The sequence below is a fragment of the Sorex araneus genome, chromosome 2, assembly GCF_027595985.1.
Source record: "Sorex araneus isolate mSorAra2 chromosome 2, mSorAra2.pri, whole genome shotgun sequence".
Lineage (NCBI taxonomy): Eukaryota > Metazoa > Chordata > Mammalia > Eulipotyphla > Soricidae > Sorex > Sorex araneus.
Window position 1 is genome coordinate 244,729,096 of NC_073303.1, and position 59,112 is coordinate 244,788,207.

At 45.5% G+C, this 59,112-nt stretch overlaps 4 protein-coding genes across 4 annotated transcripts; all 4 read left to right on the top strand.

Moving 5' to 3' along the window:
* The first annotated feature begins 11,120 nt into the window (after positions 1 to 11,120).
* Positions 11,121 to 12,113, top strand: LOC101544897 (olfactory receptor 7A10-like). The gene has a single exon (XM_004614957.2). It carries the CDS (start codon positions 11,121 to 11,123, stop codon positions 12,111 to 12,113), a length of 993 nt encoding a protein of 330 aa, XP_004615014.2.
* A 10,056-nt stretch (positions 12,114 to 22,169) lies between these two features.
* Positions 22,170 to 23,123, top strand: LOC101545168 (olfactory receptor 7A10-like). Its single transcript, XM_055124706.1, has one exon. The coding sequence runs from the start codon at positions 22,170 to 22,172 to the stop codon at positions 23,121 to 23,123; it is 954 nt and encodes a 317-aa protein (XP_054980681.1).
* A 13,845-nt stretch (positions 23,124 to 36,968) lies between these two features.
* Positions 36,969 to 37,922, top strand: LOC101545431 (olfactory receptor 7A10-like). Its single transcript, XM_004614958.3, has one exon. It carries the CDS (start codon positions 36,969 to 36,971, stop codon positions 37,920 to 37,922), a length of 954 nt encoding a protein of 317 aa, XP_004615015.3.
* Positions 37,923 to 48,734: 10,812 nt separating this feature from the next.
* LOC101545695 (olfactory receptor 7A10-like) lies at positions 48,735 to 49,688 on the top strand. The gene has a single exon (XM_004614959.2). The coding sequence runs from the start codon at positions 48,735 to 48,737 to the stop codon at positions 49,686 to 49,688; it is 954 nt and encodes a 317-aa protein (XP_004615016.2).
* The last annotated feature ends 9,424 nt before the right edge of the window (positions 49,689 to 59,112 follow it).

Consider the following 59,112-nt stretch of genomic DNA (forward strand, 5'->3'; position numbering starts at 1 on the left):
TGTAGTTTGCAGTATTAATACTGAAAGGTTATCCAGAATATCCCTTTTGTACTTTTAACCCTCAGCTCTTGTCCAGCGTGATCATTCCCAGCTATTATTGTCACAGAGGTCTCTTCTCTATCTTACCTACCCTCAGCCCCACACAAGCTTGTGGTTAGTTCCAACCATTGACCAGTCCTCCTAACCCCTGTTTTCTATGGCCATGGATATTAGTCTTCTACTATATATAATTTTTATTACCACAAATGAATGCAGTCATTCTATATCTCTGTCCATTTCCTTCTGACTCATTTTGCTCAGTATGGTATTCTCCATGTCCATTCATTTATAGGCATTTTTCATGACTTCATTTTTTTTTTGGCTTTTGGGTCACATCCGGCGATGCACAGGGATTACTTCTGGCTCTGCACTCAGGAATTACTCCTGGCGGTGCTCAGGGGACCATATGAGATGCTGGGAATCGAACCTGGGTTGGCCACGTGCAAGGCAAATGCCCTACCTGCTGTGCTATTGCTCCAGCCCCCTCATGACTTCATTTTTTCCTGACAACTGCATAGTATTCCATTGTCCACACACATTTTTATCGGACTTGTCTTTCTTTTTTTCATTTTTGGGTCATACCTGGTGATGCACAGAGGTTACTCCTGCCTCATGCACTCAGGAATTATTCCTGGTGGTGCTCAGGGGACCCTATGGGATGCTGGGAATCGTACCTGGGTTGGCTGCGTGCAAGGCAAACACGCTACCCGCTAAGTTATTGCTCCAGCCCCTAATAGGACTTCTCTTGCCTTACTTTACTTCCCACTGTTTTTCATTGAATATTAAGTCAGGGGACAGGAGTAATAGCACAGCGGATAGGAGACTTGCCTTGCATGCAGCCTACCTGGGATTGATCCCAGACACCCCATATGGTCTTTTAGTCCAGTAAAAGTGATTCCTGAGCACAGAGCCAGGAGTAAGTCAAGCGCACTGCTGGGTGTGACTTCAAAAAATATTGAATTGGTCTACTCCACTGATATCATTCATTTACTCCTTAATTTATGCCTTAACAAAATGCGGGCAGTGATGGAGCATGACTGAGAGCTGCAGAGAGAGGACTAGAAACCACCATCGCTGTCTTTTCTCTCTCCTTGCAGTCGGTCTCCACATGGATGCTTGGAACCTTACATGACACCCTGAGGTTTTCCTCTTGGGACTGTCAGAGGATCCCGAATTGCAGATCTACATTTTCAGGCTCTTCCTGTCCATGTACCTGATCACCGTGCTGGGGAAACCTGCTCATCATCCTGGCCGTCAGCTCAGACCCCCACCTCCACACGCCCATGTACTTCTTCCTGTCCAACCTGTCCTTCGTGGCCATCTGCTTCACCTCCACCACCGTCCCCAAGATGCTGGTGAACATCCAGACGCACAGCAGAGCCATCAGCTATGCGGGCTGCCTCACCCAGATGTACTTTTTCATCCTCTACACCGGCCTGGATAATTTCATCCTGGCCCTGATGGCCTATGACCACTTTGTGGCCATCTGCCACCCCTTGTACTACCGGTCATCATGAACCCCCGGCTGTGTGCGCTGCTGGACCCGGTGATCTGGGTCATCAGTCACCTGCATTTTTTGTTATAGAGTCTAATGTTCTTGTTTCTGTCCTTCTGCAAGGACATTGAAATCCACCACTTTTTCTGTGACCCTAAAAAAAAATGATGCAACTGGCTTGTTCAAACACGCTTCTGTTGATATATATTTCTGCTACGCTCTTGTGGAGCGGTTCCCTGGCTGGCACCCTTTATTCCAACTCTAAGATCATCCTCTCCATCCGCAGAATCTCCTCGGCTCAGGGGAAGTTTAAAGCCTTTTCCACCTGCACGTTTGACCTCTCCGTGGTCTCCTTGTTCTATGGCACAGCCCTGGGTGTGTGTGTAAAGTCTGCTGGTGCCCACAGCTCACACTCTAATGCCATCTCCTCGGTGATGTATCCAGTGGTCACCCCCAAGCTGAACCCCTTCATCTACAGTCTCCGGAACCAAGACCTAAAGGGGGCTGTGAAGAGTCTTTGGCAGAGTCACTGACAAGGATTAATCTCCTGGAACTGAAGAAGTGATGTGATCGTGGGGGGTTCAAAGTGGTGAAACCGGAAATGTTCAGATTGGATGAGATTGAGGAATGGGAGTTTCTTCATTTTCCTGTGATTTTTTTCTTTTTCTTTTTGGGTCACACCTGGCAATGCACAAGGGCGATTCCTGACTCATGCACTCAGGAATTACCCCTGACGGTGCTGGGGGGACCATATGGGAAGCTGGGAATCGAACCTGGGTCAGTTGCGTGCAAGGCAGATGCCCTACCCGCTGTGCTCCAGCCCCATTTTCCTATGAACTCTATTTCTCCTACTAAGCTTTTTGTTTGGGGGCCACTCCTGACAGTGCTCAGGGCATACTCCTGGCTTTGCACTCAGGAGTCATTCCTGCCAGTGTTTGGGGAACCCTCTGGGCTGTCAGGAATTGAACCCAGGCTGCTTGGGCAAGGAAATTTCCCTCCCTACTGTCCTATCTCTCCAGGCCTTCCTATTCAAATTTTATTTTTATTGTTTTGTTTACTTTTTATTTTTTGCCTACACAAATTTTATATAGAGTTGAAACTGACCATGTTTGGGGTTCTACCTGCTATCAAAATTTCCTCTGTCACTTATTTTTCTTTTTCTTTCATAAATGTCTTCTCCATCTGTGTTAAAAAATTCTCAATTCTGCATTCCAAATATTTAATTTGGTGTTCACAATGACTAAAAAAAAATTCTTTTTGGCTTTTTGGGTCACACTCAGGGTTGCTTAGGGGTTACTCCTGGCTCTTCACTTAGGAATCACTCCTGGTGGTGCTCGGGGGACCATATGGGATGCTGAGGATCAGACTCGGGTCAGTTGCAAGCAAGGCAAATGCCCTACCCACTGCACTGTAGCTTTTGCCCAACTGAAATTTTATTTTCCTTTTTGTTACATGCAGAAGTGGTCAGGGCTTTCTCCTGACTCTGAATTCAGGTGTCACTCTTAGTGGGCCTCAGGAGACTGCTTGGGGTGCCAGGGATTGAACTCAAGTCAGTTGCATGCAAGACAAGTGCATTACCCGCTGTATGATCTCACTGGCCATTAGTTGCATGCATTTCTTTTTTTTTTTTCTTTTTGGGTCACACCCGGCGATGCACAGGGGTTACTCCTGGCTCTGCACTCAGGAATTACCCTGGTGGTGCTCAGGGGACCATATGGGATGCTGGGAATTGAACCCGGGTCGGCCGCGTGCAAGGCAAACGCCCTACCCGCTGTACTATCGCTCCAGCCCCTTAATGCATTTCTTAAGAATGAATTCTCTGAATGATAGTTAGACCAGGTTCTTATTTTTTTCTTTTTTTTTCTGGCAGGGGTGTGGGGTGGTCAAAAGTGGATTAGTTTGGGCCTACTCTGAGTCTGCTCTCAAGTTGATAACTCCTGGCATAGGAGACCCTATAAGGTGCCAGGGACAGAACCTGGTCAGTGATACAACACAAGGTAAGTGTCCTAACCACTATACTATCTCTCTGGCCCCATTTATTAAAAGCAGCATGAATTTACTATTAATAGAGAAATATTTTGCCTTTGGGTACAGGGAATATTTTTATGTTGAATATGATGACAAGGGAGATCATTTTCATTTTTGTGTCCTTCCTTTCTTTGTATATCACAGGACTGTTTAGCCCAATGTTATTTGTTATTACATGGAAATAAAGAGGCCCCAGGTCCATCTCGAAGGCTGTCTGTGTGTGTGGCTATTAAGGTCTAATGCTGTGTTTAGCTGTTTTTATTTCCAGCGTTTCTGTGGGATGACTTTCAGTGATTTCTGTGCTTGGTCCAATACAGCCCATCCCATTTTATTCTTCACGTTCATTTTTTGGGTGACACCTGGAGATGCTTTGGGCTTCCTCCTGGCTCTAATCTCAAGGAATTACTCCTGGCAGGGATGGGGGGGAACCACCTGGATCTGAGCAGCAGGGGATGGAAACTGGATTGGCTTCCTGCAAGTCAAGCATCCTGCCTGCTGTACTCTCTCTCTTGTCCCCACTTTGCTCCTTTAATGCCGGCCTCATGGCACTGTCTTGTACCCAAAGGTTGCTCCACAGACCAGGATGTAGAGTGGAAACACCAGGAGAAGCTTCTTGGAAAAGCAGTTCCCATCAGGATCCAGGGAACCAGAATGGGCACTGACTTCTAAATTCTTGGCAAATCGTGTTCCTGTTGAAGTTGCCGAAGGGTGGTTGGGAAACATCATTTCTCCCCACTGTGCACATGAGGATCTGTGTTCCCTTTGCGTGGGGTGCTCTCCTGTGGGTATCTCTAAGCACCTCTCTTTCATCCTGGTTGAATATACTACACGGGCAACCCCACCTGGTGAGAACTGCCGTTGCAGGGGTGAGCAATGGAATGGAGCTCCCCACTGTCCCCTAATAACTTAGCCAATAACTTGGGCAGGATCCCTAAAGGATGGCAGAGAGATCTTCAATAGAAAACAGAGTTCACAATTCTTGTAGCTCAGAGAATGGAGTAGTGTGAACGCTCAATCAGATAACTGTCAGGTGTGTTCTTTTTTTATTTTCTTTTTGGGGGGGCTTTTTGGGTCACACCTGGCAATGCTCAGAGGTTACTCCTGGCTCTGCACTCAGTAATTACTCCTGGCGGTGCTCAGGGGACCATACAGGATGCTGGGAATCGAATCCGGTCGGCCGCATGCAAGGCAAATGCCCTACCCACTGTGCTATTGCTCCAGCCCTCTGCCCAAGGCTTTTGTGGCCACATGACACATCATAAAGCACTCCCTACCCATTCCCCATAATTACTACACCACATTTGATGGGTTTCAGATAATAGGCAACAAATCATCACTATATCACTGTCATCCTATTACTCATCGATTCGCTCGAGTGGGCACCAGTAATGTCTCCATTGTGAGACTTGTTACTGTGTTTGGCATATCGAATACACAACAGGTAACCTGCCAGGCTCTGCCGTGTGGGCAGGATACTCTCGGTAGTTTGCTGGGTTCTCTGAGAGGGGCAGAGGAATCAAACCCAGGTCGGCTGCATGCAAGGCAGATGCCCTACCTGCTATGCTATTGCACCAGCCCATATGTATATATGTATATATACATATTTTCAGATATATATACTAAAGCTCACATCTCCCAAACTTTAACAACATGTTAGTGATATCCTATAGAATGTCTTAATGGCTCTTGCCAAAATAGAACAATTTTCACACTGTTTCCTATACGAAAACTTTTTTGTAAACATGTTCAGCAGTTCTTCATAACAGACAATACAAAATATATTATTTTGGTTGTGTTTTGGGACAGGGAATGGGATTTGGTATGGAAACATCCCGAATTTGGTGGCGGGAAGGTGCCATGGTGGTGGGATTGGTGTTTGAATGTTGAATGTAATCAAACATTGTGAACTAACTTGCAACATTTAAAAAATTAAAAAAAGTAATGTGGAGTTTATGCCCAATTCAATCAGCTTAATCAATGACTGAATAAATAGCAGTGCTCTACATTGCAATAAAAAAAATAAAAAAAGGAAATAAAAAAAAAGAAATAAAGACAAAGAGCAAATTGGCCTGGGCTATATTTGACCAATCACAGAAATCACTGAAAGTCATCACACAGAAGCAGGGAGTGCATGAAATTAAAATCCATAAACACAGCACGATCCCTTAGAGCCACACATCTATAGAAATAATGAAGTCATTTTCCTTTCATGTAATGACATTGGAAGAGTAGTTTGGTGACATAGAAAGAAAGGAAGGACACAAAACAACAGTGACCTTCAATTTTCCTCTCTTCTCAACATACCAATATTCTTTGTACCCGAACATACTACCACTATTAGTAGTAAATTCATGAGAACTTTTAGAGAATGGGTGACCAAGACAGCATAGCAGTAGGGCACTTACCTTCTGCGCGGCTGTTCAAGTACATTTTTTTTTCTTTTTTTGGGTCACACCCAGTGATGCTCTGGGGTTATTCCTGGCTCTACACTCAGGAATGACTCCTGGTTATGGGGGCCTCATGTTATGCTCCCTTTCAGGAGAAGCAGATGTGTGATTTGGATGGTGGCTGATGGCTAGATTATCTGGTGCCAGCAGGAGGTGGCTTATGGGTGTGACAAAGTTCCACACTACCTGGGTTCCATAGGACTTCACTCATGGGTGAGGCTTGGCCCGAGCATGAGGGGAACGGCCTCAAGCGTGGCGGTGGCTGGGTTGTGGAGGTTTTTGGCTGCTGGAGATGGGTCCCTTGGGGTGGGGAGGGCTCTCACCCACCCCCCTCTGGGGTGCCCCATTGAAGACAGCCTGGTGCGGGGTCAGGACATTCTGCAGTGCTCTCTTTCGGGAGCTTCAGTCCACAGTCCCTGGGTCTTGGCTGTTGATGAGATTATATGGCACTGGGGGCGATTTGTGGGTGTGACTGCCAAGCCACTGAAAAACTGGGGACTTGTGGGGAGGAGGCCCAGTCCAGATCCAAGCGGGCCTGGAGCTCTCAGTCACGGGTTCCCACCTACCTCTGTGATACAGGCTCTAACTGTGTTTTTTGAGATTTATGAGTCTCTGAAATAGGCCAATAAATGAGCTTATATAGCTGAGCTGGAGGTGGTTTGTGGGTGTGTCTCCCACACACCTAACTTTTGGCTGTTTAATTTCTTGGTAAACTTGGCCCCAAGTTGTTGAGGTCTGGCCAAAGGCGCAGCTGCAATTTTGGGGTATCTGGAAGTCTGAAGGCACCATCAGGCTGCTGATACACTCGCCCAGGTATGGGTTGACCTCCTGGCAGCAACATACCCCCTTAAAAAAGTTTTCTTAGAGGAAATTGTGTGAAGATTGTTGTATTTCACCCGGAGGCCATTAAGGCCTTCAATAAGAGATTACTAACATGTTGTTAAAGGTTGAGCATTCTGTGATTTTATATATATACATATTATACATATAATATATACATATATAATACATATATACATATATATAAAATATATTTCTCTCTAAGATTGGTTGTCTTCTACTTTAAACCCCATCAAATGTGGTGTGCTACTCTAAGAAAATCCTTGAGTGCAACCTAAAGTCTTAGGTAATCTACTAATTTTTTTTTATTGAATCACTGGTAATCTACCAATTAATCCTGGAAGTGCTCAGGAGACACTATGGAATACCAGAAATTGAACTTGGGTCAGCTGTGAGCAAGAAAAGTAACCTCCCCACTCTACTATCTCTCCAGCACTGAGTTCATTATTTTCAGGACTCATGGGACCTAATCTAGCCAGGACCCTCAGAGCTAGAGTTTGGAGAAATTTTATGTTCAAGGATGTGAAAAAGTGGTGAGTTTAGACCTCTGAGTGGCGAAGACTTGATTGGAACAAAGTGGAAATCGCCCAATTCGCAGCGCTTCCAAGCCATTCTCCTGGGAAGGAGCATCTGTTGGGTAATGTCCAATTATTTCTGTCCAGCTCAGTGTCCCCGCAGGGAATTTATGTACAGGGAGGGGAGAGCCCGGTGGTAATGAGCAATGAGCAGCCATGGGAAGCTTGAATAGCTGCCCTGCTCTAGGTCACAGGTCAGTGCAACCTCACGTGTGCCAGAACACACTTGTTGCTTCTGGAACCCTGACTCTGGCCCCAGGACCGATGCCGCATCATCCAGCCTGCAATCTTGTGTGGGGACTAAGACGCAGCCTCCCATCAGGGTACAGGGGATGGGCTGACTCTGACACGGATCCTGCCTTACAGGGACCCCAAGGTGAGTCTTCCCTCCCAGTGGACACTCTCTGATGGTCAAGCCAGGCCTGCTACAAGCATTGTATTATTACCGGACAGCCAAATTTTGTGCCCAGAAGCCTGTGTAGTTGTCATAGAAAAATTAAAACTTCCCGGGGCTGGAGTGATAGCACAGTGGGTAGGGCGTTTTCCTTGCACACAGCTAACCCGAGTTCGAGTCCCAGCATCCCATATAGTCCCCTGAGCACCGCCAGGAGTAATTCCTGAGTGCAGAGCCAGGAATGACCCCTGTGCATTGCCGGGTGTGACCCAAAAAGCAAAAAAAAAAAAAAAAAAAAAAAAAAAAATTAAAACTTCCCAAGAGAATGTGGGGAGTACAGAAGAACAATCAGTGTGGAGGGATGGACGCTGACATAAGAGTGAAAAATTGTTTCAGACAATAAGACATACTTAGCTCACTTTCTATATTGACGGCAAAGCTCCCAACCAGGGCTGTTGATAGCCAATATCATTAAAAAATTATTTTCATTAAAACACCATGATTTACAAAGCTGTTCATTATACGTTTTTTTCCCCCCCATGCATTTGGTGTTCCCACACCGTCAGTGTGTCCTTCCCTCACCAATGTCCCCATTTTTCCTCCATCCCCAACCTGCCTCTTTAGGCACAAGACAAATTGACTTAATGTTACTTGCTCCAACAAAACTTTTAGAAATGGCCAATAGAATGACCGGAAGCCAATATCCTTTTGTCACTTCCACTCATAAGATCTCAGTGTCTATTCTTTCCCTCTGCATTTCTCTTTTCTCTTTTTAGGGGGCGGGCACATGTCCTCAGGGATCACTCCCGGCTCTGCACTCTGGAATCCCATTTGGTGGCTCTACGACCACACGGAGTTCCAGGGACTGAACTCAGCCCAGCCCAATGCATGGCACATGCGCTGCACATCGAACCATCTTTCTGGGCTCCCCTTTCTTTCTTTCTTTCTTTCTTTCTTTCTTTCTTTCTTTCTTTCTTTCTTTCTTTCTTTCTTTCTTTCTTTCTTTCTTTCTTTCTTTCTTTCTTTCTTTCTTTCTTTCTTTCTTTCTTTCTTTCTTTCTTTCTTTCTTTCTTTCTTTCTTTCTTTCTTTCTTTCTTTCTTTCTTTCTTTCTTTCTCTCTCTCTCTCTCTCTCTTTCTTTCTCCCTCCCTCCCTCCCTCCCTCCCTTCCTTCCTTCCTTCCTTCCTTCCTTCCTTCCTTCCTTCCTTCCTTCCTTCCTTCCTTCCTTCCTTCCTTCCTTCCTTCCTTCCTTCCTTCCTTCCTCCCTCCCTCCCTTCTTCCTTCCTTCTTTCCTTCCTTCCTTCCTTCCTTCCTTCCTTCCTTCCTTCCTTCCTTCTTTCTTTCTTTCTTTCTTTCTTTCTTTCTTTCTTTCTTTCTTTCTTTCTTTCTTTCTTTCTTTCTTTCTTTCTTTCTTTCTTTCTTTCTTTCTTTCTTTCTTTCTTTCTTTCTTTTACTTTTTGGGTCACACCTGGTGATGCACAGGGGTTACTCCTGGCTCTGCACTCAGAAATCACTCCAGGTGGTGCTCAGGGGACCATATGTGATGCTGAGAATCGAACCCGGGTTGGCCGCATGCAAGGCAAACCCCCTACCCGATGTGCTATCACTCCAGCCCCTGAGCTCCCATTTCGATGTGTATTTCTGTGAAAAAAAAATGAATAAGACTGGAGAGAAAAAGACAGAGCACATGTAAATCCTTCCATATTTCCCCTCCACGTTTCCATGTCTTAGAGTCATTGGTGGTTTCTTTGCAGTATTTGTGATTAGTTTATTGCTAAAAATTGCAGTAGCCACACATTCTGTTCAGGTTTTCTTCATTATCCTTGGACTAAACATCACTTTGGGGTTCGAGAAGCATCTAAAGCCATACACTATAGAAGGGCAATCAGAGGCTGTTGATTACTTTACCCACACATCTTTTTTCCTTTGTTCTAAGGCCTTCCTGGCTCTGTACGCAGGAATGCTCTGGGTTGTGTGCTCAGGGCATCATATGAGTAGCCATGGATCAAGCCAAGTTTAGGAGCATGCAATGCAAATGCCTTACCTGCTGTACTCTCTCTCTCCAGTTCCCTTCCACGAACATTTTATTTTCTTTTTAATTTTTTATTAGTGAATCACTGTGAGGTACAGTTACAGACTTACAAACTTTTGTGCTTGTGTTTCAGTCATACAATGCTCAAATACCCATCCCTCCACCAGTGCCCATTCTCCACCATGGATGATTTCAGTATTCCTTCCACCTCCCACCCTACCCCATCCCGCCTCTGTGGCAGGGCATTCCCTTTTGTTCTCTCTCTCCTTTTGGGTGTTGTGGTTTGCAACAGAGGTATTGAGTGGCCATCGTGTTCCATCTGTAGTCTACTTTCAGCACGCATCTCCCATCCCAAGCGGGTCCTCCAAACACCCTTTACTTGGTGTTTCCTTTGCTATCTGAACTGCCTATTCCCTCAGCATGTGAGGCCGGCTTCCAAGCCGTGGAGAAAACCTCCGGGTACTTATCTCTACTACTCTTGGGTGTTAGTCTCCCATTCTGTTAATTTATATTCTACAGATGAGTGCTGTCTCTCTATGTCTGTCCCTGTCTTTCTGACTCATTTCACTTAGCGTCCACATACATTTTATTTTTTATTTTATTTATTTTTAAAGTTTATTGAGTCACTGTGAGATAGTTACAAGCTTTCACGTTTGGGTTACAATCACACAACGATCAGAAACCCATCCCTCCATCAGTGCACATTCCCTACCACCAATATCTCCGGTATACCCCCTCTTTCCCACCCTCCCCCTGCCTCCATGGCAGATAATATTACCCATAATATCTCTCTACTTTTGGGCATTATGGCTTGCAACACAGACACTGAGAGGTCATCATGTTTGGTAAATTCTCTACTTTCAGCACATATCTCCCATCCCGACTGATTCCTCCAGCCATCATTTTCTTAGGTCCACACACATTTTAATGGGACTCATCTAGCCTTATTTTACTTCCCACAATTTTCCATTTAATGTTGAATTGGGGGAAATCAGAGCCCAGTGGGTAGGGTGCTTTTCTTGTATGCTGCTGACCCGGGTTTGATCTGAGGTTCCCCTTGGTCCTGAGCCATGTAGGAATCATCCGTGAGCACAGAGCCAGGAATATGTCCTGAGCAGTGCCTGGTGTGGCCCCAATTAAAAATCAGGCAAACTATATTGAATTGGTGTACCCTAGGATATCATTCATTTACTCCTTCATTTCTGTCTTAATGAAAGGCTGGCAGTGACGGAGCATGACTGAGAGCTGCAGAGAGAGGATTGGAAACCACCATGACTGTCTTTTCTCTCTCCTCGCAGCCGGTCTCACACATGGATCCACAGAACCTTACCAGACGCCCTGAGTTTTTCCTTCTAGGACTGTCAGAGGATCCCGAATTGCAGATCTACATATTCGTGCTTTTCCTGTCCATGTTCCTGATCACCGTGCTGGGGAACCTGCTCATCATCCTGGCCGTCATCTCAGACCCCCACCTCCACACGCCCATGTACTTCTTCCTGTCCAACCTGTCCTTCGTGGACATCTGCTTCACCTCCACCGCCGTCCCCAAGATGCTGTACAATATCCAGACACACAGCAAGGCCATCACCTACGCGGGCTGCCTCACCCAGATGTACTTTTTCATCCTCTTCACAGGCCTGGATGATTTCATCCTGGCCCTGATGGCCTATGACCGCTTTGTGGCCATCTGCCACCCCCTGCACTACCCGGTCATCATGAACCCCCGGCTGTGTGGGCTGCTGGTGCTGGTGTCCTGGGTCATCAGTCACCTGCATTCTTTGTTAGAAATCTTAATGGTCTTGCGTTTGTTCTTCTCCATGCACTTGGAAATCCCCCACTTTTTCTGTGAACTCAAACAGATAGTGCAGCTGGCCCATTCAGACACGTTTCTGAATAACGTGGTGATGCACTCCGTGGCTGTGATGCTGGTGGGTGGACCCCTGGCTGGCATCCTTTACTCCTACTCTAAGATCGTCTCCTCCATCCGCAGAATCTCCTCGGCTCAGGGCAAGTTTAAAGCCTTTTCCACCTGCGCGTCTCACCTCTCCGTGGTCTCCTTGTTCTATTTTACGCTCCTTGGCGTGTACCTGAGCTCTGCCGTGACCCAGGGCTCTCAGTCCAGTGCCATTCCCTCGGTGATGTACACGGTGGTCACCCCCATGCTGAACCCCTTCATCTACAGTCTCCGGAACAAAAACCTCATGGGGGCTCTGAAACGACTTTTGCACAGAACTGCTCCAAAGGGTCCAGTAGTTCGGGATTGAGGAATTTGTCTTTGATTGTAACTTCAGAGTTTCTGGTTCTGAGATGATGACCAGATTGAGGGTTCCGGATGCTTCTTCTGTGTAGTTGTTTTGTTGTGGTGGTTTTGGTGCACCCCAGGATGTGCTCTGGGCTGACTCCCGGCTCTGTGCTCAGGGAGCAGTCCTTGAGGGCTCCAGGGACCATCTGGAATGCTGGGAACACAACCTGCATTAAGTAGAGTTGAAGTAGACCGCGTTTTGTGGTCTCTCTGATATCAACGATCCTTCTGTAGGTATTTTCCTTCTTTCATCTATTTGTTCTCTACCTGACATTCTCAATTCTTCTGTGACTTTATTTATTTATTTATTTTTGGTTTTCGGGTCACACGCGGCAATGCACAGGGGTTATTCCTGGCTCATGCACTCAGGAATTACTCCTGGAGGTACTCGGGGGACCATATGGGATGCTGGGATTTGAACCCGGGTCGGCCACGTGCAAGGCAAACGCCCTACCCGCTATCCTATTGCTCCAGCCCCGTGACTTAATTTTTTGGTTTTGTATTTGGACCACAGCCCCCAATAGTGCTTAGGGCTTAGTTCTGGCTCTGCTCGGAGAAATCACTTCTGGTGGTTCCTGGGTGACATGGGATGCTGGTGACCAAACCTAGCTTAGCTGTATGCAAGGCAAGCTCCTTATCTGCTGTTCTAATCACACTGACCCACAACCACATAAATTTCTTTTCTTTTTTTTTGCTTTTTTTGGGGGGGTTCACACCCGGCGATTCACAGGGGTTACTCCTGGCTCTGCACTCAGGAATTACTCCTGGTTGTGCTCAGGGGACCCTATGGGATGCTAGAAATCAAACTTGGGTCAGCTGTGTGCAAGGCAAACACCCTACCCGCTGTGTTATTGCTCCAGCCCCCGCGTGCATTTCTTAAGAACAATTTCTCTTAAAAGACTGGAGTGATAGTACAGAGGATAGGACGCTTGCCTAGCATGCAGCCAACATGAGTTTGACCCCTGACACAGCATATGCACCCCTGAGTCTTGCCAGGAGTAATTCCTTTGTGTGAGCTAGGAGTAAGTCCTAATAATCTCTGAGTGTGGCCCAGAAACAAAGTAAAATAAAATAAATCAAAGAAGAAGAAGGAGGAGGAGAAGGTGGAAAAGGTCGAGGAGAAGTAGGAGGAGAAGGAGAAAGAGAAGGAGAAGGAAAAGAGAAGAAGGAAAAAGAGAAGGATGAGGAAGAGGAGCAGGAGAAAGAGGGGAGGAGGAGGAGGAGAAGAAGAAGGAGAAGAAGAAGAAGAAGAATTAGAAGAAAGAGAAGGAGAAGGAGAAGGAGGAGGAGGAGAAGGAGAAGAGGAAGAAGGATGAGAAGGAGAAAAGGAGGAGAAGGAGGAGAAGGAGAAGAAGGAGAAAAGGAGGAGGTGAAAAAGGATTTATCTTGAATGATTTGTGAGACCAGGTTATTAGTTGTTTTTTTGGGGAGCGGATGCAAAACTGGATTAGCTCTTGGGCTACTCTTGGCTCTGAACTCAAGGATAACTTCAGACCTTGGGGACTCTATGGGGTGCTGGGGATGGAACCTGGTCAGCCATTCAAAGGTAAGCGCCCTCTCTGCTGTACTCTCCCTCTGGCTCCATTTTTTACTAGCAGTCGTGAGTTTACCACTAATAGGAAACATATTTCCTCTGGGAACAGGAAATGTTTGTATGTTGAAAGCAGAGGAAAATTTGAGATCATTGTCATTTTTGTGTCCTTCCTTACTTCGTATATCACACAATTCTTCTTCCCAATGTTTTACATGGAAGTAACAAGGCTTCATGTTCATCTGAAAGGCTCTGTGTGTGTGTGTGTGTGTGTGTGTGTGTGTGTGTGTGTGTGTGTGCATGCGCATGCATCTCTACGTGTTGATGCTGTGTTTAGCTACTTTTATTTCATGAGCTTCCTGTTTCTGTGGTTGGTCAAATACAGTCCATCCCATTTTGTTCTTTGTTTTTACTTTTGGGTCACACTTGATGTTTCCTCCTGGTCTGAACTCAGAAATTACTCCTGGTGGGGATTGGGGTGGGGGAATCATCCAGATTTGCAGTTCTGGAAAGGAGCCTGGTCAGCTTCATGTATGGCAAATGCTCTACCTGCTGTGGTCTCTCTCCACTTCACTACTTTACTGCCGGTCACACGAAACTACCTGGTATTCAGGGCTGCTCTGCAGGACCAGGATGTACCGTGAAAACACCGGGAGAAGCGTTTGGGAAAGAGAGTTCTCATCAAGAACTGGGTACCAGGATGGACATTGATGCATAATTTCCTGGTGATTCATCTACATATTAAAATTGGAGAAGGGTATTAGTTGTTTTCTTTGTTGTTGTTGTTGGGCCATACCTGGATATGCTCAGGGCTTCCTCCTGACTCTGCACTCAAGGATTACTCCTGGCAGTGATTGGGGAAAACTGTGGGGTGCCAGGATGGACCCTGGGTGGACTGTATGCAGGTTAAGCGCCCTCCCTGCTGTACTATCTCTGGCTCCAAATATGGTCCATTCTATATTCATGTACATTCCTTTAATTTCCTATTTGCTAAGAGTTTTTGCCTCAAAGAAGTGAAATCATGTGAAGTTGATTTCTGAGTTGATTGGGGATGATGCCACAAGCTTATTCTCTGATTCTATCAATGGGCTGTATATAATGTATGGGTTTACATAGGACAGACTCATTTTGTCAACAAATTTTGTTTCACATCTATACTCTTCAAGGATATTTATTGGATAACATTGGTCAGTCCTTTCTCCTCTGCATCACGGAGCTTAGGTTTACTATCACCCATCACAGTGCTCCTGAGGCACTGCCATTCATCTTTAACTTCTCCTTTGTGCTGTGCTTCCCCTATCTGTTAACCACTCATTTCCCCTGACAGAACCTGTGACCAATAAAGTCAGATTCTTCAGAGATCTCTGGATTTTATATTTGTAAGTGAAATATTGCTTTTCTATTTTTCTTATGTCCTTCGCATAGTTTACTTTAGAGCAATGTTCTTTTTGTATAGACACAGGAATTGAGTGAATGCTTTGCCTTTGTAACTTGGGATTTTATTGACTCTGAATAATATTTACTCCCCGGCATCTGTTATAAGTAGCTTATAGCTTGAATCGGGACTGGCCAAGTGCCATAAAAATTATACATTAAGAGCATGGCATGGAGAAATTTTCATGACCCAAAGAGAAGTGATGGACAAGGACTAATGGGGTTAGAAAGGACTAATCTGGCCTGATATTGAAGTCTGGGATCTATAGCGAGATGTACCCAGGAGAGCCACCCTATAAGCTTAATAATCTATTGCTGTGTCCATACAAAATGACTAGAAAGATTATTAAGAAGTATATTTTAAAAATATTTTTATTTTTAATAAATTACTATGATGTGCAGTTACAGACTTATAAACTTTCATGATTACATTTCAGTCTTAAAATGATCGAGTACCCATCCCTCCACCAGTGCACATTTTCCACCATTGATGTTCCCAGTATCCCTCCCACCACCCCCACTCATCCCCCCCACCCACCTCTGTGTCAGGCACATTCCCTTTGACTCACTCTCTTCTTTTGGGTGTTATGGTTTGCAATCCAGGTCGTAAGTGGGCATGATGTTTGGTCCATAGTTTACTTTCAGCATGCATTTCCCATCCTGAGCGAGCCCTCCAAGCCTCATGCACTTAGGTGGTCCCTCTCTATCCCAGCTGCCTTTTCCCACTGCACGTGAGGCCGGCTTCCAAGCCATGGAGTAATCCTCCTGGCCCTTATCTCTATTATCTTTGGGTGTTAGTCTCCCATTTTGTTAAGATGATTGTTCATGGACTAAGGAAAGGAGAAGTATGGCCTTAGATGAAATTCTGCTCTTGAGCAGATCTCCTAGCAGGATGAGATCTTGGTTTAGAAGAAGCTTCCGTGGAAGGAAGGGCTTTTATATGTTGACTGTACTATCTTACCTATGCATAATTGCTACCTCCAACCCTTCATGATTGGCTAGATAGCTAGGGCTGTGAGAGTGGGCACAAAGGGGATATGGGCAGTGGGTGAGGCTTGAAGGAAGAAGAAGAAGGTGAGATTGGAATAAATGGCAATTGATCACCAACCAACCTGGCTCGAGTCTCCTCCTTTCGTCCATCGCTGTCGCCATCTGGGGTGGGAAAGTGGCCTGACCGAACGCAACGGCACAGTGGGTAGAGCATTTGCCTTGCACACGGCCGACCAGGGTTTGATCCCCAGCATCTGATATGGTCCCCCTGAGCACCAGTAGAAATTCCTGAGTGCAGAGCCAGGAGTAATCCTTGTGCATCACCAGGTATGACCCCAAAAAAACAGTATATATATCTGTATCTGTATCTGTATCTGTATCTGTATCTGTATCTGTATATGTATAAGTATTGTAGTACTGGAGAACTGTTGTCCCATTGCTCATGGATTTGCTCAAGCAGGCACCAGTAACGTCTCCTTTGTGAGACTTGTTACTGTTTTGGCATATTGAATATGCCATGGGTAGTTTGCCAAGGTCTGCCATGTGGGCGGGATACTCTTGGTAGCTTGCCGGGCTCTCTGAGAAGGACAGAGGAATCAAACCCAGATTGGTTGCATGCAAGGCAAACGCCCTACCCACTGTGTACCGCTCCATATCGGATGGAGTGATGTGTAAGTACAAAATGAAATTTTTATTTGCTTTCCCAGGAGAATAGTCATGACTTGTTCTTCCTCTACGGAAAGAAATGAAGCCAGCAGCCCTGTCTCTGCCACAGTGGACGGATGGCCTTGATACCTTATTTGTTCTAGTATAAAATTCACTGTGAGATCATTGGGAGCTGATTGAGAGTCATGGATAGCCAACGGGATATTAGAATAACTTTATTTCATCACCATGAGCCAATGGATCATGATGGGCAGAAGCTCTCACCCAATGACGCTGACCCAGGGGATCTTACCCAGGGCAGTTGCATGCAAGTGAAGTGGCCACCAGCTGTACTATTTCTCTAGCATTGAGTCTTTATTTTTCAGACACATGGAACTTAATCCAGTAGCCAGGGCCCTCAGCACTAGAGTTTTTAGAGGTACTTTAAAAAATAAATTTATTTTTATTTATTTATTTATTTAAAATGTGGACTGGAGTGATAGGACAGCGGGTAGGGCGTTTGCCTTGCACGCAGCCGACCAGGGTTCGATTTCTCTGTTCTTCTCGGAGATCCCGGCAAGCTACCTAGAGTCTCCTGCCCGCATGGCAAAGCCTGGCAAGCTCCCCGTGAACGTATGATATGCCAGAAACAGTAACAACAAGTCTTACAATGGAGATGTTACTGGTGCCTGCTCAAGCAAATCAATGAACAACGGAATGTGATTACAGTGCTATAGTGCTATTTAAAATGTTACCATTTTTGCTGAAAATAGACTATACACTGAACCTGATGCCTAGTTGATACCTCTATGTCAAACCACAACACCCAAAAGGAGAGAGAGAGAGAGCAAAAGGGAATGCCCTGCCACAGAATCGGGGTGGGTTAAAGGGTACAGGGTGGGGGTGGTGGGAGGGATGTTGGGACCATTGGTGGTGCAAAACAGACACCGGTGGAGGGATGGGTACTCAATCATTGTGTCTATGAAATGCAAGCATGAAAATTTGTAAGTCTGTAACTTTATCTCACAGTGATTCACTAATAAAAAATAAAATAAAACAAAATAAAATAAAATGTTCCATTTTTTGGGGGGTAAAAAAGTTACCATTTAAAAATTTTAATTAAATTTTTAATATTTTAATTGAATCACTGTGAGATAGCCCCTTAAAAAGCCCCTTACAATCCAAATCATGATTGGATTTCAGTCATACAATGTTCCAATACATTCACCAGTGTCCATTTCCCAGCACCAGTGTCCCCAGGTACCCTGCCCTCCCCTTATCCCCTGCCTGCCTCTATGGCAGGTACTTTTCTTCTCTCCCCCCTTCTCTCCTTTTGGACATCGTGGTTTGCAAATTTGATACTGAATGGTTATTAAGAACATCCCTTCCCTACTTTTAACCCTCAGCTCGTGTCCAGCGTGATCAATTCCTTCTATTATTGTCATATTGGTCTCTTTTTTATCTTACCTACCCTCAGCCCCACACACTTGTGGTTAGTTCTGACCATTGACCAGTCATCCTAAACCCTGTTTTTTCTGGCCATGGATATTCTTCTTCTACTATTGGTATTATACATATATTAATCTCTCAAATGAATGCAGTCATTCTATATCTGTCCCTTTCCTTCTGACTCATTTCACTCAGCATGATACTCTCCATGTTCATCCAAAAAATACGTTTGCTTTTATTTAAATGCCGTGATTTATAGTTTTCATAATACACTTGTTTCAGACACTAAGTGTTCCAGTACCATGAGTGCGACCTTTCCTCCACCAATGTCCCCAATTTTCTCCCAACTCCAACCTGCCCCCTTAGGCACCTGACACTTTTACTTTATGTTGTTTGCTCCAACGAGATGAAGGAAATTGCAAATAGAATGATCAGAAAGTAAATCAGTCAAATCCAGTTTGTGATTGCTCTATGATTTTTAACCTTGGAAACAAGGACACTAAAACCATTGAATACAATGTTATGAGATAGACCTATTCTCATTTACACAAGTAAGTTTTCAGCTCTGAAATTTAACAGATATTGCATTCAACTTTATTTTGTACTTCACTTCCTTTATGGTAATACTCATGCTTTACCTGTCATTAATAAAACTTAAAAATTTTTTCTGTACTAATATATTTCGGGGGTGGAGTGATAGCACACCGGTTGGGAGTTCGCCTTTCACTCGGCTGACCTGAGTTTGATTCCTCCACTTCTCTCAGAGAGCCCGGCAAGCTACTGAGAGTATCTCGCCTGCACGGCAGAGCCTGGCAAGCTACCCAATGCGTATTGGATATGCCAAAACAGTAACAATAAGTCGCTCAATGAGAGACGTTTCTTGTGCCTGCTCGAACAAATCGATGAGGAAAGGGATGACAGTGAATGTATTTTGGAGTTTCCATGAACTTATAGGTAAGGCCTATAATATGTAAGTCTCCCCCTACACTTTATATAAACACTGTGATTGACTAAGTTGTTCATGATGATTTTTTTGACTTTTAATTAATTATTTATTTTTTTATTCATGATGATTTGTTGAATGGAGATGTTACTGGTGCCCGCTTGAGCAAATAATTATGAACAATGGGAGGACAGTGCTACAGATGATTTGTTACAGGCTTTCACTATCCCAACACCAATCCCACCACCACTGTTTCCTTCCCTCCACCATTGTCTCCAATTTTTCAAGCATCCCTCAAGTCTGCCCTTGTTGCAGGCCCACAAGAATTTACTTTACATTGCTTGTTACTTGGCGGGAGCAATAGTACAGCGGGTAGGGAGTTTGCCTTGCACACGGCTGACCCCAGTTCGATCCCCGGCATCTCATATGGTCCCTGAAGCACCGCCAGCAATAATTCCTGAGTGCTAGAACCAGTAGTTACCTCTGAGTATCGTTGGTGTGACCCAAAAGGCCAAAAAAAAAATAGATTGCTTGTTTCTAATACATTGCTAAAGGAGTGATTAAAAGAAAAAAATCTGAGTTTGAAGAACCCTAATGCACAAGGATGTGAGAAACTGGTGTGAGTTTAGCCTCTGAGAGGCAGGAGAGTTGCTGGCGACAAAGTGGAAAGCGCAGGTTGTGCATCGCTCCTAAGACGTTCTCCAGGGGAGCTTGGGTAATTTTCCATTATTTTTTGTCGGCCCTGTGTCCTCCCCCAGGGAAATCTGGTGCAGGGTGGGGGGAGAACGTGCTAATGAGCAGCTTGGAGGCTAGAAGACCTGCCCCGCTCTGGGCCACTGGCCAGAGCAACCTCGTGTGCGGGGACACACTCATGGCTTCTGGAATCCTGACTCTGGTCCCGGGACCGATGCTGTACCCCAGCCTGCCGTCTCGTGTGGGGACTGAGACTCAACCCTGAACCAGAGTCCTGGGGACAGCCTGACTCTGACACAAAGTTCTGCTTCACAGGGACCCCAAGGTGAGTCTTCCCTCCCAGTGGACACTCTGATGGTCAAGCCAGGATGCCACAAGCATTGAGCTACTGCCAGTGAGAACCATACAGCCAAATTTTGTGCCCAGATGCCTGTGTGGTTGTCACAGAAAAATGACAACTTCCCAACAGAACGTGGGGAGTACAGAAAACAATCAGTAGAGGGATGGTTACTAAAATGAGAGTGAAAAATTATTTTAGACAATGAGACATACTTAGCTCACTTTCTATATTGACGGTAAAGCTCCCAAGTAGGGGTGTTGATTGCCAATAGCAATGAAAAATTTTTATTTTTATTAAACCACCAGGATTCACAAAGCCATTCCTTATACAGTTGTTCAGGCATTTGTTGTTCCAACACCGGCAGTATCTCCCTCTCTCATTGATGCCCCGTGTTTTCCTCCGTCCCTAACCTGCTTCTTCTTTTTTTTTAATGTTGTTTTCTTTTTGGGTCACATCCGGCGATGCAGAGGGGTCACTCCTGGCTCATGCACTCAGGAATTACTCCTGGTGTTCCTCGGGGGACCATATAGGATGCTGGGTTTTGAACTTGGGTTGGCTGTGTGCAAGGCAAACGCCCTACCCGCTGTGCTATCACTCCAGCCCTACTTCTTTTAAAAATTTTTTTCTTTAAAAAATTTTAATGATTCACTGTGAGATGCAGTTACAAGTTCTTATGTCTGAGTTACAATCACACAATGATCAAACACCTATCCCTCCACCAGTGCACATTCCCCACCACTAATATCCCCAGTACCCTCCCACCTTTCTCACCCTCCCTCTGCCTCTATGACAGACAATATTCCCCATATCCTCCCTCTCTAATTTTGGGCATTATGGTTTGCAACAACCTGTCTCTTTAGGCACAAGACAAATTGACTTAATGTTACTTGCTCCAACAAAACTTTTAGAAAGGCCAATAGAATGACCGGAAGCCAATATCCTTTTGTCACCTCCATTCATAAGATCTCAGTGTCTTTCTTTCACTCTGCTTTTCTCTCTTCTCTTTTTCGGGGGTCACATGTTCCTCAGGGCTTAGTCCTGGCTCTGTACTCTGGATTGCCGTTTGGTTTTGGGCTCTATGATCACTTGAGGTTCCAGGGATAAAATTCAGCCCAGCCCAAAGCATGGCACATGCCCTTGCATAGTACCATCTCTTTGGGCTCCCATTTCTTTTCTTTTTTTTTCTTTTTGGGTCACACCTGGCAATGCACTGGGGTTACTCCTCGCTCTGCAGTCAGAAATTACTCCTGGTGGTGATCAGGGAACCATGTGGTATGCTGGGAATCGAACCCGGGTCTGCTGAGTGCAAGGCAAACGCCCTACCCGCTACCGCTCCAGCCCCTGAGCTCCCATTTGGTGTGTATATCTGTGAAAAGAAAAATTAAGAATAGGACTGGAGAGGAAGAGACAGAGCCCATGTCAATCCTTCTATATTTCCCCTCCACGTTTCCATGTCTTGGAGTCCTTGGTGGTTTCTTTACAATGATTAGTTAATTGCTAAAAGTTGAAGTAGCCACACATTCTCTTAAGGTTTTCATCGTTATCTTTGGACTAAGCATCACCTTGAGGTTCCAGAGCCATACACTCTCCTATAAGGGCAACCTAGAAGCTGTGGATTACTTTACCCACACATCATTTTCCCTTAGTCCTAGGACCAGACCTGGCAATGCTTCGGTGTTACGCCTGGCTCTCCACTCAGGAATGCTTTGGGCTCTGCTCAGCCATGGATCAAAGTTTAGGAGCATGCAATGCAAATACTAACTCTCCACTCCACTTCCACATACATTTTATTTTTTATTTATTTATTTATTTTTCCTTTATGGATCACACCTGGCGATGCACAGGGGTTACTACTGGCTCTGCACTCAGGAATTACTCCTGGTGGTGCTTGGGGGACCCAATGGGATGCTGGGAATTGAACCTGGGTTGGCCGCGTGCAAGGCAATTGCCCACCTTCTCTGTATTTTCTTTCCCCTCGAAGCTGGTCTCACAGATGGATCCTCAGAACCTTACATGGGTCCCTGACTTTTTCCTCTTTGGACTCTCAGAAAACCCTGAATTTCAGATCTACATATTTGGGCTCTTCCTGTCCATGTACCTGATCACTGTGCTGGGGAACCTGCTCATCATCCTGGCCGTCAGCTCAGACCCCCACCTCCACACCCCCATGTACTTCTTCTTGTCCAACCTGTCCCTTGTGGACATCTGCTCCATCAGCACCACCGTCCCCAAGATGCTGCAGAACATCCAGACACACAGCAAAGCCATCACCTACGCAGGCTGCCTCACCCAGATGTACTTTTTCCTTCTCTTCACAGGCCTGGATGATTTCATCCTGGCTGTGATGGCCTATGACCGCTTTGTGGCCATCTGCCACCCCCTGCACTACCAGGTCATCATGAACCCCCGGCTGTGTGGGCTGCTGGTGCTGGTGTCCTGGGTCATCAGTCACCTGCATTCTTTGTTACAGAGCTTAATGGTCTCTCGTCTGTCCTTCTGCACGCACTTGGAAATCCCCCACTTTTTCTGTGAACTCAAACAGATGGTGCAGCTGGCCTGTTCGGACACGCTTCTGAACAACCTGGTGATGTATTTCACGGTTGTGATGCTGGGGGGTGGTCCCCTGGCTGGCATCCTTTACTCCTACTCTAAGATCGTCTCCTCCATCTGGAAAATCTCCTCAGCTCAGGGCAAGTTGAAAGCTTTCTCCACTTGTGCGTCTCACCTCTCTGTGGTCTCCTTGTTCTATGGCACAATCCTGGGTCTGTATCTGAGCTCTGCCGTGACCCAGGGCTCTCAGTCTAGTGCCATTCTCTCGGTGATGTACACAGTGGTCACTCCCATGCTGAACCCCTTCATCTACAGTCTCCGGAACAAAGACCTCATGGGGGCTCTGAAAGGACTTTTGCACAGAACTGCCCCAAAGGGTCTAGTAGTTCGGGTCTGAGGAATTTGTCTTTGATTGTAACTTCAGAGTTTCTGGTTCTGAGATGATGACCAGATTGAGGGGTCCCGGGTGCTTCTTCTGTGTAGTTGTTTTGTTGTGGTATTGGTGCACCCCAGGTTGTGCTCCAGACTGACTCCGGCTCTGTGCTCAGGGAGCAGTCCTTTAGGGCTCTGGGTCCATATGGGATGCTGGGCACATCAGCTAGAGTTGTATCTGCTAGAATTACAACCTGCATCAGCTAGAGTTGAAGTGGCAATGTTTCTTCTGTAAACAATTTCCTTCTTTCATCTATTTGTTCTCGACCTGGCATTCTTAATTCTTATGTGATTTCATTTTTGGTTTTGTATTTGGACCACACCCCCCAATAGTGCTTAGGGCTTAGTCATGTCTCTGCTCAGAGAAATCACTCCTGGTGGTTCCTGGGTGATATGGGATGCCTGTGATCAAACCTAGCTTATTATATGCAAGTCAAGCTCCTTACCTGCTGTTCTAGTCACACTGACCCACAACCGCATGCATTCTCTTTTATCTCTTTTTGTTTTTGCGGGGGTCACACCTAGCGATGCACAGGGCTTACTCCTGGCTCTGCATTCAGGAATTACTCCTGGTGGTGCTCAGGGGACCCTATGGGATGCTGGGAATCAAATCCAGGTAGGGCTCGTGCAAGGCAAATGCCCTATCTGCTATGCTATTGCTCCAGCCCCCAGTGCATTTCTTAAGAAAAATTTCTCTTAAAAGACCGGAGTGATAGTACAAAGGGTTGGACCCTTTCCTAGCATGCAGCCAATATGAGTTTGACCCCTGACACAGCATATGCACCCCTGAGTCTTGCCAGGAGTAATTCCTTTGTGTGAGCTAGGAGTAAGTCCTGATAATCTCTGAGTGCGGCCCAGAAACAAAGTAAAATAAAATAAATCAAAGAAGAAGAAGGAGGAGGAGAAGGTGGAGGAGGTGGATAAGTAGAAGGAGAAGGAGAAAGAGAAAGATAAGGAGAAAGATAAGGAGAAGGAAAAGAGGAAGAGAAGGAGAAAGAGAAGGAGGAGGAGAAATAGAAAGAGGGATAACGAGGAGAGAGAGAAAGAGAAGGATGAGGAGGAGGAGAAGGATGAGAAGAAAAAAAAAGAAGGAGAAGAAGGAGGAGGAGGAGGATGAGGATGATGATGAGGAGGAGCTAAAGGACATGTATAAAAGGAGGAAAAAGAAAAAGAGGAGGAGAAAAGGAGGAGAAGAAAAGGAGGAGGAGAAAAAGGATTTATCTTGAATGATGTGAGACCAGGTTATTAGTTTTTTTTTTTTTTTTGGTGTGGTGGGCACACAATTGGATTAGCTCTGGGGCTACTCTTGGCTCTGAACTCAAGGATAACTTCAGACCTGGGGAACCCTATGGGGTGGTGGGTATGGAACCTGGCCAGCCATTCAAAGGTAAGCACTCTCCCTGCTGTACTATCTCTCTGGCTCCATTTTTCACTAGCAGTCATGAGTTTACTACTAATAGGAAACATATTGCCTCTGGGAACAAGAAATATTTGTATGTTGAGAGCATAGGAAAATTTGAGATCATTGTCATTTTTGTGTCCTTCCTTTCTTCGTATATCACACAACTGTTCTTTCCAATGTTATTACATGGAATTAACAAGGCCTCAAGTTCATATGAAAGGCTGTGTGTGTGTGTGTGTGTGCACACGCACATGCACGCGTCTATGTGTGCTGATGCTGTGTTTAGCTACTTTTATTTCATAAGCGTCCTGTTTCTGTTGTTGGTCAAATACAGCCCTTCCCATATTGTTCTTTGTTTTTACTTTTGGGTCACTCTTGATGTTTCCTTCTGGTCTGAACTCAGAAATTACTCCTGGTCTGGACTGGGGGAGGGGGAAATCATCTGGATTTGCAGTTCTGGAAAGGAACCCGGTCAGCTTCATATATAGTAAATGCTCTACCTGCTGTGGTCTTGTTCGTCTTCCAAACTTTACTGCCGGCCACATGGAACTACCTGGTACCCAGGGCTGCTCTGCAGACCAGGATGTACCATGGAAACACCAGGAGAAGCTTCTGGGAAAGGCAATTCTCATCAGGAACTGGGGTTCCAGGATGGACATTGATGCATAATTTCCTGGTGATCTATCTACATATTAAAATTGGACAAGGGTATTTTTTTTGTTGTTGTTGTTGTTGGGCCATACCTGGATATGCTCAGGGCTTCCTCCTGACTTGGTAATCAAGGATTACTCCTGTCAGGGATTGGGGAAAACTGTGGGGTGCCAGGATGGACCCTGGGTGGACTGCATGCAGGTTAAGTGCCCTCCCTGCTGTACTATATCTGGCCCCAAATATGGTTCATTCTATAATCATGTATGTTCCTTTAATTTTCTATTTGCTAAGAGTTTTTGCCTCAAAGAAGTGAAATCATTTGAAGGTGGTTTCTGAGTTGAGTGGGGATGATGCCACAAGCTTATTCTCTGATTCTATCAATGGGCTTTATACAATGTATGAATTTACATTGGACAGACTCATTTTGTCAACAAATTTTGGTTCACATCTATACTCTTCAAGGATATTCATTGGAAAACTTTGGTCAGTCCTTTCTCCTCTGCATCACGGACCTTAGGTTTACTAACACCCATCACAGTGACTCTGAATAATATTTACTCCCGGGCATCTGTCATATTTACTTGACTAAGTATCCCTTAGTTCTTAGAACCCAAAGAAGGTTCTGATGGAGGACTGAATGGTCCCAAGGCAAGCTATAAGCTACTCTGGCATTGAATTAGGACTGGCCTAGTGCATAAAACTTATAAATTAAGAGCATGGCACGGACAAATTGTTATGACCCAAAGAGAAGTGATTGACAAGGACTCATGGGGTTAGAAAGGACTAATCTAGCCTGAGGATTATAGTCTGGGATCTATAGCAAGATGTCCCCACGAGCGCTACCCTATAAGCTTAATAATCTTTTTCTGTGTCCATACAAAATGACTAGAAAGATTATTAAGAAGTAAATTTTTTTTATTTAAATAAATTTATTTATTTTTAATTAATGAATCACCATGAGGGTACAGTTACGGATTTATACACATCTGTGCTTATGCTTCCCCCATACAAAGTTTGGGAACCCATCCCTTCACCAGTGCCCATATTCCACCACCAGTAAACTCAGCATCCCTCCCATCCTCCCCAATCCCATCTCCCCCCCCCACCCTGTCACTGTGGCAGGGCATTCCCTTCTGTTCTCTCCCTCTAATTAGCTATTGTGGTTTGCAATAAAGGTGTTGAGTGGCCACTGTGCTCAGTCTCTAGCCCTCATTCAGCCCGCAACTCCCTTTAAGAAGTAAATTTTTAAACAATATTTTTATTTTTTAATGAATTACTATGATGTTCAGTTACAGACTTATGAACTTTCATGATTATGTTTCAGTCATAAAGTGATCGAGTACCCATCCCTCTACCAGTGCCCATTTTCCCCCACTGATGTTCACAGTATCCCTCCCACCACCCCCACTCCATCCCCACCCCCCTCCTCTGTGGCAGGCACATTCCTTTTGGTTTTTTTTTATTAGTTTATTTTTAATTAGAGAGTCATCGTGAGGGTACAGTTACAGATCCATACATCTTTGTGCTCATGTTTCCCCCATACAAAGTTCGATAACCCATCCCTTCACCAGTGCCCATTCTCCACCACCAGTAAACCCAACATCCCTCCCCCCATCCCCAGTCCCGTCTCCCCCCACCCCACCCTGCCACTACGGCAGGGTATTCCCTTTTGTTCTCTCTCTCTGATTAGGTGTTGTGGTTTGCAATAAGGGTGTTGAGTGGCCATTGTGTTCAGTCTCTAGTCTGTATTTGGCCCACATCACCCTTCCCCCACATTTTACTTGGTGGACCCTTCCCTGAGTTACCCAGAATGAGAGACCAGCCTCCAAGCCATGGAGACAACCTCCTGGTACTTATTTCTACTATTACTGGGCGTTAGTCTCATAGTCTATTATTCTATATTCCACAGATGAGTGCAATCTTTCTATGTCTGTCTCTCTCTTTCTGACTCATTTCACTTAGCATGATACTTTCCATGTTGATCCACTTATAAGCAAACGTCATGACCTCATTTTTTTATTTTTAATTTAAATTTTATTGAATCACCATGTGGAGGGTTACATAGTTCTCAGGATTATGTCAGTTATACAATACTCAAACACCCTTCCCTTCACCTGTGCCCATATTCCATCACCAACCACCCCATTATACCTCCCGCCCCCTCCCGCCCCCCCAGTCCCCGCCCTTGTAAGTGATAAGTTTCACTTCGTTTACGCTTTATCTTGGTTACAGTCCATGTTTCAACACATAACTCACTATTGTTGCTAGGGTTTCCCCCCAAAAGAGAAAAGACAGTCCCACTGTCAAGGAAGCATTTGATGGCTCTCCATTGCTGAGAATGTAGAGATATTAAGTCCCGCTGTTTGTTACATAACTTTTCTATTTTTTCCCCCCTTCGTCCCGTGCCACCGAGATCACGCCTGTTTAGTAATAACCACGCTGCCTGACAAAGGGAAAACAAACCAAAAAAGATGGTTATTTCTCGTCATCAGCCGGCGTGGGGCTCTGGCTTAGTTGATAGTCTGGTAGAATGTCTGCAAGCAGTTTCTGGAACCAAAAGTAAAACACTGGTATCGGCCCCGGCTCGAGATTCCACCAGCGTCCCCCTGTTCCAAGTACATAATAATTTATTCCCTTGTGTCCCATTCCCACGCCACCAGGTCTGTGTCAGCTTAATGGACATCATACTATGGTTAACGCCACGCCACGTTTCTTCCCGAGAAAGAAGGATATTTCTTCTCAGCCAGCGTGGGGATATGGCTTAGTTCAGTCTATAGAGATGGCTACCACTTTGGTAGCCTTCAATATTTCAGCAAAAGACTTACTATTCTTGTTAGGATTTCCCACCAAAGTCCGACCTGTTAAAAGGGAACCATTTCATATTGGTGATGATTAAATGACAATAGGTTGTGCGGCCATGGCAGCGGCCTCGCGGCTTTGAATTTCTGTATAAAGTCCAGGGAAAGTACAGCCAGAAATTATACGTCGCTACAAACTTTAACCCTATTATGGTCCCCCCAAAGTCCAACCCATTACAAAGGAACCATTTCATATTGCTGATGATTAGATGACATTAGGCTGCCGAGGCCGCGCGGTTTTGGGTTTCTATATAAAGTCCAGGGAAAATTCTGCCTAAAATTCTATCGCTACAATCTTTTACCCTTCAACAAAAAACTTAGTACTATTGTTTGGAGTTTCCCCCCATGTTAGGCCCTGCCAAAAAGGAACATTTACACGTTGCTGACAATCAAGAGATATTAGGACGCGCGGCTGCTACCGCAGCCGCGCGGTTTTGGATTTCTATATGAAGTCCAGGGAAAATTCTTTTGGTAATTGCATCACTCGCTGGCAGCACCTGGGCCAGAAGCTCCAAGCACACAGTTTGGAGGCATTTTGGAGGCGCCGCTCGTGTCCAAAGTGGTTCAGTTGCCTCCGGGGTCGATCTCGCTCGGGGCCGGAAAGGAGCGTCCCCACATGGCTCTGTGCTTAAATGTCGGCCGGCACAGGGCGGATCCGGAAGTCCCGCCCATCGGCTTTCCCGGGCTTCCTGTAGAGTCTAAAAACCGGCTACTGCCTCGCTGAGTTCAAAAAGAAAGAGTTGAGAGAGAAAAGACCATACCCTGCCGGCAGCGCCTGGGCCAGAGGCTCCGAGCACACAGTTTGGAGGCATTTTGGGGGCGCCACTCGTGTCCAAAGTGGTTCAGTTGCCTCCGGGGTCGATCTCGCGCAGGGCCGGAAAGCATGACCTCATTTTTTCTAACAGCTGCATAGTATTCCATTGTATAGATGTACCAGATTTTTTTCAACCAGTCATCTGTTCTAGGGCACTCGGGTTTTTTTCCAGATTCTGGCTATTGTAAACAGTGCTGCGGTGAACATATAAGTGCATATGTCACTTCGACTATACTTTTTGGCTTTTCTGGGATATATTCCCAGCAGTGGTATTGCTGGGTCAAATGGGAGCTCAACCTCTAGTTTTTTGAGAATCGTCCATACTGTTTTCCAAAAGGGCTGAACTAGCCGGCATTCCCACCAGCAGTGTAGAAGGGTCCCTTTCTCCCCACATCCTCTCCAACAGAGGTTGCTTTTGTTCTTTTGGATGTGTGCTAGTCTCTGTGGTGTGAGGTGGTATCTCATGGTTGTTTTGATCTGCATCTCTCTGACGATTAGTGATGTAGAGCATTTTTTCATGTGCCTTTTGGCCATTCGTATCTCTTCCTTGGTAAAGTTTCTGTTCATTTCTTCGCCCCATTTTTTGATGGGGTTGGATGTTTTCTTCTTGTAGAGTTCAACCAGTGCTTTATATACCATTGATATTAACCCCTTATCTGATGGGTATTGTGTAAATGTCCTTTCCCATTCTGTAGATAGTCTTTGTATTCTGGTCACTGTATCTTTTGCGGTGCAGAAGCTTTTTAGTTTAATGTAGTCCCATTTGTTGATCTCTGTTTTTACTAGATTGTTTAGTTCCGTGTCATCTTTGAAGATACCTTTATCTTCAATATCGTAAAGGGTTTTGCCGACCTTGTCTTCAATGTACCTTATGGTTTGTGGTCTGATGTTGAGGTCTTTAATCCATTTTGATCTGACTTTTGTGCATGGTGTCAGGTCGAGTTCTAAGCCCATTTTTTTTGCATGTGGTTGTCCAGTGGCACCTTCCTTTTGAATCTCTCTCTCCTTTTGGGTGTCATGGTTTGCAATGTAGGTAGTAAGTGGCCATCATGTTTGGTCCATAGTCTGCTTTCAGCACACATCTCCCATCCTGAGCGAGCCCTCCAAGCATCATGCACTTAGTGGTCCTTTCTCTATCCCAGCTGCCTTTTCCCCTGCATGGGAGGTTGGCTTCCAAGCCATGGAGTAATCCTCCTGGCCCTTACATTTATTATCTTTGGGTGTTAGTCTCCCATTCTGTTAAGATGATTGTTTATGGACTAAGGAAAGGAGAAGTATGGCCTTAGATGAAATTCTGCCCTTGAGCAGATCTCCTAGCAGGATGAGATCTTGGTCTTAGAAGAAACTTCCCTGGAAGGAAGGGCTTTTATATGTTGACTATGCTATCTGACCTATGTATAATTGCTACCCCCAACCCGTCATGATTGGCCTGATAGCTAAGGCTGTGAGAGTGGGCACAAAGGGGATATGGGCAGTGGGTGAGGCTTGAAGGAAGAAGAGGAAGGTGAGATTGGAATAAATGGCAATTGATCACCAACTAGCCTGGCTCGTGTCTCCTCCTTTCGTCCATCGCTGTTCGCCATCTGCGGTAGGGAAGGTGGCCTGAGGACTGAATGCTCCGGTGAGCACCCACACTCTTTTGAACACACACAGATATTGGCCCCTGGTTGATTGTTCTGTGCACTGCTCGTATGGTAACAATAGCAGAATGATACGATGCCTTTGGGTTTAGAGCTTAAGAATGTTCTGTCTTCACTAACTCCATCGAAGTGTTGGAGAACTGTTGTTAGCATCGAATCTTTTATTTGTTTTATTTTCTTGGCCACCCCAGGCAATGCTCAGGGGTTCCTCCTGGTTCAGCACTTATCTGGCTGTGCTCGAGAGACCCTAGGGGATGCTGGGACTCGAACCCAGGTGGGCTGCCTTAAGCAAATGCCCTCCCTGCTGTCCTCTCTTCCGGCTCCTACCATTGAGAGTTTACAAAAAACGTCCAGCAGAATTCACCCCTAATGTTACCTGTCCAGGGGACATTTGGAGACAGTTAATTTCTTTTCACAGTTAATTGAATCACAGTGAGATACACAGTTACATGACTGCGTTGTAGTCATACAATGTTCCAACACCTCTTTCTTCACCAGTGTAATTTCCCACCACCAATGTCCCCCATTTCCCTCTCGCCTCCTTCCCCCATCCTGCCTCTGTGACAGGCACTTTTCCTCTCTCTCTCTCTCTCTCTCTCTCTCTCTCTCTCCCTGTCCCTCCCTCTCTCCCTCAAATTCTCTCTCCTTTTAAGCATTATGGATTGCAACATAGATACTAAAATGTTATCACGTACATCCCTTTACCTACTTCCAACCCTCAGTTCCTTTCCAGAGTAATAATTTCTAACTATTGGAGACAGAACCCAGGTCAGCCACACGCAAAGCAAGTGCCTGCCTTGCTGTCCTAATGCCTTGGCACCGGCTCCATTCTATTTTTATTTTGGGTGGGAAAATTTGGGAAATATCTCTTCAGACTCTATGGATTAAACAAAACTCAATTTTTTATGGGACCAAATCCAGTTTTTCTTTTGTTTTGGGGCCACAATCGGTGATGTTCAGGGGTCACTCTTGGCTGTACTCTGGTGGGGCCCCTGGGGAGACCCTCTGGGAATGCCGGGGATCAAACCCTGGGTCAGCTGCAAGCATGAAAAACAGCCTCTTCGCTCCCTATAATTCTGGCTCTTTATGTTTTCTTAAAATATAAGGTACAGTTCTGGACCAACAGCACAGTGGCTAGGGCATTTACCTTGCATACTGCCAACCAGGGATCAATCCCCAGTGTCCCATATGGTCCCCCTGAGCACCACCAGTAGAAATTCCTGAGTGCAGAGCCAGGACTAACCCTTGTGCATCACCAGGTATGACCCAAAAAGCCTATATATATATATATATATATATATATATATATATATGTGTGTGTGTGTGTGTGTGTGTGTGTGTGTGTGTGTGTGTGTGTGTGTATAAGTACTGTTGCACTGTAGCACTGTTGTCCCATTATTCATCGATTTGCTCGAGCAGGCACCAGTAACATCTCCATTGTGAGACTTGTTACTGTTTTTGGCATATTGAATGTGCCACGGGGAGCTTGCCAGGCTCTGCTGTGTGAGCGGGATACTCTCGGTAGCTTGCTGGGCTCTCGGAGAGAGGCAGAGGAATGGAACCCCGGTCGGCCACGTGCAAGGCTAATGCCCTACCTGCTGTGCTATCACTTCATATCAGATGGAGCGATGGATAAGTACAAAATGAAATTTTCATTTGCTTTCCCAGGAGAATGGTCATGACTCGTTCTTCCTTTCCAGAAGGAGATGAAGCTAGCAGCCCTGTCTCTGCCATAGCGGACAAATGGCCTGGGAACCCTCTTTGTTCCAGTGTGAAATTCATTGTGCGATCATTGAGAGCGATTGAAAGTCATGGAGAGCCAACGGGAGATTAGAAGAACTTTATTTCATCACCATGGGCTAACGGATCATAATGGGCGGGAGCTCTCACCCCCTGACGCTGACCCAGGGGATCTTACCCAGGGCAGTTGCATGCAAGTGAAGTGGCCACCAGCTGTACTATTTCTCTAGCACTGAGTCTTTATTTTTCAGACACATGGAACCTAATTCATTTGCCAGGACACTCAGCATTAGCGTTTGTAGAAATTCTTTAAAAAATTTTAATTTTAATTAATTTATTTAAAATGTGGACAGGACCAGACAAGCTCCGGAGCAGCCGCACATGAAACAGCTCCTCTGCTCTTTAAAGACTATGATCCTAGAGGGCTACTAAAAGTGGTTAGTACACTTTTTTTTTTTTTTTTACTTTTTGGGTCACACCTGGCGATGCACAGGGGTTACTCCTGGCTCTGCACTCAGGAATTACCCCTGGCCGTGCTCAGGGGACCATATGGGATGCTGGGATTCGAACCCGGGTCCGCCGCGTGCAAGGCAAACGCCCTACCCGCTGTGCTATCGCTGCAGCCCCTGGTTAGTACACTTTTGGCACCCAGCGGCTTCTTATAGAAATGCATCTAGACTGTGAACTGAGCTACAACTCCATGCCATTTTCCCTCCGGGAGGGGAAAGGTTTTTCTCTCTCCACCTTTCCTTTTGGAGGGGGTGGTGGCAGCGGTGGTGGCGGCGGCATCCACTACCTAGAGGTATGAGCTCGCAGTGACGTGGCACAGCAGATCTTGGGATGGGGTGCTACCGGCACGCTCTCCGCCCAGACGAGATCCGGATCAGCCGCACACGAAACTGTGAATTGAGCTAAAATAAACTGTCGCGGCCGCCCGAGCTCATATATTCTTCACTATCAGCAATGGAAAATAAATGATCAAGAAATCAAACCTTTTCAGCAGGTTTGATTGTTGGGGAAAATTCGAAATAATAATAATTTTCTGTTGAAATGTTGAATGTATTCAAAGTATAGAGAGAATAAAGTGAAGATCATTAGCCACACAGGTGCGGGGGGTGGGAAGGGGAGGTATACTGGGGTTCTTGGTGGTGGAACATGCGCACTGGTAAAGGGATGGGGATCTGATCATTGAGTGACTGAGACTTGAACCTGAAAGCTTTGTAACTTTCCTCACGGTGATTCAATAAAAAAATAAAAATTAAAAAAAAATGAACAGCAGTGATAGCACAGCAGTTAGGGCGTTTGCCTTGCACGTGGCCGACCCCTGTTTAATTTCTCTGTCCCGCTGGGAGAGCCTGGCAAGCTACCTAGAGTATCCTGCCTGCACAGAAGAGCCTTGCAAGCTCCCCGTGCTGTATTTCATGTGCCCAAAACAGCAATAACAAGTCTCACAATGAAGACGTTACTGGTGGCCACTTGAGTTGCAGGCTAACAAGAATTTAGATTGCTTGTTACTTGGCAGGAGCAATAGTACAGCGAGTAGGGAGTTTGCCTTGCACATGGCTGACCCCAGTTCGATCCCCGCCATCCCATGTGGTCCCCCAAGCACCGCCAGGAATAATTCCTAAGTGCTAGAGCCAGTAGTAACCTCTGAGTATCATTGGTGTGATCCAAAACGCCAAAAAAAAAAAAATAGATTACATAGCTCATGGAGTGATTAAAAAAAATCTGAAGGACTGGTCAATGGTGAAAGCTTGCAACAAGTGTGTGTGTCGGGGTGAAAAGGGCACTTAGGATAGAGAACAGACCAGTATGACAATAATAGTTAAAAATGGTTACACGGGGCTGGATCGATAGCACAGCGGGTAGGGCGTTTGCCTTGCACGCGGCCGACCTGGGTTTGATTCCCAGCATCCCATATGGTCCCCCAGCACTGCCAGGAGTAATTCCTGAGTGCAGAGCCAGGAGTAACCCCTGTGCGCTCCTGGGTGTGACCTAAAAAGCGAAAAACAAACACAAAAACAAAAAAAAATGATTACACTTGGGGGGCTGGACTGATAGCACAGCCAGTAGAGCATTTGACTTGCACGTGACTGACTTGGGTTCGATTCCCAGCATCCCATATGGTCCCCCAAGCACTTCCAGGACTAATTCCTGAGTGCAGAGCTTGTGCATCAACGGGTGTGACCCAAAAAAGCAAAAAAAAAAATTCTAAAAATTTCACACTCTGGACAAGAGCTGAGTGTTGAAAGTAGGTAAAAGAATATATCTGATAACTTTTCAGTACCTGTATTGCAAACCATTATGCAAAGAGAGACAGAGAGAGAGAAAGCAAGAAAGAGAGAGAGAGAGAGAGAGAGAGAGAGAGAGAGAGAGAGAGAGAGAGAGAGAGAGAGAGAGAGAGAAGAAAGAGCAGGTAGGGGAGGGAACCTGGGGACATTTGTGGTGGGAAATGTATACTGGCGAAGAAATGGGTCTTGGAATATTATATAATTGAAACCCAATCATGAACAACCTTGTAGCTGTGTATCTCACTTTGATTCAATAAAAAATTTTAAATAAAAAAATCTGAGTTTGAAGAACCCTAATGCACAAGGATGTGAGAAAGTGGTGTGAGTTTAGCCTCTGAGAGGCAGGAGAATTGCTGGGGACAAAGTGGAATGATCAGATTGTGCATTGCCCCAAAGACGTTCTCCAGGGAAGCTAGGGTAATTTTCCATTATTTCTGCCGGCCCTGCATCCTCCCCTAGGGAAATCTGGTGCAGGGCGGTGGTGGTGGTGGGGAGACCGTGCTAATGAGCGGCTCCGAGTCTAGAATACCTGCCCTGCTCTGGGCCACTGGCCAGAGCAACCTGGTGTGCCGGGAAGCACTCATGGCTTCTGGAATCCTGACTCTGGTCCCGGGACTGGTGCTGCAGGAAGGAGCAGTCTGGTTGCGCCCACGGCCAGCGGCACGTTCTCTCCTCAGCCCCTCCAGGCGGGGTGCTGTACCCCAGCCTGCCGTCTCGTGTGGGGACTGAGACTCAACCCCCAACCAGACTTGGGGGCAGCTTGACTCTGACACAAAGTTCTGCTTCGCAGGGACCCCAAGGTGAGTCTTTCCTCCCAGTTGGCACTCTGATGGTCTAGCCAGGATGCCACAAGCATTGAGCTACTGCCAGTGAAAACCATACAGCCAAATTTTGTGTCTAGATGCCTGTGTGGTTGTCACGGAAAAATGACAATAGAAAACAATCAGAGGAGGGATGGATACTGGCATGAGAGTGAAAAATTGTTTTAGACAATGAGATATACTTAGCTCACTTTCTATATAGATGGCCAAGCTCCCAACCAGGGGTGTTGTTTGCCAATAGCAATTAAAAGCATTTATTTTTAAAAACCAGCAGAATTCGAAAAGCCATTGTTATACAGCTGTTTCAGGCATTTGGTGTTCTAGCATGGGAAGTGTCTCCTTCCCTCACCGATGCCCCATGTTTTCCTTTGTCCCTAACCTGCCTCTTTATTATTTTTAATTTTTAGTTTTTAAGTTTTATTGATTCACTGAGATACAGTTACAAGTTTTCATGTCTAAGTTACAATCACACAATGATCAAACACCTATCCCTCCACCAGTGCACATTCCCCACCACCAATATTCCCAGTAACCCCCCACCTTTCTCACCTTCCCCTGCCTCCATGACAGACAATATCCCCCATATCCTCCCTCTCTACTTTTGCACATTATGGTTTGCAACAACCTGCCTCTTTAGGCACAAGACAAATTGACTTAATGTTACTTGCTCCAACAAAACTTTTAGAAATGGCCAATAGAATGACCGGAAGCCAATATCCTTTTGTCACCTCCATTCATAAGATCTCAGTGTCTTTTCTTTCACTCTACCTTTCTCTTTTCTCTTTTTAAGGGGGGCACATGTTCCTCAGGGCTTAGTCCCGGCTCTGCACTCTGGAATCCCGTTTGGTTGTGGGCTCTACAACCACACGGGGTTCCAGGGATTGAACTCAGCCCAGCCCAATGCATGGCACATGCCCTTGCATCGAACCATCTCTCTGGGATCTCGTTCGATGTGTATTTCTATGAAAACAAAAATGAATAGGACTGGAGAGGAAGAGACAGAGCATATGTCAATCCTTCTATATTTCCCCTCCACGTTTCCATGTCTTAGAGTCCTTGGTGGTTTCTTTGAGTGTTTGTGATTAGTTAATTTCTAAAAGTCGCAGTAGCCACACATTCTCTTAAGGTTTTCATTGTTATCTTTGGACTAAGCATCACCTTGAGGTTCCAGAGCCATACACTCTCCTATAAGGGCAACCTAGACGCTGTGGATTACTTTACCCACACATCATTTTCCCTTTGTCCTAGGACCAGACCTGGCAATGATTCGGTGTTACGCCTGGCTCTCCACTCAGGAATGCTTTGGGCTCTGCTCAGCCATGGATCAAAGTTTAGGAGCATGCAATGCAAATACTAACTCTCCACTCCCCTTCCACATACATTTTATTATTTATTTATTTATTTATTTATTTTTGCTTTATGGGTCAAACCCAGTGATGCTCAGGGGTTACTACTGGCTCTGCACTCAGGAAATACTCCCGGCGGTGCTTGGGGGACCGTATGGGATTCTGGGAATTGAACCTGGGTCAGCCGCGTGCAAGGCAAATGCCCACCTTCTCTGTATTTTCTTTCCCCTCGAAGCTGGTCTCAAACATGGATCCTCGGAACCTTACATGTGTCCCCGACTTTTTCCTCTTGGGACTGTCAGAGGACCCTGAATTGCAGATCTACATATTTGGGCTCTTCCTGTCCATGTACCTGGTCTGCGTGCTGGGGAACCTGCTCATCATCCTGGCCGTCAGCTCAGACCCCCACCTCCACACCCCCATGTACTTCTTCCTGTCCAACCTGTCTCTAGTGGACATCTGCTCCATCACCACCACCGTCCCCAAGATGCTGCAGAACATCCAGACACACAGCAAAGTCATCACCTACGCAGGCTGTCTCACCCAGATGTACTTTTTCATCCTCTTCACAGGCCTGGATGATTTCATCCTGACTGTGATGGCCTATGATCGCTTTGTGGCCATCTGCCACCCCCTTCATTATACAGTCATCATGAACCCCCGGCTGTGTGGGCTGCTGGTGCTGGTGTCCTGGGTCATCAGTCACCTGCATTCTTTGTTACAGAGCTTAATGGTCTCTCGTCTGTCCTTCTGCACGCACTTGGAAATCCCCCACTTTTTCTGTGAACTCAAACAGATGGTGCAGCTGGTCTGTTCGGACACGCTTCTGAACAACCTGGTAATGTATTTCACGGTTGTGATGCTGGGGGGCGGTCCCCTGGCTGGCATCCTTTACTCCTACTCTAAGATCATCTCCTCCATCTGGAAAATTTCCTCAGCTCAAGGGAGATTGAAAGCTTTCTCCACCTGTGCGTCTCACCTCTCTGTGGTCTCTTTGTTCTATGGCACAGCCGTGGGTCTGTATCTGAGCTCTGCCGTGACCCAGGGCTCTCAGTCCAGTGCCATTCTCTCGGTGATGTACACGGTGGTCACCCCCATGCTGAACCCCTTCATCTACAGTCTCCGGAACAAAGACCTCATGGGGGCTCTGAAATGTCTTTTGCACAGAACTGCCCCAAAGGGTCTAGTAGTTCGGGTCTGAGGAATTTGTCTTTGATTCTAACTTCAGAGTTTCTGGTTCTGAGATTATGACCAGATTGAGGGGTCCCGGGTGCTTCTTCTGTGTAGTTGTTTTGTTGTGGTGGTTTTGGTGCACCCCACGTTGTGCTCCGGATTGACTCTGGCTCTGTGCTCAGGGAGCAGTCCTTGAGGGCTCTGGGTCCATATGGGATGCCGGGCATATCAGCTAGAGTTGTTTCAGCAAGAGTTACAACCTGCATCAGCTAGAGTTGAAGTGGCAATGTTCCTTCTGTGAACATTTTCCTTCTTACACCTATTTGTTTTCGACCTGGCATTCTTAATTCTTATGTGATTTCATTTTTGGTTTTGTATTTGGACCACACCCCCCAATAGTGCTTAGGGCTTAGTCATGGCTCTGCTCAGAGAAATCACTCCTGTTGGTTCCTGGGTGATATGGGATGCTTGTGATCAAACCTAGCTTATTATATGCAAGTCAAACTCCTTACCTGCTGTTCTAGTCACACTGACCCACAACCGCATGCATTCTTTTTTTTTTTTTGAGGGGGTCACACCTAGCAATGTACAGGGCTTACTCCTGGTTCTGCACTCAGGAATTACTCCTGGTGGTGCTCAGGGAAGCCTATGGAATGCTGGGAATCAAACCCGGGTAGGGCTCGTGCAAGGCAAATGCCCTACCTGCTATGCTATTGCTCTAGCCCCCAGGGCATTTCTTAAGAAATATTTCTCTTAAAAGACCGGAGTGATAGTTCAAAGGGTTGGACGCTTGCCTAGCATGCAGCCAACATGAGTTTGACCCCTGATTCAGCATATGCACCCCTGACTCTTGCCAGGAGTAATTCCTTTGTGTGAGCTAGGAGTAAGTCCTGATACTCACTTGGTGTGTCCCAGAAACAAAGTAAAATAAAATAAATCAAAGAAGAAGAAGGAGGAGTAGGAGAAGTTGGATAAGTAGAAGGAGAAGGAGAAAGAGAAGGAGAAGGAGAAAGAGAAAGAGAAGGAGAAGGAGAAATAGAAAGAGAAGGATAAAGAGGAGAGAGAGAAAGAGAAGGATGAGGAGGAGAGAAGGATGAGAAGAAAAAGAAAACAGAAGAAGAAGAGGGAGGAGGAGGATGAGGATGAGGATGATGATGAGGAGGAGCAGAAGGAGATGTAGAAAAGGGGGAAAATGAAAAAGAGGAGGAGAAAAGGAGGAGAAGAAAAGGAGGAGGAAGAAAAGGATTTACCTTAAATGATTTGAGACCAGGTTTTTAGTTTTTTTTTGTGGGTTTGGCACACAACTGGATTAGCTCTGGGGCTACTCTTGGCTCTGAACTCAAGGATAACTTCAGACCTGGGGAACCCTTGGGGTGCTGGGTATGGAACCTGGCCAGCCATTCAAAGGTAAGCACTCTCCCTGCTGTACTATCTCTCTGGCTCCATTTTTCACTAGCAGTCATGAATTTACTACTAATAGGAAACATATCGCCTCTGGGAACAAGAAATATTTGTATGTTGAGAGCAGAGGAAAATTTGAGATCATTATCATTTTTGTGTCCTTCCTTTCTTCGTATATCACACAACTGTTCTTCCCAATGTTATTACATGGAATTAACAAGGCCTCAGTTTCATCTAAAAGGCTGTGTGTGTGTGTGTATGTGCACATGCACATGCACGCGTCTATGTGTGCTGATGCTGTGTTTAGCTACTTTTATTTCATGAGTGTCCTGTTTCTGTGGTTGGTCAAATACAGCCCTTCCCGTTTTGTTCTTTGTTTTTACTTTTGGATCACACTTGATGTTTCCTCCTGGTCTGAAGTCAGAAATTACTCCTGGTCTGGTCTGGGGGAGGGGGAAATCATCTGGATTTGCAGTACTGTAAAGGAACTGGGTCAGCTTCATGCTTGGTAAATGCTCTACCCGCTGTGGTCTCGTTCCTCTTCGCAACTTTACTGCCGTCCACATGGAACTACCTGGTACCCAGGGCTGCTCTTCGACCAGGATGTACCATGGGAACACCAGGAGAAGCTTCTGGGAAAGGCAATTCTCATCAGTAACTGGGGTTCCAGGATGGACATTGATGCATAATTTCCTGGTGATCTATCTCCATATTAAAATTGGACAAGGGTATTAGTTATTTTTTCGTTGTTGTTGGGCCATACCTGGAAATGCTCAGGGGTTCTTCCTGACTCTGCACTCAAAGATTACTCCTGGCAGGGATTGGGGAAAACTGTGGGGTGCCAGGATGGACCCTGGGTGGACTGCATGAAGGTTAAGCGCCCTCCCTGCTGTACAATCTCTGGCTCCAAATATGGTTCATTCTATATTCATGTATGTTCCTTTAATTTCCTATTTGCTAAGAGTTTTTGCCTCAAAGAAGTGAAATCAGGATGAACCAAGAGCCGCGGCACGAGAAGCAGAGCCTCCCGCCTACTGACTGTGATCCTGAGGTCTCCTAACCCATTTTGGCACCAGAGCAGATTCTTGCAGCCATGCATTTTGACTGTGAACTGAACTACAACCTCGTGCAGCCCGGGGAGGGATTTTTTTCCCTCTCCACCCCATTTTTCTGAGCGAAAATGGCGGCAGCGGCAGCAGCCACGCGGTGAGAGCCACCCTCTAAGACCCCTACACCAGGAGGTAGGACTTTCTTTAGTGACGTAGCCTGTAGGTGATCCTGGGAGGGGAGGTGTTCCCGGCGCGCCTTCCGCCCAGAGATGAACCAAGAGCCGCGGCACGAGAAGCAGAGCCTCCCGCCTACTGACTGTGATCCTGAGGTCTCCTAACCCATTTTGGCACCAGAGCAGATTCTTGCAGCCATCCAGTTTGACTGTGAACTGAGCTAAAATATTAGAAACCCAAAACCGCGCGGCCGCGCGGACTCAAAGTCTTCACTTTTACCAAGGAAGAGAAATTATTAGATGATGCTTATTCAGCAGGCCTGATTGTTGGGGAAAATTTCCAATCAACAATAGTGAGTTCTGTATGGAAATATGAAATGTACTCAATATATAGAGAGAATAATGGGAATATCATCAGCTACTTAGATGGGGGGTGGGGTGGGAGGGGGTGTATTGGGGTTCTTGGTGGTGGAACGGGTGCACTGGTGAAGGGATGGTGGTTTAATCAGTATTTGACTGTGACTTATACCTGAAAGCTTTGTATTTTTTTTGTTTTCACGGTGGTTAAATAAAATATTTCTTTAAAAAAAAAAAGAAGTGAAATCATATAAAGGTGATTTCTGAGTTGATTGCTGATGATGCCACAAGGTTATTCTCTGATTCTATCAATGAGCTGTATATAATGTATGGGTTTACATAGGACAGACTCATTTTGTGAACAAATTTTGTTTCACATCTATACTCTTCAAGGATATTTATTGGATAACATTGGTCAGTCCTTTCTCCTCTGCATCACGAAGCTTAGGTTTACTATCACCCATCACTGTGCTCCTGAGGCACTGCCATTCATCTTTAACTTCTCCTTTTTGCTCTGCCTCCCCTATCTGTTAACCACTACCACTCATTTCCCCTGACAGAACCTGTGGCCAATAAAATCGGAATCTTCAGAGATCTCTGGATTTTATATTTGTAAGTGAAATATTGCTTTTCTGTTTTTCTTATGACCTTCGCATAGTTTACTTTAGAGCAATGTTCTTTTTGTATAGACACAGGAAGAGAGTGAATGCTTTGCCTTTGTAACTTGGGATTTTATTGACTCTGAATAATATTTACTCCCAGGCATCTGTTATAAGTAGCTTACAGCTTGAATCGGGACTGGCCAAGTGCCATAAAAATTATAAATTAAGAGCATGGCATGGAGAAATTTTCATGACCCAAAGAGAAGTGATGGACAAGGACTACTGGGGTTAGAAAGGACTAATCTGGCCTGATATTGAAGTCTGGGATCTATAGTGAGATGTCCCAAGGAGAACCACCCTATAAGCTTAGTAATCTATTACTGTGTCCATACAAAATGACTAGAAAGATTATTAATAAGTATATTTTTAAAAAGTATTTTTATTTTTTAATAAATTACTATGATGTGCAGTTACAGACTTATAAACTTTCATGATTACATTTCAGTCATAAAATGATCGAGTACCCATCCCTCCACCAGTGCACATTTTCCACCATTGATGTTCCCAGTATCCCTCCTATCACCCCCACCCACCTCTGTGTCAGGCACATTCCCTTTGACTCACTCTCTTCTTTTGGGTGTTATGGTTTGCAATCCAGGTCGTAATTGGCCATGATGTTTGGTCCATAGTTTACTTTCAGCATGCATTTCCCATCCTGATCGAGCCCTCCAAGCCTCATGCACTTAGGTGGTCCCTCTCTATCCCAGCTGCCTTTTCCCACTGCACGTGAGGCCGGCTTCCAAGCCATGGAGTAATCCTCATGGCCCTTATCTCTATTATCTTTGGGTGTTAGTCTCCCATTTTGTTAAGATGATTGTTTATGGACTAAGGAATGGAGAAGTATGGCCTTAGATGAAATTCTGCTCTTGAGCAGATCTCCTAGCAGGATGAGATCTTGGTTTAGAAGAAGCTTCCGTGGAAGGAAGGGCTTTTATATGTTGACTGTACTATCTTACCTATGCATAATTGGTACCTTCAACCCTTCATGATTGGCTAGATAACTAGGGCTGTGAGAGTGGGTTCAAAGGGGATATGGGCAGTGGGTGAGGCTGGAAGGAAGAAGAAGGTGAGATTGGAATAAATGGCAATTGATCACCAACCAACCTGCCTCGCGTCTCCTCCTTTCATTCATCGCTGTCCGCCATCTGGGGTGGGAAAGTGGCCTGACCGAATGCAATGGCACAGTGGGTAGAGCATTTGCCTTGCACACGGCCGACCAGGGTTCGATCCCCAGCATCTGATATGGTCCCCCTGAGCACCAGTAGAAATTCCTGAGTGCAGAGCCAGGAGTAATCCTTGTGCATCACCAGGTATGACCTCAAAAAACAAGATATATGTATATGTATATGTATTTGTATATGTATAACTACTGTTGCACTGGAGAACTGTTGTCTCATTGCTCATGGATTTGCTCGAGCAGGCACCAGTCACGTCTCCTTTGTGAGACTTGTTGTTACTATTTTGGCATATTGAATATGCCATGGGTAGCTTTCCAGGCTCTGCCGTGTGGGCAGGATACTCTTGGTAGCTTGCCAGGCTCTCTGAGAAGGACAGAGGAATCAAACCCAGATTGGCTACATGCAAGGCAAACACCCTACCCACTGTGTACCACTCCATATCGGATGGAGTGATGTATAAGTACAAATTAAAATTTTTATTTGCTTTCCCAGGAGAATAGTCATGACTTGTTCTTCCTCTACGGAAGGAAATGAAGCCAGCAGCCCTGTCTCTGCCAGAGTGGACGGATGGCCTTGGAACCTTATTTGTTCTAGTATAAAATTCACTGTGAGATCATTGGGAGCTGATTGAAAGTCATGGAGAGACAACGGGATATTAGAATAACTTTATTTCATCACCATGAGCCAATGGATCATGATGGGCAGAAGTTCTCACCCCCTGACGCTGACCCAGGGGAATCTTACCCAGGGTAGTTGCATGCAAGTGAAGTGGCCACCAGCTGTACTTTTTCTCTAGCATTGAGTCTATTTTTCAGACACATGGAACCTAATCCAGTAGCCAGGGCCCACAGCACTACAGTTTTTAATACTTTTTCTTTTTTTTTGCTTTTTGGGTCACACCTGGCGATGCACAGGGGTTACTCCTGGTTCTAAACTCAGGAATTACTCCTGGCGGTGCTCAGGGGAGCATATGGGATGCTGGGATTTGAACCCGTGTCGGCCACATGCAAGGCAAATGCCCTTCCCGCTGTGCTATCGCTCCAGCCCCTTGTTTTTAATACTTTTATAAATAAATTTATTTTATTTAATTTTAAAAAATGTGGACTGGAGTGATAGCATAGCGGGTAGGGCTTTTGCCTTGCACGCAGCCGACCAGGGTTCGATTCCTCCGTCCTTCTCGAGAACCCAGCAAGCTACCGAGAGTATCCCGCCCACAGGGCAGAGCCTGGCAAGCTTCCCGTGACGAATAATATGCCAGAAACAGTAAGAAGTCTTACAATGGAGACATTTTGGTGCCTGCTTGAGCAAATTAATGAACAACAGAATGTGATGACAGTGCTACAGTGCTATTTAAAATGTTACTAGTTTTGCTGAAAATAGACTATACACTGAACATGCTGCCTAGTTAATACCTCTGTATCAAACCAAAACACCCAAAAGGAGAGAGAGAGAGAGAGAGAGAGAGAGAGAGAGAGAGAGAGAGAGAGAGAGAGAGAGAGAGAGAGAGAGAGAGAGAAAAGGGAATGCCCTGCCACAGAAACGGGGTAGGGTAAAGGGTACAGGGTAGGGGTGGTGGGATGGATATTGGGACTATTGGTGATGCAAAAACGGGCATTGGTGGAGGGATGTGTACTCGATCATTGTATCACTGAAACGCAAGCATGTAAATTTGTAAGTCTGTAACTTTATCTCACAGCGATTCACTAATAAAAAATAAAATAAAATAAAATGTTACCATATTTTGGGGGGTAAAAAAGTTACCATTTAAAATTTTTAATTTAATTTAATTTTTATTATTTTTTAATTGAATCACTGTGAGATAGCCCCTTAGAAAGCCCCTTACAATCCAAATTATGATTGGATTTCAGTCATACAATGTTCCAATACCTCCACCAGTGTCTATTTCCCAGCACCAGTGTCCCCAGGTACCCTGCCCTCCCCTTATCCCCTGCCTGCCTCTATGGCAGGTACTTTGCTTCTCTCAGCACCTTCTCTCCTTTTGGACATTGTGGTTTGCAAATTTGATACTGAATGGTTATTAAGAATATCCCTTCCCTACTTTTTAACCCTCAGCTCGTGTCCCAGCATGATCAATTCTTGCTATTATTGTCATATTGGTCTCTTTTCTATCTTACCTACTCTCAGCTCCACACACTTGTGGTTAGTTCTGACCATTGACCAGTCATCCTAAACCCTGTTTTTTCTGGCCATGGATATTCTTCTTCTACTATTGGTATTATACATATATTAATCTCTCAAATGAATGCAGTCATTCTATATCTGTCCCTTTCCTTCTGACTCATTTCACTCAGCATGATACTCTCCATGTTAATCCAAAAAATACGTTTGCTTTTATTTAAATGCCGTGATTTATAGTTTTCATAATACAGTTGTTTCAGACACTAAGTGTTCCAGTACCACGATGTGACCTTTCCTCCACAAATGTCCCCAATTTTCTCCCAACTCCAACCTGCCCTCTTAGGCACCTGACACTTTTACTTTATGTTGTTTGCTCCAACGAGATGAAGGAAATTGCAAATAGAATGATCAGAAAGTAAATCAGTCAAATCCAGTTTGTGATTGCTCTATGATTTTTAACCTTGGAAACAAGGACACTAAAACCATTGAATACAATGTTATGAAACAGACCTATTCTCATTTACACAAGTAAGTTTTCAGCTCTGAAATTTAACATATATTGTATTCAACTTTATTTTGTACTTCACTTCCTTTATGGGTTCAATTTTAGTATATGTGCTGCTGAAGCGAGCACTTTACTTCCTTTATGGTAATAATCATGCTTTACCTGTCATTAATAAAATTTAAAAAATTTTTGGGGCTGTAGCGATAGCACAGCGGTTGTGCGTTCACCTTTTTCGCGGCTGACCCAAGTTTGATTCCTCCGCCCCTCTCAGAGAGCCCAGCAAGGTACCGAGAGTATCGAGGCCGCGCGGCACAGCCTGGCAAGCTACCCGTGTGTATTGGATATGCCAAGAAAAGTAACAATAAGTCTCTCAATGAGAGACGTTCCTGGTGCCTGCTCTAACAAATTGACGAGCAACGGGATGACAGTGAATGTATTTTGGAGTTTCCATGAACTTATAAGTAAGGCCTATAATATGGAAGTCTCCCCCCACACTTTATATAAACACTGTGATTGACTAATTTGTTCATGATGAATTTTTGACTTTGTAATTATTTATTTAATTTTTTATTCATGATGATTTGTTGAATGGAGATGTTACTGGTGCCCGCTTCAGCAAATTGATGAACAGTGGGAGGACAGTGCTACAGATGATTTGTTACAGGCATTCAATATCCCAACACCAATCCCACTACCACTGTTTCCTTCCCTCCACCATTGTCTCCAAGTTTCTAAGCATCCCTCAAGTCAGCCCATTTTGCAGGCCCACAAGAATTTACTTTACATTGCTTGTTACTTGGCGGGAGCAATAGTACAGCGGGTAGGGAGTTTGCCTTGCACACGGCTGACCCCAGTTCGATCCCGGGCATCTTATATGGTCCCCCAACCACCGCCAGGAATAACTCCTGAGTGCTAGAGCCAGTAGTAACCTCTGAGTATCATTGGTGTGACCCAAAAAGCCAAAAAAAAAAAAATAGATTGCTTGTTACTAATACATTGCTCATGGAGTGATTAAAAGAAAAAAATCTGAGTTTGAAGAACTCATGCACAAGGATGTGAGAAAGTGGTGTGAGTTTAGCCTCTGAGGGCAGGAGAGTTGCTTGGGACAAAGTGGAAAGCGCAGGTTGTGCATCGCTCCTAAGACGTTCTCCAGGGGAGCTTGGGTAATTTTCCATTATTTCTGTCCGACCCTGCGTCCTCCCCCAGGGAAATCTGGTGCAGGGCGGGGGGAGCCCGTGCTAAGGAGCGGCTTGGAGGCTAGAAGACCTGCCCTGCTCTGGGTCACTGGTGAGAGCAACCTCGTGTGCCGGGACACACTCATGGCTTCTGGAATCCTGACTCTGGTCCGGGACCGATGCTGTACCCCAGCCTGCCGTCTCGTGTGGGGACTGAGACTCAACCCCCAACCAGACTCGGGGACAGCCTGACTCTGACACAAAGTTCTGCTTCGCAGGGACCCCAAGGTGAGTCTTCCCTCCCAGTGGACACTCTGATGGTCAAGCCAGGATGCCACAAGCATTGAGCTACTGCCAGTGAGAACCATACAGCCAAATTTTGTGCCCAGATGCCTGTGTGGTTGTCACAGAAAAATGACAACTTCCCAGCGGAATGTGGGGAGTACAGAAAACAATCAGTAGAGGGACGGTTACTAAACCGAGAGTGAAAAATTGTTTTAGACAATGAGACATACTTAGCTCACTTTCTATATTGACGGCAAAGCTCCCTAGCAGGGGTGTTGATTGCCAATAGCAATTAAAAATTTTTATTTTTATTAAACCACCAGGATTCACAAAGCCATTCCTTAAACTGTTGTTCAGGCATTTGGTGTTCCAAAACCAGCAGTGTCTCCTTCTCTCATTGATGCCCCATGTTTTCCTCCGTCCCTAACCTGCTTCTTCTTTTTCTTTTTTAATTTATTTTTCTTTTTGGGTCACACTCGGCGATGCACAGTGGTCACTCATGGCTCATGCAATCAGGAATTACTCCTGGCGGTGCTCAGAGGACCATATGGGATGCTGGGTTTTGAACCTAGTTGGCCGAGTGCAAGGCAAATGCCCTACCTGCTGTGCTATCACTCCAGCCCTGCTTCTTTTTTAAATTTTTTATTTAAAAAATTTTAATGATTCACTGTGATATACAGTTAAAAGTTTTCATGCCTGAGTTACAATCACACAATGATCAAACACCTACCCCTCCACCAGTGCACATTCCCCACCACCAATATCCCCAGTAACCCCCCACCTTTCTCACCTTCCCCTTGCCTCCATGACAGACAATATCCCCCATATCCTCTCTCTCTACTTTTGGGCATTATGGTTTGCAACAACCTGCCTCTTTAGGCACACGACAAATTGACTTAATGTTACTTGCTCCAACAAAACTTTTAGAAATGGCCAATAGAATGACCAGAAGCCAATATCCCTTTGTCACCTCCATTCATAAGATCTCAGTGTCTTTCTTTTACTCTGTTTTTTTCTCTTCTTTTTTCTGGGGTCACATGTTCCTCAGGGCTTAGTCCTGGCTCTGTACTCTGGAATACCATTTGGTTGTGGGCTCTATGACCACATGGGGTTCCAGGGATAAAACTCAGCCCAGCACAATGCATGGCACATGCCCATGCATCGTACCATCTCTCTGGGCTCCCATTTCTTTTCTTTTTTTCTTTTTTCTTTTTTTTGGCTATCCGCTATCGCTCCAGCCCCTGAGCTTCCATTTGATGTGTATTTCTGTGAAAAAAAAAAAAGAATTGGACTGGAGAGGAAGAGACAGAGCCCATGTCAATCCTTCTATATTTCCCTTCCACGTTTCCATGTCTTAGAGTCCTTGGTGGTTTCTCTACAGTGATTAGTTTATTGCTAAGAGTCAAAGTAGCCACACATTCTCTTAAGGTTTTCACCGTTATCTTTGGACTAAGCATCACCTTGAGGTTCCAGAGCCATACACTCTCCTATAAGGGCAACCTAGAAGCTGTGGATTACTTTACCCACACATCATTTTCCTAGGACCAGATCTTGCAATGCTTCGGTGTTACTCCTGGCTCTCCACTCAGGAATGCTTTGGGTTCTGCTCAGCCATGGACCAAAGTTTAGGAGCATGCAATGCAAATACTAACTCTCCACTCCACTTCCACACACATTCCATTTATTTATTTATTTATTTATTTATTTATTTATTTATTTATTTATTTATTTATTTTTGCTTTATGGGTCACACCTGGCGATGCACAGGGGTTACTCCTGGCTCTGCACTCAGGAAATACTCCCGGCGGTGCTTGGGGGACCGTATGGGATGCTGGGAATTGAACGTGGGTTGGCCGAGTGCAAGGCAAATGCCCACCTTCTCTGTATTTTCTTTCTCCTCGAAGCTGGTCTCACACATGGATCCTCGGAACCTTACATGGGTCCCCAACTTTTTCCTCTTGGGACTGTCAGAGGACCCTGAATTTCAGATCTACATATTTGGGCTCTTCCTGTCCATGTACCTGGTCTGCGTGCTGGGGAACCTGCTCATCATCCTGGCTGTCATCTCAGACCCCCACCTCCACACGCCCATGTACTTCTTCCTGTCCAACCTGTCCTTCGTGGACATCTGCTCCATCTCCACCACAATCCCCAAGATGCTGCACAACATCCAGACTCACAGCAAAGTCATCACCTACGCAGGCTGCCTCACCCAGATATACTTTTTCTTCCTCTTCACAGGCTTGGATGATTTCATCCTGACAGTGATGGCCTATGACCGCTTTGTGGCCATCTGCCACCCCCTGCATTATACGGTCATCATGAACCCCCGGCTGTGTAGGCTGCTGGTGCTGGTGTCCTGGGTCATCAGTCACCTGCATTCTTTGTTAGAGAGCTTGATGGCCTCACGTCTGTCCTTTTGCACGGACTTGGAAATCCCCCACTTTTTCTGTGAACTCAAACAGATGGTGCAGCTGGCCTGTTCGGATACACTTCTGAACAACCTTGTGATGTATTTCATGGTTGTGATCCTGGGGGGTGGTCCCCTGGCTGGCATCCTTTACTCCTACTCTAAGATCGTCTCCTCCATCTGGAAAATCTCCTCAGCTCAGGGCAAGTTGAAAGCTTTCTCCACCTGTGCGTCTCACCTCTCTGTGGTCTCCTTGTTCTATGGCACAGCCGTGGGTCTGTATCTGAGCTCTGCCGTGACCCAGGGCTCTCAGTCCAGTGCCATTCTCTCAGTGATGTACACGGTGGTCACCCCCATGCTGAACCCCTTCATCTACAGTCTCCGGAACAAAGACCTCATGGGGGCTCTGAAACGACTTCTGCATAGAACTGCTCCAAAGGGTCTAGTAGTTCGGGACTGAGGAATTTATCCTTGATTGTAACTTCAGAGTTTCGGGTTCTGAGATGATTACCAGATTGAGGGGTCCCAGGTGCTTCTTCTGTGTAGTTGTTTTGTTGTGGTATTGGTGCACCCCTGGTTGTGCTCCGGGCTGACTCCTTGCTCTGTGCTCAGGGAGCAGTCCTTGAGGGCTCTGGGTCCATATGGGATGCCGGGCACATCAGCTAGAGTTGAAGTGGCAATGTTTCTTCTGTGAACATTTTCCTTCTTTCATCTATTTGTTCTCCACCTGACATTCTCAATTCTTATGTGATTTCATTTTTTGTTTTTGTATTTGGACCACACCCCCCAATAGTGCTTAGGGCTTAGTCATGGCTCTGCTCAGAGAAATCACTCCTGGTGGTTCCTGGGTGATATGGGATGCCTGTGATCAAACCTAGCTTAGATATATGCAAGTCAAGCTCCTTACCTGCTGTTCTAGTCACACTGACCCTCAACCGCATGCATTTTTTTTTGATTTTTGTTTTTGAGGGGGTCACACCTAGCGATGCACAGGGCTTACTCCTGGCTCTGCACTCAGGAATTACTCCTGGTGGTGCTCAGGCGAGCCTATGGGATGCTGGGAATCAAATCCAGGTAGGGCTCGTGCAAGGCAAATGCCCTACCTGCTATGCAATTGCTCCAGTCCCCAGTGCATTTCTTAAGAAAACTTTCTCTTAAAAGACCGGAGTGATAATACAAAGGGTAGGATGCTTGCCTAGCATGCCATCAACATGAGTTTGACCCCTGACACAGCATATGCACCCGAGTCTTGCCAGGAGTAATTCCTTTGTGTCCATATGGGATGCCGGGCTAGTATAAGTCCTGATAATCTCTGAGTGTGGCCCAGAAACAAAGTAAAATAAAACAAATCTAAGAAGAAGGTGGAGAAGGTGGAGGAGGTGGATAAGTAGAAGGAGAAGGAGAAAGAGAAAGATAAGGAGAAAGAGAAAGAGAAGGAGAAGGAGAAAGAGAAGTAGAAAGATAAGGAGAAGGAGAAATAGAAAGAGAAGGATAAAGAGAAGCAGAAGGAGAAATAGAAAGAGAAGGATAAAGAGGAGAGGGGAAAGAGAAGGATGAGGAGGAGGAGGAGAAAGATGAGAGGAAAAAGAAAAAAGAAGAAGAAGGATGAGGATGAGGATGATGATGAGGAGGAGCAGAAGGAGATGTAGAAAAGGAGGAAAACAAAAAAGAGGAGGAGAAAAGGAGGAGAAGAAAAGGAGAAGGAGGAAAAGGATTTATCTTGAATGATGTGAGACCAGGTTATTAGTTGTTTTTTTTTTGGTGGGGTGGGCACACAACTGGATTAGCTCTGGGGCTACTCTTGGCTCTAACTCAAGGATAACTTCAGACCTGGGGAACCCTATGGGGTGCTGGGTATGGAACCTGGCCAGCCATTCAAAGGTAAGCACTCTCCCTGCTGTACTATCTCTCTGGCTCCATTTTTCACTAGCAGTCATGAGTTTACTACTAATAGGAAACATATTGCCTCTGGGAACAAGAAATATTTGTATGTTGAGAGCAGAGGAAAATTTGAGATCATTGTCATTTTTGTGTCCTTCCTTTCTTCTCATATCACACAACTGTTCTTCCCAATGTTATTACATGGAATTAACAAGGCCTCAAGTTCATCTGAAACGCTGTGTGTGTGTGTGTGTGTGTAGATGTGTGTTTGTGCACAGGCACATGCACGCGTCTATGTGTGCTGATGCTGTGTTTAGCTACTTTTATTTCATGAGCGTCCTGTTTCTGTGGTTGGTCAAATACAGCCCTTCCCATTTTGTTCTTTGTTTTTACTTTCGGGTCACACTTTATGTTTCCTCCTGGTCTGAAGTCAGAAATTACTCCTGGTCTGGACTGGGGGAGGGGGAAATCATCCGGATTTGCAGTACTGGAAAGGAACCTGGTCAGCTTCAGGCATGGTAAATGCTCTACCTGCTGTGGTCTCGTTCGTCTTCGCAACTTTACTGCCGGCCACATGGAACTACCTGGTACCCAGGGCTGCTCTTCAGACCAGGATGTACCATGGAAACACCAGGAGAATCTTCTGGAAACGGCAATTCTCATCAGGAACTGGGGTTCCAGGATGGACATTGATGAACAATTTCTTGGTGATCGATCTCCATATTAAAATTGGACAAGGTTATTTTTGTTGTTGTCGTTGGGCCATACCTGGAGATGCTCAGGCGTTCCTCCTGACTCTGCACTGAAGGATTACTCCTGGCAGGGATTGGGGAAAACTGTGGGGTGCCAGGATGGACCCTGGGTGGACTGTATGCAGGTTAAGTGCCATCCCTGCTGTACTATATCTCTGGCTCCAAATATGGTTCATTGTATATTCATGTATGTTCCTTTAGTTTCCTATTTGCTAAGAGTTTTTGCCTCAAAGAAGTGAAATAAATCATGTGAAGGTGATTTCTGAGTTGATTGGGGATGATGCCCCAAGCTTATTCTCTGATTCTTTCAATGGGCTTTATGCAATGTATGAATTTACATAGGACAGACTCATTTTGTCAACAAATTTTGTTTCACATCTATACTCTTCAAGGATATTTATTGGAAAACATTGGTCAGTCCTTTCTCCTCTGCATCACGGAGCTTAGGTTTACTAACACCCATCACAGTTCTCCTGAGGCATTCCTTCATCTTTAACTTCTCCTTTTTGCTCTGCTTCCCCTATCTGTTAACCACTAACCACTCATTTCCCCTGACAGAACCTGTGACCAATAAAGTCGGATTCTTCAGAGATCTCTGAATTTTATATTTGTAAGTGAAATATTGCTTTTCTGTTTTTCTTATGTCCTATGCATAATTTACTTTAGATCAATGTCCTTTTGTATAGACACAGGAAGAGTTGAATGCTATGCCTTTGTAACTTGGGAGTTTATTGACTCTGAATAATATTTACTCCTGGGCATCTGTCATATTTACTCAACAAAGTTGCCTTTAGTTCTTAGCACCCCAAAAGCAAGATCCTGTTGGAGGACTGGATGGTCCCTGGGCAAGCTGTAAACTACTCTGGCATTGAATTGGGACTGGCCTAGTGTCCTAAAACTTATAAATTAAGAGCATGGCATGGACAAATTGTCATGACCCAAAGAGAAGTGATGGACAAGGACTGATGGGTTTAGAAAGGACTAATCTAGACTGAGGATTATAGTCTGGGATCTATAGCGAGATATCCCTAGGAGAGCCACCATATATGCTTAATAATCTCTTAATGTGTCCATACAAAATGACTAGAAAGATTATTAAGAAGTAAATTTTTAAAAAATATTTTTATTTTTTAATGAATTACTATGATGTTCAGTTACAGACTTATAAACTTTCATGATTACGTTTCAGTTATAAAATGATCCAGTACCCATCCCTCCACCAGTGCTCATTTTCCTCCACCGATGTCCACAGTATCCCTCCCACCACTCCCACTCCACCCCACCACCTCTGTGGCAGGCACATTCCCTTTGACTCTCTCTATCCTTTTGGGTGTCATGGTTTGCAATGTAGGTAGTAAGTGGCCATCATGTTTGGTCCATAGTTTACTTTCAGCATGCATCGCCCATCCTGAGCGAGCCCTCCAAGCATCATGCACTTAGTGGTCCCTTCTCTATCCCAGCTGCCTTTTCCCCCTGCATGTGAGGCTGGTTTCCAAGCATGGAGTAATCCTCCTGGCCCTTATCTCTATTATCTGTTAAGATGATTGTTTATGGACTAAAGAAAGGAGAAGTATGGCCTTAGATGAAATTCTGCCCTTGAGGAGATCTCCTAGCAGGATGAGATCTTGGTCTTAGAAGAAACTTCCCCGGAAGGAAGGGCTTTTACATGTTGACTATGCTATCTGACCTATGTATAATTGCTACCCCCAACCCTTCATGATTGGCCTGATAGCTCATGCTGTGAGAGTGGGCACAAAGGGGATATGGGCAGTGGGTGAGGCTGGAAGGAAGAAGAGGAATGTGAGATTGGAATAAACGGCAATTGATCACCAAGTAGCCTGGCTCGCGTCTCCTCCTTTCGTCCATCGCTGTTCGCCATCTGCGGTGGGTAAGTGGCCTGACGACTGAATGCACCGGTGAGTACCCTCACTCTTAAGAGCTTAAGAGTGTTCTGTCCTCACTAACTCCATCGGAGTGTTGGAGAACTGTTGTTATCGTCGAATCTTTTATTTGTTTTATTTTCTTAGCCACCCCAGGCGATGCTCAGGGGTTCCTCCTTGCTTAGCATTCATCCTGGCAGTGCTCGAGAGACCCTAGGGGATGCTGGGACTCGAACCCAGGTGGGCTGTAATAAGCAAATGCCCTCCCTGCTGTCCTCTCTTCCGGATCCTACCATTGAGAGTTTACAAAAAACGTCCAGCAGAATTCATCCCTAATGTCACCTGTCCAGGTCACATTTGGAGACAGTTAATTTTTTTTCACAGTTAATTGAATCACAGTGAGATACACAGTTACAAGATTGTTCATGACTGCGTTGTAGTCATACAATGTTCCAACATCTCTTTCTTCACCAGTGTAATTTCCCACCACCAATGTCCCCCATTTCCCTCTCGCCTCCTTCCCCCATCCTGCCTCTGTGACAGGCACTTTTCCTCCCTCTCTCTCTCTCTTTCTGTCCCCCTCTCTCTGTTTCTCCCTCCCTCCACAAAGTCTTTCTCCTTGTAGGCATTATGGTTTGCAACATAGATACTAAAATGTTATCACGTACATCCATTTACCTTCTTCCAACCCTCATTTCCTATCCAGAGTAATAATTTCTAACTATTGGAGACAGAACCAAGGTCAGCCACACGCAAAGCAAGTGCCTGCCTTGCTGTCCTAATGCCTTGGCACCGGCTCCATTCTATTTTTATTTTGGGTGGGAAAATTTGGGAAATATCTCTTCAGACTCTATGGATTAAACAAAACTCAATTTTTTATGGGACCAAATCCAGTTTTTCTTTTGTTTTGGGGCCACAATCGGTGATGTTCAGGGGTCACTCTTGGCTGTACTCTTGGCGGGGCCCCTGGGGAGACCCTCTGGGGATGCCGGGGATCAAACCCTGGGTCAGCAGCAAGCATGACAAACAGCCTCCTCGCTCCCTATAACTCCGGCTCTTTATGTTTTCTTAAAATATAAGGTACAGTTCTGGACCAACAGCACAGTGGCTAGGGCATTTACCTTGCACACTGCCAACCAGGGTTCTATCCCCAGCGTCCCATATGGTCCCCCTGAGCACCACCAGTAGAAATTCCTGAGTGCAGAGCCAGGACTAACACTTGTGCATCACCAGGTATGACCCAAAAAGCCAATATATATATATGTATATATATGTATGTGTATAAGTACTGTTGCACTGTAGCACTGTTGTCCCATTATTCATCGATTTGCTCGAGCAGGCACCAGTAACATCTCCATTGTGAGACTTGTTACTGTTTTTGGCATATCGAATATGCCACGGGGAGCTTGCCAGGCTCTGCCATATGAGCGGGATACTCTCGGTAGGTTGCTGGGCTCTCGGAGAGGGGCAGAGGAATGGAACCCCGGTCGGCCGAGTGCAAGGCTAATGCCCTACCTGCTGTGCTATCGCTTCATATCAGATGGAGCGATGGATAAGTACAAAATGAAATTTTCATTTGCTTTCCCAGGAGAATGGTCATGACTCGTTCTTCCTTTCCAGAAGGAGATGAAGCTGGCAGCCCTGTCTCTGCCATAGCGGACAAATGGCCTGGGAACCTTCTTTGTTCCAGAGTGAAATTCATTGTGCGATCGTTGAGAGCGATTGAAAGTCATGGAGAGCCAACGGGAGATTAGAAGAACTTTATTTCATCACCATGAGCCAACGGATCATGATGGGCAGAAGCTCTCACCCCATGACACTGACCCAGGGGATCTTATCCAGGGCAGTTGCATGCAAGTGAAGTGGCCACCAGCTGTACTATTTCTCTAGCACTGAGTCTTTAGTGCTAGAGAAATAGCACTAAAGTCTGAAAAGAGAAATCTTTTCAGACACATGGAACCTAATCCATTTGCCAAGACACTCAGCACTAGAGTTTGTAGAAATTCTTTAAAAATTTTAATGTTAGTTAATTTATTTAAAATGTGGACAGGACCACATGAAACAGCTCCTCTGCTCCTTAAAGACTATGATCCTAGAGGGCTACTAAAAGTGGTCAGTACACTTTTGGCACCCAGCGGCTTCTTATAGAAATGCATCTAGACTGGAACTGAGCTACAACTCCATGCCATTTTCCCTCCGGGAGGGGAAAGGTTTTTCTCTCTCCACCTTTCCTTTTGGAGGGGGTGGTGGCAGCGGTGGCGGCGGCATCCACTACCTGGAGGTATGAGCTCGCAGTGACGTGGCACAGCAGATCTTGGGATGGGGTGCTACCGGCACGCTCTCCGCCCAGACGAGATCCGGATCAGCCGCACACGAAACTGTGAACTGAGCTAAAATAAACTGTCGCGGCCGCCCGAGCTCATATATTCTTCACTATCAGCAATGGAAAATAAATGATCAAGAAATCAAACCTTTTCAGCAGGTTTGATTGTTGGGGAAAATTCGAAATAATAATAATTTTCTGTTGAAATGTTGAATGTATTCAAAGTATAGAGAGAATAAAGTGAAGATCATTAGCCACACAGATGGGGGGTGGGTGGGAAGGGGAGGTATACTGGGGTTCTTGGTGGTGGAACATGCGCACTGGTGAAGGGATGGGGATCTGATCATTGAGTGACTGAGACTTGAACCTGAAAGCTTGGTAACTTTCCTCACGGTGATTCAATAAAAAAATAAAGATTAAAAAAAATGAACAGGAGTGATAGCACAGCAGGTAGGGCGTTTGCCTTGCACGTGGCTGACCCCTGTTCAATTTCTCTGTCCCTCTGGGAGAGCCTGGCAAGCTACCGAGAGTATCCTGCCTGCACAGAAGAGCCTTGCAAGCTCCCCGTGCTGTATTTCATGTGCCCAAAACAGCAATAACAAGTCTCACAATGAAGACGTTACTGGTGGCCACTCGAGTTGCAGGCTAACAAGAATTTAGATTGCTTGTTACTTGGCGGGAGCAATAGTACAGCGAGTAGGGAGTTTGCCTTGCACATGGCTGACCCCAGTTCTATCCCCGGCATCCCATATGGTCCCCCAGCACTGCCAGGAGTAATTCCTGAGTGCAGAGCCAGAAGTAACCCCTGTGCGCTCCTGGGTGTGACCTAAAAAGCAAAAAACAAACACAAAAACAAAAAAAAATGATTACACTTGGGGGGCTGGACTGATAGCAAAGCCAGTAGGGCACTTGACTTGCACATGACTGACTTGGGTTCGATTCCCAGCATCCCATATGGTCCCCCAAGTACTGCCAGGACTAATTCCTGAGTGCAGAGCTTGTGCATCAACGGTGTGACCCAAAAAAGCAGAAAAAAAATTCTAAAAATGATCACACTCTGGACAAGAGCTGAGTGTTGAAAGTAGGTAAAAGGATATATCTGATAACTTTTCAGTACCTGTATTACAAACCATTATGCAAAGAGAGAGACAGAGAGAGAGAAAGCAAGAAAGAGAGAGAGAGAGAGAGAGAAGAAAGAGCAGGTAGGGGGAGGAAACCTGGGGACATTTGTGGTGGGAAATGTATACTGGCGAGGAAATGGGTCTTGAAATATTATATAATTGAAACCCAATCATGAACAACCTTGTAGCTGTGTATCTCACTTTGATTCAATAAAAAAATTTAAATAAAAAAATCTGAGTTTGAAGAACCCTAATGCACAAGGATGTGAGAAAATGCTGTGAGTTTAGCCTCTGAGAGGCAGGAGAATTGCTGGGGACAAAGTGGAATGATCAGATTGTGCATTGCCCCAAAGACGTTCTCCAGGGAAGCTTGGGTAATTTTCCATTATTTCTGTCCGGCCCTGCATCCTCCCCCAGGGAAATCTGGTGCAGGGCGGTGGTGGTGGTGGGGAGACCGTGCTAATGAGCGGCTCCGAGTCTAGAATACCTGCCCTGCTCTGGGCCACTGGCCAGAGCAACCTGGTGTGCCGGGAAGCACTCATGGCTTCTGGAATCCTGACTCTGGTCCCGGGACTGATGCTTCGGGAAGGAGCAGTCTGGTTGCACCCATGGCCAGCGGCACGCTCTCTCCTCAGCCCCTCCGGGCGGGGTGCTGTACCCCAGCCTGCCGTCTCGTGTGGGGACTGAGACTCAACCCCCAACCAGACTTGGGGGCAGCTTGACTCTGACACAAAGTTCTGCTTCGCAGGGACCCCAAGGTGAGTTTTCCCTCCCAGTGGGCACTCTGATGGTCAAGCCAGGATGCCACAAGCATTAAGCTATTGCCAGTGAAAACCATACAGCCAAATTTTGTGTCCAGATGCCTGTGTGGTTGTCACGGAAAAATGACAATAGAAAACAATCAGAGGAGGGATGGATACTGGCATGAGAGTGAAAAGTTATTTTAGACAATGAGATATACTTAGCTCACTTTCTATATAGATGGCAAAGCTCCCAACCAGGGGTGTTGTTTGCCAATAGCAATTAAAAGCATTTATTTTTAAAAACCACCGGAATTCGAAAAGCCATTGTTATACAGCTGTTTCAGGCATTTGGTGTTCTAGCACGGGAAGTGTCTCCTTCCCTCACCGATGCCCCATGTTTTCCTTCATCCCTAACCTGCCTCTTTATTATTTTTTGTTTTTAGCTTTTAAGTTTTATTGATTCACTGTGAGATACAGTTACAAGTTTTCATGTCTGAGTTACAATCACACAATGATCAAACACCTATCTCTCCACCAGTGCACATTCCCCACCACCAATATCCCCAGTAACCCCCCACCTTTCTCACCTTCCCCTGCCTCCATGACAGACAATATCCCCCATATCCTCCCTCTCTACTTTTGCACATTATGGTTTGCAACAACCTGCCTCTTTAGGCACACGACAAATTGACTTAATGTTACTTGCTCCAACAAAACTTTTAGAAATGGCCAATAGAATGACCGGAAGCCAATATCCTTTTGTCACCTCCATTCATAAGATCTCAGTGTCTTTCCTTTCACTCTGCCTTTCTCTCTTCTCTTTTTAAGGGGGGCACATGTTCCTCAGGACTTAGTCCTGGCTCTGCACTCTGGAATGCTGTTTGGTTGTGGGTTCTACAACTACACGGGGTTCCAGACATTGAACTCAGCCCAGCCCAATGCGTAGCACATGCCCTTCACATCGAACCATCTCTCTGCGATCCCATTCGATGTGTATTTCTGTGAAAATAAAAATGAATAGGACTGGAGAGGAAGAGACAGAGCACATGTCAATCCTTCTATATTTCCCCTCCACGTTTCCATGTCTTAGAGTCCTTGGTGGTTTCTTTGAGTGTTTGTGATTAGTTAATTTCTAAAAGTCGCAGTAGCCACATATTCTCTTAAGGTTTTCATTGTTATCTTTG

Excerpts from the sequence above, each read along its gene's own strand:
- LOC101545431 (XM_004614958.3), top strand. The coding sequence starts at position 36,969 with ATGGATCCTCGGAACCTTACATGTGTCCCCGACTTTTTCCTCTTGGGA.
- LOC101545168 (XM_055124706.1), top strand. The coding sequence starts at position 22,170 with ATGGATCCTCAGAACCTTACATGGGTCCCTGACTTTTTCCTCTTTGGA.
- LOC101544897 (XM_004614957.2), top strand. The coding sequence starts at position 11,121 with ATGACTGTCTTTTCTCTCTCCTCGCAGCCGGTCTCACACATGGATCCA.
- LOC101545695 (XM_004614959.2), top strand. The coding sequence starts at position 48,735 with ATGGATCCTCGGAACCTTACATGGGTCCCCAACTTTTTCCTCTTGGGA.